General features: G+C 46.2%; 1 long non-coding RNA gene and 2 pseudogenes across 1 annotated transcript; 1 reads left to right on the top strand and 2 right to left on the bottom strand.

The window, feature by feature from the left end:
* The first annotated feature begins 22,674 nt into the window (after positions 1-22,674).
* LOC109751378 (uncharacterized) lies at positions 22,675-27,242 on the top strand. The gene is made up of 3 exons (XR_012186933.1): positions 22,675-24,698; positions 26,164-26,997; positions 27,108-27,242. It is a non-coding gene; the product is annotated as an uncharacterized lncRNA (long non-coding RNA).
* Positions 27,243-33,976: 6,734 nt separating this feature from the next.
* LOC109767933 (putative disease resistance protein RGA1) lies at positions 33,977-40,638 on the bottom strand (annotated as a pseudogene).
* A 23,079-nt stretch (positions 40,639-63,717) lies between these two features.
* Positions 63,718-72,089, bottom strand: part of LOC109767929 (receptor kinase-like protein Xa21) — an 11,311-nt pseudogene continuing 2,939 nt past the window's right edge.

The raw sequence follows: 72,089 nt of genomic DNA, 5'->3' as shown, positions 1-72,089 counted from the left end.
GCTACACATTCATACCCCAACTTTGTAGAATCGTGAAGCCAGTACACATTTCAGCACCCTATATACATGTACGTGAAGTTAAATATATGCACATCACTGTTCTGCAGCTACTCCGTTTAGCTGGAATGATAATAGCCATGATGAAATATTAAAAAATATACAAATTCAACAGTTTCTTTTTCATGCGGGTGTATGCAAATGTTAAACCGCATGAAGAAAAATGCGAACACAACTTACCTTATCGCATCGAGAAGAAAAGAACTTTTGTTGAGACAAGAGAAGAAAAGAACTTCTTTTAGGGGTAAGGACATCTTCAACACCGACCCGCAAAACAGACACCGCATTTGTCCGCGGCCTGGTGGGGACCAGTCCGCAGACACGGATGCGGGAGCCGGGCATCCAAAGATATCCACATACGTTTCAAACCTCATCTCAACGCACCTGACGAATTTCATGCAAACCGGTTGATTTTCATATAAACCAAAAGAAAGCATTTTCGTTTTGGACATATTGTGCAAACCGAATTATTTTCATATAAACTAGAGCACATTAATTATATTCGAAGTTTTTTTTAACTAAACCTTACTCTAACCTACACTAAATGACTGCATGCGTCCATTCCCCATGTCTGGCTGGCAATGAGGCCCAGAAACTAAAGCCCCAGCTCCGCCTTTGCAGCCTGTGAGCCCGCCAAGCTTAGCTTCTATGGGAGGGGAAGAGTGGTGGCCTTCCCGGGACCTGAGCGCCGGTGCCCTCCCATGCTCTACTCTACCTCGCTGCTGGTGGCCCCGGGGGACATATCGGCATCATTTTTGTAGTGCCAAGCCGCGACCGTCGTAGAGCTGCCAACATCCTCATTCCGGTCGTCGTTGGGCCCGTAAACTTCATTTGCCGCCTCATAGATTTCCTTCAAGGCTAATTATGCTTGATGGAGGCGGTAGCGCCATCGATCTCGGTGGATTTTTACGGGCGGAGTGGTTGGAGTCGAGAAGCACCTCCCCCTCGGCCAACACCATGTCGGTGTAGTGAGAACATACCTTGCCCATGGTGGCGTTATCATGGGCCGACGATGATGGTCGCGCAGGCGCGTTATATTATTGGTGCTCCCACGGCGTCGCCCTCGGGTGAGCTCACCCGTCTGAAGGGGGCTTATTTGCTTCTTCTTTCTCCCCATTGAACCTTCAGCAAGCATTGCTTTTGCGGCATCGATAACCTCCGTAGTACTCTGTTTTTTTATTGAAGAGAAGATCATTTCTGCTTTCCATATAGTGTCTATCTTTAGTTCTAAGTGATATGTGGTGAAGATCTTTTGAACGACATTGGCAAGATATAGATTGGAATTTAGAATATCAAATTTGGAACCAAAGGTGAACCAAATTGGTCTAGAAAAATTACACCGAAGAAAATGTGCAAATCTGATTCTATTTGACCGCACCTACAACAATATTTCTTCATATGTTTGGAGTACCTGGAAGCTCTTAATCATGTAGCTACAACCCTCCTAATTAGCTTTCAAGCAAAAAAAATATTGACCCTGATGGGATAGCAACTCCTTGATCCAAAACATCGGTTCTCTTCTCAAAGAGCAATCTTGAATTTCCTGCACAAGAGTTTTGTATGCACTTTTTGTCTTACAAACTGCATTAGGAGTGTGAGTGGTACACATGGTATCTTCATGATTGGCATTGATAACATGATTATTCAATATATTATTCTTAAAAGAATCATCAAAGTAGGCACTAATTTTATCTTCATCCCAAACTTTGTCGTAGGTCTTTCAAAACTGATTATTAATATTGGCCCCCTCCAAATTAATTTAGGGATGATCATGAATGTTCTCCCAGTCGTTGCACCAAGGACTTGTCCAAATGCAAGAGTTCCCATTAAAATTTGAAGTTACTAGCCTTCAGCATGAAAGGAAGAATCTTAATAATAGAAGCACAAAAGGTGGACTTCGGAGCATAATAGTTGGGTCTCTAAACACTACTAGGGAAAACCATACCAGTAGCGCGGGTATTTTGCCTATCAGTAGCGCGGGACGTCGCCCTATTGATAAGGCGCTACAACTAACGTGTAGCAGTAGCGCCTGTCGTCCCACGCTACTGCTATACATGGATAGCTGCAGCGCGCTTTGGTGAAGAGCGTTGCTGCTAATATCTGCAGCGCTTTTTGGGAGGAAGCATTACTGGTAAGGCAGCGAATCTGCTAACTTTGTTCCACTCGCTACTGCTAGTTTTATTAGTTTTTTCTACATATTTGTTTTGTATTTGAATAGGCTTTATAGAATAATCTTTAGTATATCATACACATACAAACGTAGTCATAGCATATATATACAACTAGTCTTATCAAATCATGTCCTCATCATAATCATCATCCAACACATAGCGATACATGTCTCGTTTACTTGCAACTACATCGTCATCCATCTAAACAATGATATACGCGAGAAGAGCTATCACTTTGAGTGAGAGCGGAACTATGCAGTACATGAGTTCGTATCCCTCTCTCGCATTAGCTTGAACCTAAACTAACTACTGCCTGTCGCTCGGAAACCGGAAACCGGTACACCTGGGCCTGACACTCCGGCCACTCGTCGTATATATACTCCTGGCGTAGCACTTCTTCGCCATCGATGATCTATGCACCTGCATCGTCACATGAGTCGATGATATGCAACATATATAGTTGAGCAACAGAAAGAGACAGACTTGGCAAAAATAGAAGCAACATATCATAAGCATAAATAACAAAGTTGATCATACCCAAAATGCCATAACTAGAGTGATCGTCGCTAGTCGAGGAGGACGGCTTAATTACATCACAAATAAAGTTTCGTCGTGTTAACTCAAAGTTTCGTCATACAGAAAGTATGGACTAAACGGACACATTGTCATATATCGACAATCACTCCAACATGTCGTGCCATCCATCTAGGTCAGGGAGATAGTCCACGAGCCTAGTGAAAGGCTTCAGGATCGAGACGCTGAGAGGCTACCCGTGTTCGGACGTCTTCCCGCGACATTTGTCCTTCTTCGCAGAACATCCCTGTTTTTCTGACGACCTCCTTCATGATGATTTGGGCAAGTTCGCGCTAGATGTGATAGAACTCAGCTCGAAGTCGATGATCCTCGATATCTCCTACGTTCTTTGCCCATTGCAGAATATGGGCATCGCCAGATGTAGGTGACATGCGAAGGTTCTGGTGATCCCGTCTGTACTCCACCATGTGGTGTAGGACATAGAATCGATCAGAGAATCACTCGGTTGCTGGATGAAGCAGAAGTCGGTCTTATGGCCGAAGGTGAGCCTGCCGCCCCTTCTCTTCTTTTCCTTGACCTCTCCACCATGTGCTTTGTAGTAAAACATAGCACTGTCGAGAACATCCTTGATGTGGGTGTAATCTTTTTTGTGAATGTTCTTCGACGAGTCCAAGTAAAGAGCGTGGGAGTATCGGGGGTAGAGGATGATGAGGACGGCGTGCCCGCTGCTGCGCAAAATAAATACACCTCAAATTAATTAGCCTCCACCGTGCAAATGAATGATTGAAATCGAAGGAAGGATATCCGCGCGGATGACTTACAGGGGATCATAAGGCACGATAACTGCCTCCTTCTCCTTATTGGCGAGCATGAAACTGACGATGTATTCCCTCGCGTATTCACGATGCTTTGTGCAGACTCCCAAGAAGCCCTCGTGCATGAAGTACGGGTCAGCGACACAGATATGAGGTATCTGCTCAACCCCGATGATGTAGTTCATGTGCAAGGCATAAAGGCGGACAAACGTAAAATCCAGCTTCTTCACTAGAAATATGTCGAATATGTAATCGAATCGAGGGAAGAACTTATCCGCGGGGAAGAAGTCGACGTACGACAATTGCCGCGTAACGTTAACCACGTAGAGTGGGTATCCTGGATCTTTCGATGCGATGAGGTCTTTCTCTATCCGCAGCACATCGTCATGAAGTCTCCTTAGATCGCCGAATCTTGCCCCTAGCGCTCTTGCAGGTAGGATTGGTTGACCGGGGATATGCCATTTATCCGCACCGGGGATATCTATACGGTCTTGAACCCGAGGCTGCTGAGGCGGCTGGATCATAGAATCAGCTTTTTTGCCTTTCCTCGCTCTCTTCCTAGACTTCTTTAATACTGGAAGGTCGTCCATAATACGTTCATCCTCCGGAGACGGCAATTCAGGCACCGACTCATGACGCTCAATCCCTGAGTAGGCGCCGGTATAGACATATTGTTGAGTGCCATCGTCATCCTCATCCTCATCCATGGCGACGTCATCAGCGACTAATGGAGCCTCTTCCTTACCCCGTCCGCTATCACCCAACCCGACACCCGACGCTACTTGGGTACGTGGGGTGTTGATGTTCATACCTTGCTGAGGCTGCGTGCTCGTGGGTGTGCTCCCGGCCGCCTCCAAACGAAGCAGACTCTTTGGCCACAACAGGACCGACCCATTACAACAATCACCAAGCCTCTGCGGGGTCTCGTCTTCAACCCCCACTAGTACCAGAGGAGGCAAATTCTCGTGGCCCGGTTTGACACTCGACACGGAAACCTTGAAGAAGTTCGGGGGGATTGGCCGGCTGTGGAACAATGGTTCCTTCGGCTTCATTATCGTCGCCTTCCCCACGTCCACCTTTTGGTCGCCGATGGTGTACAATATGGTGCATGGGGTTTCGTCGGCCTGCAAAGAAAAGTCTACGACGTGAGACAGCCGAAAGGCAACGAAAACGGGAGATTATACATTTATTTAAGGGGTCGGTGTGACAGATACCGTGAGGGCGTCGAGCTCAGCCAAAGACGAAGCACCGCCGAGCACGTTCAGTGCGGGAGCAGGTGCGGGAGCCGGTGCGGGAGCAGGTACAGCTGCAGGTGCTGGTGCAACGCTAGTCGAGCTGCTCCCCAAGAAGTCAGCAAGGGGAAAGTCCGCTGCATTTTTTTCTGGATTTTGCCTGCTCCAATTGAAAACGGCCGGAACCAAGGTAGTAGACAAATCTACAAGCACCTGTTTTGCGGCTATCTCAGATGATTTCTTCTCAACCGCAATCTCAACCTTCTTGTCAATGTTTTCTTCAGTTAACCTCCGTCTTCCCTTTCTCTCCTCCGTGGTCTCAGGGTAGTACTTCTTCCACGTGGCGCCGTCTCCGACACCGTGCACGCGTCCATATGACGGTCGAGTCTCCACCGGGAGTCGTTTCAATATGTTCAACGCCCGGTTGAATGGAGTGTCCCACTTGGGCCTCGCCAACGCCTCAGACGGCGAGTCGCTTTCGGCCGCAATCCTGTGTTGCTCTCTCTGCAAAAGGCACAAGGATCGTTTACAAATATGACTAACGTGTAGTCGAATTGATCAGAAACTAAAATTACCAGCAGTCTCATGAACTCCGTCGTGACCGCGTTCGTCTCGAAAACCTTCTTCACTGGGTCCCAACGGTACCGGGCCATGAGGACGTCACGCTCCTGCGGGACGGTGAACTCCGCCAAGGGGTCTGGGATGCCCAGACTCGCGGCTTCTGCGTCCTCCTTGGCCCATATGGACCTCTTCCCGCTGTAACCACGGCTTTCGAGGTGGTGGCACCCAATGTTCCTCTGTTGAAGCCCCTTCATGTACTTCGACTTTTTTTGGCATCTTCGGCCTCGCAAGCCGCCTTTAATATTTCAAAGTGCTCTGCCGTGATTGTCGGATTATCCTTTACAATCTCGAAGTAGGGTTCCTTTTTGTCGATCTTTGCTTTCACCCTTGTTTTCCAGGCGGCCAACGCGTCGCTAAACTTGGACATGGCGTGTTTGTTTATCTTCTTCATTGCCCGGTCATTATCCGAATCTTTATAATCCTTTTCATTCCGGCCCGGGAACAAGAATATCTAGTGCAACTTCTTTAGGAGGGAGGGCCTCATATTATCTATCTTCTATAGTTTCTCATCGTTGATGGTGGCGGTTGTCCGTACGATGCAGCCTATTTGATTGCCGTAGCACGCGCGCGCTTCCTCGGGCGCGGTTGGCTCAAAATTGCCGTCGTCCACCACCGTGACCACCAGTCTTGTAGTCTTGAGTTTGTTAGGAAGTCGTTGCCTCTTTGCCTTCAGTTCTACACTGGCTCCGCTCCCCGAGGCAGCGCCGGCCTCAGTCTCAGCGCCGGTCTCGATGCCGGTCTGAGTCTCAGCGCCGGTCTCAGTCTCCACACCGGTCTGCGTGTCGGTCTCAGTCCCCGATGTGACCGGTGGGCCCAGCAACAACATCGGTTGATCGTCGGCAAGGCTCAAAAATTAGTCTGCCGCCCGGTAGACGTCGTCGCAATCACCAAAACCCTGTCCTTCATCGTTGCTAGCCATGCATGTTTCCTACGATTAAATCTAGTCAATTAATTCTAGACCTAATAAAATGAATAACGACATAAAAAAGGCCTATGTTTTACAGGAACGTTGACTCCTTCCCGGTGCGGCAAATCCCGGGCACTTGATATGTCCTAGTTTGTAGCACAAGTCATGCCGAAATTCACGGAAATTTTTTGCATGACCTTTGCTAAAAAGTGGACAAATCGAGAACCTAAAATTTGCCGGAACGGAAATGAATCAACATTCCGGCAAAACATAGGCCACTCAACTTCATTCCCTGAAAACAACAAAAGGCCACTTGGGCACAATCGAAGCATGGGCAAACACAATTGAGGAATTTGCATATATCCTGACCACTTCAAATTTTCATGTCCTAGCGTTTGACACATCAAGAAAATCTCCACAAATCTCATGCTCTCTCAAACTCAATTAAAAAACCAAATATAGATTATATTTAGTTAACTATTGAACCAAACTTTACTCTAAAGTAAACCCTACTGCCCCAATTAACATCTAGTTAAACAAACTCAATTCAAAAACTAAACCCTACTGAACTAATTAACATCTACATTATCTACTACTTAACATCTATTATTACCCTAACTAATTAAAAAACATCTACTATTAACCATACTGCCCTAGTTAACTAGTACAATCAGTACTACTATTTAACATCTACAACTACTACTAAAAGTCATTATGTATGAACCCTAGTATTAATTAACATCTACTACTACTGCTAATTAACATGGCAGAGGAAGAAAAAGCAGAGAGAGAGGGGGGGTGGGGGAGGGGTGGGGGGCTTACAGAGAGGGGAGAGACAGTGGCGGGGAGGTCCTCGGCGACAGAGGGTAGGGGCGGCGAGGGCGGGCTCTGGATCGGGAGGCGGCGGTCCTGGGGCGGGCTCGGGGGCGGTGAGGTCGAGGGTGGCGACGGTGAGGTCAAGGGAGGCCCGAGAGGCGGCGGCGACGGTGAGGCTGGGCGGCCTCGGGCGGCGGCGGTGAGGATGAGCGTGGCGTCGTCGCCGGCGGGAGACGGCGGTGAAGTGGGGGCGACGGCGAAGTGGGGGAGACGGCGGCGAAGTGGCGGGGTGAGGGATTTGGGGGAGAAGTGGTAGGGGGGAAACTGTTTTTGCGATATGTCAAAAATAACGGTAGCGCGTTAGGGAAAACGCGCTATAGCTAAGTTAGCTATAGCGCGTTTCAGCAAACGCGCTACTGCTATGCCTTCATCTTTTTTTCCCTTTTCCGTTTATTTTTCTTTAAATTTTATATTTTTCCTTTCTCCTTTTTCTATTTCTTTCATTTTCATTTACTTTTCTATTTGTTTTTCATTTTCTTTTCTTTTCGTTAGCAGTAGCGCTTTACACATAAACACGCTGCTATAAGAATATTAGCGGTAGCGCTGTTTATTAAAGATCGCTACTACTATTTGTAGCCCATCGGCTTAGTAGTTGGAATTTTAGTAGTAGCGAGGTTTTGCTGGGACGCGCTGCTGATATATATGCATCTGCAGCGCGCTTATTTCGCACTCGCTACCGCTGTATAGCAGTAGCGAGCTTTTTTAACAAGCGCTACTGCTAAAGTTCTGTGTATAACGTTTTCCCTAGTAGTGAAATAGAGGAGTTACGAAAATATTTATCATTAAGATTTTTTATAATCAATGAATTAGGATTCTTGATAATTCTCTAGTCTATAGCCATCATAGATTTTTTTCATGTGAGCCAAATCCGTGATGCTCAACCCACCTGTATATATGCATATATTTACACATGTCATTCCAAGCTTTAAAACAAATAGGATTATAATAATTATCTTTATCAATACCAGTCCATCAGAATTTTCAAATGATGGAAGTAAGCTTACAGATGGTGGTTTTACTCAAGAGAATGTTGGACATGTAGTACTTGGAAGAGAAGCAAAGACATATTTAATGAGAGTGAGTCTACCTGCATGTGAATGCCTCCTGGCCTTGTAGAAGTTGGGTTTAGCCTTAATCTTGTCAATGATGAAGTTGTAAGCTGCAGCTCTATTCATGCCTCGTAGGATGAGAGTGTGACCAAGTTGGTCTGAGTGGCTTTATAATCATTCCAACGAAGAATTGACGCCAGAACTTTTGGGTATATGCTCATGATAACTACATCCTTGGTAAAGAAATTATGAGACCGTTTAGATCACTACCTTAGTGATCTAAACTAGTCATCTAAGCACTCTTATATTTCTTTACAGAGGGAGTAGTTTTGTATCCCCTTGATGCCTCATTATTAGTTTAATTTATTTTGTAAAAAGAGGAGAGAACACCCTATCGGCCTATGCATCGAGTGGTCACTACTAGGGAAAACCTTATACACAGAATCTTACCAGCAGCGTGGTTTAAAATAAGGAGCTACTGCTACTTAGCAGTAGCGCGCGAAAACAAACCGTGCTACACACACCCACATAGCAGTAGCGCGTCAGGAGGAAACATCGCTACTACTGCAATGGCCACGACGTTGCTGCCATACTAGGTATAGTAGTAGCCCCGTTTTTGTAACCGCGCTACTGCTATTAAACTTAGCAGTAGCGCTTTTCACCAACCCTCGTTGCTGCTAAGTTTAGTCCACTCCTTGCAACTAACTTTAGTACCACCTCGCTCCGCGAACACGGTGTGTACCACCTTAAATACGTTACTTCTCAAACCATCACAATAACTTGGACTTCATTGAACTCTATGTGTGGGATTTGTGGTCGTAATATGAATCCTCACCAGTTTAGGAACCGATGAGGATTCATACTGACAATTTAGGTTCCACACAAAAAGATCATTGATGATCAATGAATTTTCTATTTTTTTTACATGCTTAGCCTTAGAAGTAGCGCGTTTTTTCGGAACGCGCTACTGCTATCGGCATAGCAGTAGCGCTGCGAGAAGAAAGGGTGCTACTGCTATGGCGTTTAGCAGTAGCGCTTTACCCTAACGCACGCTACTGCTAAAGCCATCCTATCTTCTGCACCGGCACCCCCTCATTCTCCCCTCTCCACTCCACTCTCACTCTCCCCCACACCCCGTTGTCCGCCACCGCCGCATTGCTGCCAGCTGCTATCACCATCGCCCCCACCCTCCCTAGCTCCCTCCATCTCTCCTCCATCCTGCCGCCGTCATCCCCTCTCTCCCTAGCGCCCTCCTCCATCCGATCGCCATCGCCCCCCCCCCCCCCCCCCGCCGTCACCGCCACCGAGCTAGCTCCTCCTACCTCCCTCCTCCTCCCTCCCCCTCCTTCCTCTCCATCGTCCCTCCCTCCTTCCTACACCTCCTCCCTCCCTCCTTTCTCTCTGTTCTTGTAGAATGTAGGTGATTTAAATGTAGGTTTTAGAATGTAGACATTGTAGAATGTAGATTTTTTAATAGAATAAATTGTTAGGTCATTTAAGTAAATATAGTTTTGTTTTACTATTTTAGGTGTTTTGAATATATAGAATAGGAAATTTTAGGTCTTTTGATTAGAAATTTTAGTAATGGAAATTTTTAGTTGGTAGGATTTGAAAAAATGTCATGTACTTGTTATATTCTGAACTTAGGGCATATTTTTAGGGTTTAGTAAAAAAATAGTAATAGTGGATGATGATGTAGATGTTTTAGGTATAGAACATTTTGAATAGATGATGATGTAGATGTTTTGATATATTGCATAGATAGACAAATGGATGGATGGTTATATTGATGGATATATAGATAGCTGGATGGATGGATAGATGTTAGGGCTAGAACTAGGGTATGCTTAGTAAATGTATATGTCTTTTCAATTTTTAGGGTTAGAACTAGGTTTTACAGATCTTTAGGATTGGAACTAGGTTTAGACAAATGGATTGATAGATGGGCAGTACAAATTTTTAGGGTTAGAACTAGGTTTTACAAAATTTTGTAAATGTAGGTCTTTTGAATCAGCATAATAAGGTTTAGTTGATCTCTTATAGGGTTTCACTAAGTCCTAAGATGATGATAATAATGTTTTTGTTTATATTTTGTTTTTGCAGAAATCAAGGAGCCCCCGCATCATCCCCGCAGTCGCCCCGTCACCGACCCCCTCCGACCTCGAGGTGAGACCGGCCAAATCCCCATGTCAATGATGACGTAGATGTTTTGATAGTTGTAGTAAAGTAATAGCTACATGAGTAGCTTTTTCATGGAATAGAAAATTTTCAATTTAGGTCTTTCAAATATGATGGAGGACATGTGATATTTAGTGTTCTGTAGTACTAGTACTTGCCCAAGTGGCCTATATTTGCAGGGAACACCTCACAGTGGCCTATGTTTTGCCGGAGTGTTGATTAATTTCCATTCCGGCAAATTTCAGGCGCTCGATATATGTCATTTCTAGCAAAGGTCATGCCGGATTTTTTTCGTGAATTTTGGCATGACTTGTGCTAGAATATGTAGGAAATATCGAGTGACCTGGATTTTGTACAAAAGTAGTATGGAAGTAAAGTTTATTGATTTGACACAAGGGGAGCCAAAGAATATTCGCGGGTATTAGCAGTTGAGTTGTCAATTCAACTACACCTGGAAGACTTAATATCTGTAGCAAAGTTTTTAGTAGCAGAGTAGTATGTAAGTAACGGTAACAGTGGCAATAGTAACATTAGTAGTTTGTAGTGATTGTAACAGCAGTATGGAAAGTACTCGTAGAAAAACTCGTAGGCATTGGATCGGCAATGATAATTGTGTTGGATAATATTCATCATGTAGCAGTCATAACCTAGGGCGATATAAAACTAGCTCCAATTTGTCAATACAACATAGACATGTATTCGGTATATAGTCATACGTGCTTATGGAAAGTACTTGCATGACATCATTTGTCCTACCCTCCCGTGGCAGCGGAGTCCTAATGGAAACTAAGGTATATTAAGGCCTACGTTTAATAGAGAATTGGAACAAAACACTAGAACTTAGTGAATACATGAAATCCTCAAACTACGGTAATCACCGGAAAGAATCCCAATTATTGTCACCTTGGGGTATGCGGATCATTACACGTAGTAGGTGACTATAACTTGCAAGATAGGATCAAGAACACAAATATATTCATGAAAACATAATAGGTTCTGATCTGAAATCATGGCACTCGGGCCCTTGTGACAAGCGTTAAGCATAACAAAGTCATAGCAACATCAATCTGAAAACATAGTGGATACTAGGGATCAAACCCTAACAAAACTAGCTTGATTACATGATAATCTCATCCAACCCATCACCATCCAGCAAGCCTACGATAGAATTACTCACTCCTGGCGGTGAGCATCATGGAAATGGTGATGGAGGAAGGTTGATGATGACGACGGCGACGGTTTCCATCCTACGGAGCCCCAAACGGACTCCAGATCAGACCTCCCGATGAAGAACAGGAGGTGGCGTTCTCTTCGTATCGTAAAACGCGATGAATCCTTCTCACTGATTATTTTCTCCGCGAATAGGTATATATGGAGTTGGAGTTAGGGTTGCCGGAGCTCCAGGGGACCCACAAGCCAGGGGCACGCCCGCGGGGCTTGTGGCTCCCGGGTGGCCCCCCTCTGGTATATTTTTCTGCTAGTATTTTTTATATATTCCAGAAATATTATCCGTAAATTTTCAGGTCAATTCGAGAACTTTTATTTCTGCACAAAAATAACACCATGGCAATTCTGCTGAAAATAGCATCAGTCTGGGTTCGTTCCATTTAAATCGTGCAAATTAGAGTCCAAAATAAGGGCAAAAGAGTTTGGAAAAATAGATACGATGGAGACGTATTACCCGCACACGATGGTTACCCGCTAACTCGACAACCTCGCTAGCCCGCCATGGCTAGACCTCACACTGCCCCAGCCGGCGCCCTGCCCAGAGCGGCCGGGCCTCGCTTGCCTGCACCAAGCCACTTGGGATCGTCACCAGCCGCGCGAAAATACCGCAATGGAGCCGCCATGCCTCTCCTTCCCACGATGCACCTAGCACCACAACTAGCCGCTGAGCTCCGAGCCTGCCGAAACCGGCCTCTCAGATCCTTCATATGGCCCCACCACTGCTGACGCCGGCTGGCCTTTGCCCGACGATGCCCTCCGGCGGTGGTGAGGGAAGAGCAGGAGCCGGTGGTGGACGCCCCGGTGCGACTCACTGGAGCCGCACGGGAGCGAAATCTCCTCCCTCCTCGTATGTACTCCGGATTGCTCCAGTTGGTCGACGTCCATCACATGACCTCACCTCCATGAGTCACTCGCATCGCCACTGTGTTTTTTTTCTAGGACAAAAGTTCTCCACCACCTCTGACAGCATCCCTCATGTGGAAAACAACAGGTTTTCCAAACCTCAAAAAATGTAAGTAGGACCTGGGGATTTCTTGGTTCATCATTCTATAACTCTTTCATTTCTTGAGTAACAGAAGCAGAGGCAGAAGAATGAATGCCTTCTGGAGTCAAAAGCCAACTTGATCTCAGCCTCGATATCCATCACGGTATTCTCATGCAAAAACGAGCGCAAACATATAATAGCGTATTCGGAATTGTACCCAAGCCCCTCCCATGGGTCTTGGGATCCGGATCCGTTATTCATTCAATGGAACCTCTTATTCGTCAAAAGGGGTCCCAACCCCTGGGGATAGGGTAATACATCTAAGAAATTAATGCCACTCGAACCCAGAGCTAGCTGGTTCTCCCCGATCTTTTGTAGGAGTAGGAGGTAGCGCGAATCCCAAGGATTCGGGTCCATAACCACGAGTTCCAGTGCACTAGATCTTTTAGCACTTAGGGCATTTCTCTATTCCCTACATATCCACGATTCTCCCAGCTTCTTGTTTGAGAAAAAGAGTAGTGACTCGCTGGATTGAAATTTCTAGGGATCGAGCTTGTGTAGGTAGATATTGCCTGGTAGACTCTACAACCTAGTTCATGCCTCACCGGATTAGTCAACTCAAACGCTGAGAGATTACTATAGAACCAAGGCGGCTTTGAGGCTGGCTCCACTCTCCAAATAGAGCAGTTACTTCGTTGACGACAAGAACCCCATTTCCCCGAATACAGGTCTAGTAGGTATAGAGCCGTAAGCGTGGTGGGGGTGCCGGTGCTTAGGCAGATGCCCCATTGTTCATGATGTTGCAATGAATCCAGTGGCAAATAGGATAAATGTCCAGTGAGGACATCTCCTTGCTTGCTCAAACAAAAAGGGGAATTCGTAGTCACTTTTTCCTGTCGCGTAAAAAAAAAGTCTTTACGCGAGAGCAATAGAGGTTGGGATACATCTATCTCTTCTGAGCAACCTCTTTTGGATTCTTAAGACCACCATTGCAGTAGGATACCATCTGCTTTGGGTTCTTTATTATCTCCTTCGAGACACATTATCAGTGAGTGCGGATAAGAACGTTTCCTGGAATTCCACATCCCATATTGACTCTACCATCCCTAACGTTGGCCACTAAGTCCAATCTGACCTATCTCAAATAAGATCTTTTAGGATTAATTGGTTAGGCAGGTGGCTGCATTATTGCCTACTAATAATTTGAGCACAACTTGTCGCGTAAAAACATGGAAAATTTTGTCACGTCGAATTAAACATCCAACAACTTGTGCAACTCTGACCGCTACTGCAAGTGGCCGTATCCTGCCAACTAATAAACTCAATCTCTAAGTGCCACTAGTTGACCACTTGTCCAACTAGTGTCTGCTACTCTTCTTCTCCTCTAATTATCTTAGATCAGATAACTACTACCAATGGTGATCCGTGTTTGGTATTGTGCGACTCAATCTCCATATTAACAGATCCAGCTTGATTGAAATCAACAGTTCAGCCAACAATATCACTTTCACAGTCACGGGTCTCGGGCCGGTTTCTATTTCAGATAGTTAATTATATGCACGTTACTACTTGCCAAGGAACAAAAACCAAAACCTTACTTGTGTTGATAGTTGTTAGAGATACGACACGCAATCAAACACGATGAAGAACGAAAACAAGTAAGGGACACGAAGGGGAAAAAACCACGGTCGCCAGCTAGCCAAACTTCACTATATCGGGGGACGCTAGAAATGTCCGAGATTTACAACTGATCAACTTATCCCATTCGGTGGCTTGTACAAGAGGTATATATAACACAGGTGACCTAGGTCAATACTGATCCGACGACGGGCCTCGCTCCGCTCGCTCATCAGAAGTTAGCCTTCTTCTTTATACTTGAATTTGGAGCATAACATAACAATAGTGGTGACATCGTCCAGGAGATTGCATTCCAAAGCCAAGGCTGCATTCATCCCTGGTCATGTATAGTTAAATTTTTTTCTATCATGGACCACTAATTAAGAAAACACAATTCAAATATTCAGCACATAGTAGTAAAAATTAATATAACTCCAATTGAATTTGTACAGTCAGATTTCTGGTCAAGAGATTTGAACTGGATCGAACCACGTGCTCAACAGAGAGAATATTTCCCATTGACTAGTCTAGGGACAGATGAACCTATTTTGATTGGATTGGCTAGGACCAACTACAACTTGGTGGCATTATATATTCAATAATCTGTCAAAGCATCGCAAACAATAAAAAAAATTATTTGCAAAGGACATGATAGCTCAAAAAATACTCCCTCCGTCCCAAAATTCTTGTCTTAAATTTGTCTAAATACGGATGAATCAAGTCACGTTTTAGTATTAGATACATCCGTATCTAGATAAATCTAAGACAAGAATTTTGGGGCAGAGGGAGTAATTGCGAAGCAAATGTACCATTCCAGGCAAAGTCACTTATTTGCATCAATAATAATGCAGCAGCTATAAAACTACTGAATAAAAACAAACACGCTCATGACAAGTTGTGCATATACCTACGGCCTACCTGTCGCTTCCTAGATGATGTAAACGCATGTTCAAACTAGTAGCTAGTTTATGCAGGTGCATGCATGTATACGAGAACGGGAATCGAACGGCTCTCACAATGTGCCTTCAATATTAGACGAGGCACGTGGATAGGCTTCAAACGGGAGACGCTTGGTCCCAGCCACAGAAAGGTTTTGAGATTTGGAAGAGGGGCAGTGTATATGAATCTGCATTGAACTGTAATTCGAGATAAAGCGGCAACCAATGTGGGCATTACATGATATTTCTGTCCACGGGAGGAACACACCAATTGACTCCTCAAATTTCCTCGCACATAATACTGTAGTAAAATGAGTGGTTTCCTCGGTCTCCCGCCCGCTTCGTCACCGGTCCGCCTCGTCTCCGGGCCTTAGGGCCATGGCGGTGCTGTGGATCTCGTCCCTTGCCGTCGGGAAGGTTCTGTCGTTAGATGTTTCTTTAAATTTTGTTTGGGTTTGTGTCCTGCTCAGGAAGACGAGAGGGCGGCAGCTTTCTGAAGATGGACTAAGGTTCTCCCCGCCTAGTCCCCATTCCGGTGTGTCTCCGGTGTATTTATTATTGGTGGATTTGCTCAAATCTTGTCGTAGTTCGTCGACATTTGTGCATCTTCAGATTTGATCCCTCCGATCTATGCTACTCTTCAACGGTAGCGGTTGCGGTTCTGGTGCGCACTTCTCTCTGTATATGTTCATGACGATCTTCTGTACTTAATGGTTTCTTTCATTTGCTTACTAGCTACCGTGTCGAGTCCTCTCTATACGTATAGTACGTAGCATCAACCAAGCACGGAGATAAGAGAGGACACTTCTTTCTATTAGCTAGCTAACACAATATATGAAACCCCTAAATTAACCCTACAAAACTCCCACCCAAACCCCCCTTTCAAAAAAAACCTTAGCCCCTCAACTGCTGACGCGTGGACGCCTTTTGGTCCCTGTTGGTGCTACCAACAGGGACAAAAGGCCCCCCTGCCTGGGCAAGCCGCAGCGGCCACGTGGAGCCACATCTGTCCCGGTTGGCATAAGAACAGGGACTAATGGTACTAGGCTTTAGTACTGACCCTTTAGTCCCGGTTCGGAAACCGGGACAAATGGGCCTTTTTCTACTAGTGTGCGCTGGTCCTATGGGGTCTTAGCACGACGACTTCCCGACTGTCTATGACAACAAGGTTTGTGTGGCTCCAGCGAGGGAGGGGCGATAACGGTGCCGCGACTTCGGCTCGCTTCAATGCTTGGAGTCGTCGCGTGGTGGCCTACGGATTTGAATGTAATTTTTATAATTTTTAGTGTTTGTTGTACTACCCTGATGGAAGATGAATAGGTTGGAAGTTTTCCGTAAATGGAAGATGAATAGGCAAATGAATGGTTGGGTCCACTTCTCGTTTTTATAGGTCTGATTCCATGAGTCAATACAGAAGTGGAAGGAGAAAATAAGGTAAGATGTCTAATTAATCCTCATACACATTCACCTGGTAGTGTTTACCACAGACGAGAAGAAAGGGTCAGCACTAGTATCTCAAAAGACCGTAGCACAGAGTGTTCTCTTGCCACATGCTGAACAGTGGTGTTTGCTCAAGAAATAACTGACGAAACTGAACTAACTGAAGGTTCTGAAGAAACTGTCTAAACAGAACCTTGATGAGCATAACACCTGTCAAATTTGACCACATCTCTAGAAATATTACATCACTAGCTAGATGACTCACCTAGTCACATATCGACGTTTTTTGAATTAGTTCAATCGCCATCCACATCCCAGGAGCACGATCTACATCCGAGGAGGAGGTCTTCAAAAGTATTGCTGGGTGCATGGAACCGTTGGGCATTGGTTTTAGGAAGTTTCTAGAACCTTTTGTGTGCAGGACAGCGAGTACTTCAAATTTGACAGATCCAAGAAAATGACTACTCCAACGAGGATGCCGGGTGGCAAGGACATTGATGTCTCATACTGCTCGGTGGCTGTGGTATGGCTTTGCAGCTAGCTTCCGGTCATAAACTGCGGTCTCTGTTGAACAGCACATAGGCTTCGGAAGCTTAGCACAAACTAGAACGCTAGAACCAAGTTGTTTCTCTTAACCCTTCCTCTTCTTTAGCCGTAGTTTTTGTTGGCTCCGCCTTCTCGCACTGCCGCTTCTTCTTCCTTTTGGTGTTGCTTCTCACAACACACACCCAAAAAAATGGAGACACAGATGTTTGGTGCCGTACGTGCTGCCTCACACAGCCGCCGGCTTCTTCTTTCTTTCTCTATTCCTTTGTTCTCAAAAACAAACATGAGTTACAATGTTTATATAGCACATGCGCACGTACGCAATCGTTCAGCCGCTACACTCGGCCACCACTGGCACGAACGCACGGCCTCCCAACCTACTAACCAACCACGTACTAACTAATCAGAGAATCTCTCCATGATCGACAAGACCAAGCCGGCTATGTAGCTAACTAACTTATGCATTTTACAGATCAAGGAATTTATCCTGAAACAGAAATCATTCTACAGCACCATGATCAACAGAGGAGTTGTACCATATGCATCGGCACTATTCCTTCAATCTGGGAACACGACCTTACCTGGCCTAGAGGATGCTGCCAATTGCTCGGTGGATCTGGATAGCAGGAGCCGCCTAGCTTCATGGAGACGGTCAAGAGGGGTTTGCCCATTCGTTGAGAGGTAGCCGCCATGGCCATTGGAGGCCGGCTGGCCGCCGACAAAGACGTACGGAGGAACAAGTGATGTGTCATGTTCAACTCAAAAAAAGGTGATGTGTGATGTGAGGTTTACACTTCCAGGACTAGAATACGCCTTGATTGCTCGGTCACGGTCCCATGAAATGCGTTTGTGGTGGGTTTAGAGCAGAGCGTTGCTTTTGGATTCTATTGAAAGCTCACGAGCAAGTTCAGCAGCACTCCTTGGATGGAGATCGAGATGAGAATTGCACTGGGAGTCGGAGTAAAAGGGGACAAACCCAGGTCCCAGCTGACCGTGAAAATGGACACAAATAACCCTTCTTGGAGACATCAGCACCAAATGAACCCCCTAAACACATAGACGTATCAGATCTGCCCTTCTACAAAATACATCACCCCGACCGTACACAGCGCATTAAATTGGGCCGGCCCATCAGCGAACGATCTCTATAGTGGTCTTCTAGTGAAAGAGTGAAAAATCCTATAAATAGTAGCATGCAGAAGGAATCAAACCAGGACCTCCCAAAAACACACAAACAAGCAGTACCACTAAGAATAGCCAGCTATCTTAACTAATGAACAGCACCGAGATTTAAGAACTTCAGCAGCGACATAATTCAACATTTTTCTGGAAATTTAAACATGACTTTTTTAAACACAAACAATTTTCAAAATTGTAAACAAAAAAATGCAAACAAATTTTCTAAACGTGGAACACATTTTTAAATTCCGAAAAAAATATTTTGTAATTCCGAATTTCTTTTGAAAACACAAAACATTTTTGAAACTCTAAGCTTTTTTTTAAAACACGACCATTTTTTGATATTTTTGGACTTTTTTGAGAAATACGAATGAAAAGTAAATATGATGATTTCTTTTTGAACTTTGTGATTTTTAAAATGAAAAAAAAGAAAAGATTCATGAACATTCTTAAACATCTAGAGGTTCCCAAAACTGGCATCTACAGAGGCAACGGACAAATTAAAGTTGGCTCGCCCATATTCACTCGTATCGATTGGGTATGTGCGAAACAACGACTGTTTGACGGGATCGATGTTGTTGCCTAGTTAGGCCAATGCCAATGCATTTTTTCCTTTTTTTCTTTTTTTGATAATTTATTTTCCCCTTTTCGAACTTTATTTATGTTTTTTGAAGAAATTTGTTCGGAATACGTTAGAATGTTCTTGTTTTCAAATATTTTTGGAATTTTCAAAATATTCTGAAATTTCAAAAAACTTTCACGTTTTCAAATATTTTGTTCACATATTTAAGAAATGTTTGTGCTTCAAGAAAAATTTAATAATTTTTAAAATTAGTATCCTGTTTCCATTTTTTATTCAATTTTTTTATCAATTGTTGGAAATTCCTACCAATTTTGGAAAAGGTGTTTAAACTTGTCAAAGTTTCGTAAACAATTTGAAAATTTTAAATTGTTGAAAAATTTCAAGAAATGATTAGTGCAAACCAAAATGTTCTTGTTGATTGATAATGATAGAAGTTACCATTAACAAAAGCATTCAAATTAGGAAAAACTATATGCTCACGAATGCACTGGTCTGGTCTAGTCTAGCACACTCCTCTCAACTAGTGGATTTTTGGATTATGGATATATGACCCCAACTTCTTTCAGCAGCCTGACACAGAAATATGAGGTATCCTTGCCAGGTTTGAAGTACTGCCGACATTGTATGCATGGTGTGACACGTCTGACCATTTATCGGCCATTTTTTCACCAAGAAAACTACAGAAAAAACAAAATTTGCCGGAAACTCAAACAACTTGGCATAGTTCCTTGAATTGGCCATATAAACTCATGGAATAAATTTGAATCATGTGACGGATGCCGGAAAATAAATCTGGTCTCAAACAGACCCTTCTCGCCTACCCGAACACTCTCCATTGAATACGGTTTATTTTTTGACGTGCATAGAAATGAACTAACTTTTGCCAGTAGGAAGGCATCCCCATGGTAGGCACTCATGCCAGGTTTGAATTAATTTCTACCCGTATGCAAGTTCCGTCACATCGAACCATTTATTGACCATGGTGCTTTGAATTGGTCATACAAGGCCAAGAACAAAAACAGACTCTCAAACAGACCATTTTGGCCTACTCGAACTCCCTCCAATGAACATGGTCTATTTTTTACATGCATGAACTGACCCCAACATTTGCAAGTAGGTGGACATGCCCATGGTATTAATCTATGCGAGTTTGAACGAATTTTCACACTGTATGCAATCTGCGTCACGTCCGGCCATTTATCGGCCATTTATCGTCACAGACTTGAGAAAAATGCAAGAATTGTTGAAAACTGAAACACATTGGCGTGGTGTCTTGAATTGGTCATACAATACCAAAGAAAAATTGTAGCCCTTTTAGAGACATTGAGAAACCAAGTGCTCCCAAATGGACCCTTCTGGCCTACTCAAACACCGTCTGTTGAACACGTTCTATTTTTGACATGTGTGAAATGAACCCATGTTTTGAAAGAAGGTGGTCAAACCCATGGTACGCATTCATGTTAGGTTTGAATGAATTCCGATACCGTATGCAAGTTGCGTAATGTCCGTCCATTTATTGGGCATTTTTCACCGAGAAAACTCAAGAAAATGCAAGAATTCTCAAAAATATAAACATCTTGGCAGGTGCCTTGAATTGATCATATTGGCTCATGTTTACCATGCTCGGGCGCCGTGGTGGACGATGGCCATTGGAGATGGAGAGGATGCCAAGGGATAGGAGATGTACAAGGGTCAACGCCACAAAATTAGAACATATGACCTTTTGGGTGCGGGTGTGCAAAAAGTTGTCACGACGGAGTAGTCAATCTCCCACCCCGTGCAAGTCAAAGCTGACGCAACATGGATAGGACTACGGGCGACACACTTGGCAAACTGCTAGGACCCATATATGCATCTTCATATGAAGGAAATATGCCCTAGAGGCAATAAAAAAGTTGTTATTTATATTTACATATATCATGATAAATGTTTATTATTCATGCTAGAATTGTATTAACCGGAAACTTGATACATGTGTGAATTCATAGACAAAACATTGTGTCCCTAGTATGCCTCTACTTGACTAGCTCGTTAATCAAAGATGGTTAAGTTTTCTGACCATAGACATGTGTTGTCATTTGATGAACGGAATCACATCCTTAGGAGAATGACGTGATGGACAAGACCCATCCGTTAGCTTAGCATAATGATCATTAAGTTTTATTGCTATTGCTTTCTTCATGACTTATATTTATTCCTTTGATTATTAAATTACGCAACTCCCGAATACCGGAGGAACACCTTTTGTGCTATCAAACGTCACAACGTAACTGGGTGATTATAAAGATGCTCTACAGGTGTCTCCGAAGGTGTTTATTCGGTTGGCATAGATCGAGATTAGCATTGGTCACTCCGAGTATCGGAGAGGTATCTCTGGGCATTCTTGGTAATGCACATCATATAAGCATCATATAAGTTTTGCAAGTAATGTGACTAATGAGTTATTTACGGGATCATGCATTACAGAACGAGTAAAGAGACTTGCTAGTAACGAGATTGAACTAGGTATGAAGATACCTACGATCGAACGGGCAAGTAACATATCAATGACAATGGGAATAACGTATGTTGTCATTACGGTTTGACCGATAAAGATCTTCGTAGAATATGTAGGAACAAATATGACACTACTAGGAAAACCCTTACTAGTATCGCTGTTTTTTTTGCTATTAGTAGCGCTGGCAGACACGCTATTGCTACGGCGCTACAGCTATTTTTTAGCAGTAGCGCTTGTTTGTCCCAGTGCTACTGGTAACCAAAGCAGTTGTAGCGCTCTTCCCTCCAGCGCTACTGATACTTATCTGCGACGCGTGTAGCTAGCCAGCGCTACTGTTATTTGAGTGCTACTGGTAAACTTTACCCCCACGCCACTGCTAACTTTTGTAGTTTTTTTTTTTTGCGTTTTGGCTCTGTACACATTTAAACAGATCCACAATTTATACAATAACATGCATATTCATTGAAAATCAAGTGAGTCATCGATGAGCCAAAGTTTTTAGAAGTCTCGACATGTCTCAAGTATATCATCATCATCAATCATGATCGAACAAATGTCTTGATGGAAATCGCATTACAAGTTATTAGAAGTTCCCAATAAATGCAACTACATGGTCACATACTCATGTTTCATCATCTATGTAGACTATGATATGACCGCATAGAAGATAAGAGCGATCACCATGATAAAAAGCGATATTATGTAGTAGTTTTTGCGGCGCTGGTTCTGAAACCCGTGTTGCGCTATGAATCTCAAGTAACTAGCTTCGGCTTCCACTCTGCTATCATACCCTTTCTGGCTTCCGCCCGGGAAGCCAGACACTTGGGCCTGACACTATGGCCACTCATCGTACACACCCGGAACATGCCCTACATACACGGCATACCACTTCCTCGCCATCATTCATCTATATACCTGTCAGAGATGCACACACACACACACAGATATATATATCATGAAGCGAATTCAACGAAATAGTTATGAAATAGAAGCAACATATATAGTAAACATAGTTAACAAATTTCATCGTACCGAAAGTAATTAACTAGAGCGCGACACCATTTACATATGATAGTTTCGTCGTACTGAGACATTCGAAGTTTTGTCATACAGAAAGTCACAAGTAACTAAACAGACACATTGTTTTTAAGCAAGTGCACTCTTCCCATCTGTCCATATCCGGGAGGATGGACCCAAGCTTAGTGAAAGGTGTCATTGTAGGAGATATGCCCTAGAGGCAGTAATAACAGTTATTTTGTATCTCCAAGTTTGTAATGAATGTTTATGATCCATGCTATAACTGCAATGATTCTCGAGTCTACAATATCCACGAGGCTCGGAGGGAACTCATATGCACGTGTGGTATAATAAACGGTAAAACATATTCCTAGTCTTGCCTCTAATACTAGCTCAAGTATTGCATGATGATCCTGTTTCCTGATCATGGGCATGACTATGCCGGCAATTTTGAGGGCACAAGTTTGGTAGAACGCTTGTGTTGAATCAACCCGGATTGATGTTGTGCTATGAGATACCTTCGTCACAAGTTTATGGTTAATATCATTGAGATAGTTAATGTTTGCATAATTCCTTAGACCATGAGAGTATCAAGTTCCTTCGTGCTTGCTTCGTGAACTTTGGGGTTTGTTAAACGTCATCCGTAACTGGGTGGCTATTACGGCAGCTTTCGGGTTCACGGAAAAGTATAGGAAGTAACAAGATAGCTCAAGATTGGGATTTGCTCCTCCGACGATGGAGAGATATACTCGGGCCCTCTCGGTGTAACGGTATCCATCATCGTCTGGCCAGACACATTGTGATTTGATCACTGGAATGTCGGAACACGGAAACGAGAAAAGAGAACAAAACCGGTAACGAGGTAACTTGCATGGTGGACAAATTGTTCGTCCATGGGCATGCAATAAATCTCACCTCGGGTGTTTGTGACATATCGCGAAGCAACAGGAATAGCTCACTGCAACTGGAGGTTCACTCGAATATTCATTCGTGTGGGTATAGGGGTCAATATGGGTGTCCACGGCTCCGATGTTGATCATTGATCGGAAGGGGTTCCAGGTCATGTCTATACTTCACCGAACCTATAGGGTCACACGCTTAAGGGTCATCTATCTGTTGAATACTAGACAGGGAGTCTGAGAGAAAATCACCGAAAAAGTTTCGGACACCGAAAAGTTTCGGACAGCGGAATCGTACCGCAGAGAGAGGTCATCGGATAAGTTTCGATGATACCGAAAAGTTGTTTCGGGATACACCATTAAGTCAAATTGGTTTCGGCACATGCCTGATAATTCTTGGAGGATGCCAGAATCATTCTGGAAGCTTTTTGGAATTTTCTGAGATAAAAACCGGAAATGTTCCGGAGCTGCCGGAGCCACTTCAGATGCGTTTCGCAGATGAAAATCACTAAAACCGGAATTGTTTCGGAACGCGTTGAAAAACATTTTAGTGGGTACTGGAAATGTTCTTAGCCCACATAAATATTTTCAGTTCGATCAGACGCTGAAAAATGTCGTCGTGAATAGTGAAAATCAGCTTTATGGTTACTTTATGGAAAGCCACCTTTTGGGGCTTTGCTCCAAAAGATCTTGGGGATGACATGGATGGATAGGACCCATTTTTTGGGCCCCTCATGGGGGTGTGGCCGGCCACATGGGGTATCCCCCCTTGGGGACCCTTTTGTTCATTGGTTTCACTTCTAGGTCCTTGTGGAAGGACTTCATTCATGTGCATTTTGGGTTTTTGTGTGAAACTACCCTACCCCTTGGGATTTCCTATAAATAGAGGTGGAGGGGCAGCCCTCCACACTCATCCCTTGCTCTCATACACATGCCATGCATTATCTGGCTTCTTCTCTCCCTCCCACGAAAAGAGTTTCGTAGAGCCGTAAGGCTGTCTGGGTTCCGGCAGGAACTAGTTCTGGACGGCGAAGCCCTGCCGGATAGCTGACACCGTATGTGTGCAACCCCGTAGAGAGATTTTAGTTTCGATCTTTTGCCCGAGGGGCTGTTCGAGTGTCCTCCCGAAGGGCTGTCCGAGTCTCCGTCCGAGTTTCGAGGGTCCTCCCGAAGGGCTGTCCGCGACATTGTCCGGGGGACTGTCCGACCGCCTCCCGAAGGGCTGTCCGGAGAGGGAGTACATCCTCGCGGTTGGGAGGTTGTAAATCCTAGCTGCGGGGATCTGCACCGACGATCTACACCGACTCTTCTTCCGCTGCGCTTCGAGTCGGTACGGATCAGATCAAACCTTGTATGCAGTCTCCATAGTGGTCCTGGGCGTGCTCGCTATACCGAAAATTTTCGTTTTCTGTCGCGTTCCCCTACAGTGGCATCAAGAGCCGTGCTATGCGTAGATGCAGGTTACGATCTAGAATACATGGAGATGTATGGGTATTGCATAATATAATTTTGGAGTAGATGAGATCTATTGCTGAAAATTATTTATGCGGGTGACAGATGAAATCTGTTACCCGACGTTCTTGTTGCTTCCCTAGAATTTGCGTTTGCTCAATCTCGAGACAGCATGGTGGAATTTGACAAAGTTCTGGCAATCCGTGATCCTGATTGATCATGGAAGTGCTATCAGTTCTTTGGGTTCTGCCATAGTCAAAAGAAAGATGAAATTCGCAGATGAAAGGGCATTGCAGATATGATCTGCACGGGGGTCATGCGTATGACGAAGTTTAGTATGGGGCTCGAGATTTAATTATTTCGTGTTTCATACACCCCGAGATGTTAATCTAGCAACTTGAATAATCATACTTGATGATAAAACGTTGGTAGCTGCGGTTTTAGTCAAAACCTTAGAAGCCACGTAAAATAAAATTTTGCATAAACCGATTAGAGGCGTCTAACTTGGTTTTGCAGGATGTGCATGTGATGTGGTATAGCAATGCTCATATTCAATTTGATTATGTATGAGATGACTATATGATGTAACTAACATGACCTGCGTGTCATGATTCTGCATGATGGCTGGAGCCATATGATTGCACTTTAATGACCTGCGTGTCAACCTTAAGTAATGCACTTATTTTATTAGCTATAGAGATAGCAATATTATCTGGTGCATCGACAAGGTGGTGGCAATCTTCGCGAAGGTGAACACCGACGCAAATGCCGAAGACGAAGAATTGAAAGACTTCTCCGTCAGAAAGGGCTATACCATATCATGCTAATTATGAATTGCCTGAGATGTTTATCCCCTATGATGCACCCTTCTTGATTGCGCGGTAGTCGCTTTTATTAGGGTGATCTCTCACTTAAAAATATCAAGTAGATAGTGTTCTCCCAAGTGTAGCACCGTCACGGCACCTATCTTTTCGGGGTGCGCCGTGTCACACGGGTACGAACGATTAGAGAAGTGTGAGGCGGGTGAGTTGAGACCTCGCAGCGAGATCACTTGGTTGTCTTGACGTTCAGGCATGACCGTCATGAGCTCGGAACACACGCATCGAAAGATGAACAAGAGTCACATAGTGATGTGATTGGCAAGTTGGCCTACCGGTTAAGATTTTCGTCATCAGTGGTGTTACACCAATGGCGAACAATCAAGACACGGATCTTGAATCACTCACAATCAATTTTGAGAGATATTGATTTGAGTGGGAGTGCATTTTAGAATAAAATGTTTATTCACTAGTGCAAATTTCATTATAAACAAAGTCTAAGTGAAACTTGTGTCTTCGTTGTAGATCAAATGGCTCGCAACACCGCGTTCAACTTAGGCCCGATGTTAGAGAAAGAGAAGTTAGCTACGACTGGAAACAACTATGCGGACTGGGTCCGTAACCTGAGGATTGTCCTCAGGAGCGCTAAGAAATTGTACGTGCTTGAAACTGCTCTTCCAGCTAAACCGGCGGCAGATGCACCGGTAGATGAAAAAAATGTCTGGGCCACTAAGGATGATGATCACAACTTAGTGCAGTGCCTCATGCTAGCTTGCATGAGTCCAGGGCTTCAAAAACGTTTTGAATTCCATAAAGCCCGTGATATGATCCGGGAATTGGATGCTCTGTACAAGGAAACCGCAAAGTCTGAACGATATGATATCATGAAGGCTTTGATGGATTGAAAGATGGCTGAGGGTAGTTCAGTTGGCGAACACGTGGTCAAAATGATTGGCTATTCTGAAAGGCTTAAAGCCCTAGAATTTCCACTTCCACCTGGCCATATGATGGACATGTTGCTTTCTTCACTCCCCCCGTCTTACGACGGTTTTGTCATGAACTACAACATGACAGGGATGGAGAAGACGCCTGAAGAAGTGCTCGCCATGCTGAAAACTACAGAAGGAGGACTGCGGAAAAATCGCAAGCAAGTGTTGCTTGTGAATAAAACCGCCAGTTTCAAAAAGAAGAAAGGCAAGCCAAAGAAGGGCAAGGGCACCGGTAAGACCGGCTCCCAAAGCAACTCTAAGGGCGGAGCCAAGAATGAAACTGAGTGCTTCTACTGCAAGGGCACAGGACACTGGAAGAGAAACTGCAAGAAGTATCTGGAAGATAAGAAGACCGGGAAAACCGGAAAAGGTATAATTGTTATACAAGTTAACGTCATTGACGTTTTGCTTGCTAGCGAAAACTCTAAGTCTTGGGTATTTGATACCGGATCGGTTGCTCACATTTGCAACTCGATACAGGGACTTCAGAAGGTGCGCAAGCTAGCAAAGAATGAAGTCGTGATGCGCGTCGGGAACGGCGCTGGGATCGCCGCTCAAGCCGTCGGCATTATGCCTCTACGTCTCCCTTCAGGATTTATCTTAGAACTAAGTAACTGTTATTTTTTTCCACTGTTGTGTAGAAACATTATCTCCGGATCATGTTTGGTACACGATGGGTATTCGTACAAGTCTGAGAACAATGGTTGTTCACTTTATTGTAAGGATATGTTTTATGGATTTGCACCCATTCTTGGGGGCCTTTTCATACTAAATCTTGAATGTGGAAATGATGTCTTTAACATGAATGCTAAACGCCTTAAGAAGGCTGATACCACCACCACTTTCATGTGGCACTGTCGCCTTGGCCACATCGGTAAGAAACGCATGCAAAGACTCCATAAAGATGGAGTTTTACCGTCCCTTGATTTTGAATCATTTGACACATGTGAAGCTTGCCTGATGGGGAAAATGACCAAGACGCCGTTCACGGGTCATCCTGAACGGGCGGGTGAATTATTGGAAATAATACATAGTGATGTATGTGGTCCAATGAACACAGGCGCACGGGGTGGATATTTTTACTTCGTGACTTTTACTGATGATTTGAGTAGGTATGGCTATATCTACTTAATGAAGCATAAATCGGAAACCTTTGAAAAGTTCAAAGAATTTCAGAATGAGGTAGAAAATCATCGTAACAAAAAGATTAAGTTTCTGCGGTCTGATCGCGGAGGCGAATATCTTAGTCATGAGTTTGGCCAACATCTGAGTGATCGTGGAATCATTTCACAGCTTACGCCTCCCGGAACTCCACAGAGAAATGGAGTATCGGAACGACGTAACCGAACCTTGTTGGACATGGTAAGGTCAATGATGTCTCTTACAAATCTTCCAATATCTTTTTGGGGTCATGCACTACTTACTGCTGCTCACACACTAAACAAAGCACCGTCTAAATCTGTTGAGACGACGCCACATGAGATGTGGCACGGGAAGAAACCCGACCTGTCGTTTTTCAAAATTTGGGGTTGTGAAGCTTATGTAAAGCGTTTACAGCCAAGCAAACTTGATCCCAGATCAGACAAATGTTACTTTGTAGGTTATCCCAAGGAGACAGTTGGGTATTCTTTCTACCACGCCTCCGAGAACAAAGTGTTTGTTGCAAAACATGGAGTCTTTCTTGAGAAAGAGTTTCTCACTAAAGAAGTGATTGGGAGGACAGTACAACTCAATGAGATTAGTGAATCTTCGGCAACCGTTGATATGGCTAAGGAACCGGAAGAAATTCCGCTAATTATCCCTACAACCGAGCCGGAAGTTGTCGCATGTGATGCGGAGACTTCAGACAATGTTGTAACTGAACCGCGCAGATCAGGTAGGGCTATCCAGCCACCTGAGTGGTTTCATAACGAAATCTTCATTCTTGAAGACGATGAACCTGCGCACTACAAGGAAGCGATGGCGGGGCCCAGCTCAAAAGAATGGCACAAAGCCATGAGATCCGAAATGGAATCCATGTACGAAAACCAAGTTTGGAACTTGGAAGAACTTCCAGAAGGCGTAAAGCCCATTGGTTGTAAATGGATTTTCAAAAGAAAGACGGACGCGGATGGTAACATTACTATCCACAAAGCTAGACTTGTCGCGAAAGGGTTCACACAAGTTCCAGGAGTGGACTACGACGAGACTTTCTCGCCAGTAGCTATGCTTAGGTCTGTTCGGATATTGCTAGCAATTGCTGCTTATTTCGACTATGAAATATGGCAGATGGATGTCAAAACGGCTTTCCTAAATGGAAACCTCAAAGAGGATGTATACATGATACAGCCAGAAGGTTTTGTCATTCATGAGGATGCTGGAAAGGTATGCAAACTTCAGAAAGCCATTTATGGTCTGAAGCAAGCATCAAGGAGCTGGAACATTCGTTTTGATGAAGTGGTCAAAGAGTTTGGCTTCATCAGGAATGACGAAGAATCTTGTGTTTACAAGAAGTTTAGTGGGAGCGCAAAAGCATTTCTAATCTTGTATGTGGATGACATATTGTTGATTGGAAATGACGTGAATTTTCTTAGCGAAATAAAAGACTCATTGAAGAAAAGTTTTTCAATGAAAGACTTAGGCGAAGCGGCATATGTATTAGGCATCAGGATCTATAGAGATAGATCAAAACGCCTGATAGCGCTTAGCCAAAGCACGTACATTGACAAGGTGTTGAAAAGGTTCAACATGGAGAACTCCAAGAAAGGCCTACTCCCCATGTCACCTGGCACAGTGCTTTGCAAGAATCAGAGTCCTCGGACTCTGGATGAGCGAGTAAAAATGAATGATGTTCCATATGCCTCGGCAGTTGGTTCTATTATGTATGCCATGCTATGTACAAGACCAGATGTTTCCTATGCGCTAAGTGTTAGCAGCCGGTACCAAAGTGATCCAGGGTTGGAACACTGGGCCGCAGTCAAGGGTATTCTTAAGTACCTCAGAAGGACCAAGGATTTACTCCTTGTGTACGGAGGTGATGAAGAGCTCATTGTAAGTGGTTACACTGATGCAGGCTTCATGACTGACCCAGATGACTTCAAATCTCAATCAGGCTACGTTTTCATATTGAACGGCGGCGCAGTTGATTGGAAAAGTTCCAAACAAAAGACTGTGGCGGATTCTACGACGGAGGCGGAATATGTTGCTGCTTCAGAAGCCTCCAAGGAGGCGGTATGGATCAAACAATTTCTTGAAGACCTTGGTGTGGTTCCTAGTGCCCAGGACCCGGTGGAGATCTATTGTGATAATAGTGGCGCCGTGGCTCAGGCAAGGGAGCCAAGTTCGCACCATAAGACAAGACATATTCAACGCAAATATAAACTCATTCGACATCATGTCGAAGAGGGTTTAGTGAAAGTACGCAAAGTTCACACGGATCTGAACGTGTCAGACCCGATGACAAAGCCTCTACCACGAGCAAAACATGAGCAGCACCGGATAGCCATTGGTGTTAGGGAAGCCATGTAACTGGATTATGACTCTAGTGCAAGTGGGAGTCTGTAGGAGATATGCCCTAGAGGCAGTAATAACAGTTATTTTGTATCTCCAAGTTTGTAATGAATGTTTATGATCCATGCTATAACTGCAATGATTCTCGAGTCTACAATATCCACGAGGCTCGGAGGGAACTCATATGCACGTGTGGTATAATAAACGGTAAAACATATTCCTAGTCTTGCCTCTAATACTAGCTCAAGTATTGCATGATGATCCTGTTTCCTGATCATGGGCATGACTATGCCGGCAATTTTGAGGGCACAAGTTTGGTAGAACGCTTGTGTTGAATCAACCCGGATTGATGTTGTGCTATGAGATACCTTCGTCACAAGTTTATGGTTAATATCATTGAGATAGTTAATGTTTGCATAATTCCTTAGACCATGAGAGTATCAAGTTCCTTCGTGCTTGCTTCGTGAACTTTGGGGTTTGTTAAACGTCATCCGTAACTGGGTGGCTATTACGGCAGCTTTCGGGTTCACGGAAAAGTATAGGAAGTAACAAGATAGCTCAAGATTGGGATTTGCTCCTCCGACGATGGAGAGATATACTCGGGCCCTCTCGGTGTAACGGTATCCATCATCGTCTGGCCAGACACATTGTGATTTGATCACTGGAATGTCGGAACACGGAAACGAGAAAAGAGAACAAAACCGGTAACGAGGTAACTTGCATGGTGGACAAATTGTTCGTCCATGGGCATGCAATAAATCTCACCTCGGGTGTTTGTGACATATCGCGAAGCAACAGGAATAGCTCACTGCAACTGGAGGTTCACTCGAATATTCATTCGTGTGGGTATAGGGGTCAATATGGGTGTCCACGGCTCCGATGTTGATCATTGATCGGAAGGGGTTCCAGGTCATGTCTATACTTCACCGAACCTATAGGGTCACACGCTTAAGGGTCATCTATCTGTTGAATACTAGACAGGGAGTCTGAGAGAAAATCACCGAAAAAGTTTCGGACACCGAAAAGTTTCGGACAGCGGAATCGTACCGCAGAGAGAGGTCATCGGATAAGTTTCGATGATACCGAAAAGTTGTTTCGGGATACACCATTAAGTCAAATTGGTTTCGGCACATGCCTGATAATTCTTGGAGGATGCCAGAATCATTCTGGAAGCTTTTTGGAATTTTCTGAGATAAAAACCGGAAATGTTCCGGAGCTGCCGGAGCCACTTCAGATGCGTTTCGCAGATGAAAATCACTAAAACCGGAATTGTTTCGGAACGCGTTGAAAAACATTTTAGTGGGTACTGGAAATGTTCTTAGCCCACATAAATATTTTCAGTTCGATCAGACGCTGAAAAATGTCGTCGTGAATAGTGAAAATCAGCTTTATGGTTACTTTATGGAAAGCCACCTTTTGGGGCTTTGCTCCAAAAGATCTTGGGGATGACATGGATGGATAGGACCCATTTTTTGGGCCCCTCATGGGGGTGTGGCCGGCCACATGGGGTATCCCCCCTTGGGGACCCTTTTGTTCATTGGTTTCACTTCTAGGTCCTTGTGGAAGGACTTCATTCATGTGCATTTTGGGTTTTTGTGTGAAACTACCCTACCCCTTGGGATTTCCTATAAATAGAGGTGGAGGGGCAGCCCTCCACACTCATCCCTTGCTCTCATACACATGCCATGCATTATCTGGCTTCTTCTCTCCCTCCCACGAAAAGAGTTTCGTAGAGCCGTAAGGCTGTCTGGGTTCCGGCAGGAACTAGTTCTGGACGGCGAAGCCCTGCCGGATAGCTGACACCGTATGTGTGCAACCCCGTAGAGAGATTTTAGTTTCGATCTTTTGCCCGAGGGGCTGTTCGAGTGTCCTCCCGAAGGGCTGTCCGAGTCTCCGTCCGAGTTTCGAGGGTCCTCCCGAAGGGCTGTCCGCGACATTGTCCGGGGGACTGTCCGACCGCCTCCCGAAGGGCTGTCCGGAGAGGGAGTACATCCTCGCGGTTGGGAGGTTGTAAATCCTAGCTGCGGGGATCTGCACCGACGATCTACACCGACTCTTCTTCCGCTGCGCTTCGAGTCGGTACGGATCAGATCAAACCTTGTATGCAGTCTCCATAGTGGTCCTGGGCGTGCTCGCTATACCGAAAATTTTCGTTTTCTGTCGCGTTCCCCTACAGTCATGTCCTGACGCTGTAGGGCAATGCGGGTTCGGACGTCAGCTCGCGATATTGGGCCGCCGTAGAACATCCCATTCTCTTCGAGGACATCTTTCATGATGATGGACGCAATTTCCTGCTGGATCCAGTAGAAATCATTTCGAAGTCTATTATCCGGCACGGCTCCAAAGGTTTCGGCTCATATCTGGATATGGGTATCGAATGAAGATTTCATGCAAAGTGATTGCACATCCCTTCTGTACTCCATCATTAGATGGATGACGTAGGATCCATCATTGTCACTTCTTGCCGGTTGCTGGATGCAACAGAAGTTAGTCTTGTGGCCGAAATAGAGCCCTCATGATGTAGTATGGGTCCGTGCTACCTCTTGAGCACTGCGTTGGAGTTCCCCGAAGAGGAGAGGATGATGCAGCAAAGTAGCGTAAGTATTTCCCTCAGTTTTTGAGAACCATGGTATCAATCCAGTAGGAGGCTTCACGCTAGTCCCTAGTACCTACACAAAGCAAATAGCTCGTCGCAACCAACGCGAATAGGGGTTGTCAATCCCTTCACGATCACTTCCTTGGACAGATTGTTGAGCCGGTAACCAAGGACCTGCTGGTCCTCCCGCACCCAGATTGGGTGGAGAGGGTTGGGCTCCGATGACTCCTTCCCATCTTTGTCCATGCTGACGAGGAGTCGGGCCGGCTCCGGTGTGGTGCCGTCGGCGTAGCCGAAGACAAAGGCGCCCCGCAACTGTGGCAGGATCTGGGCGCACCATAGAACATAGTTCGTCCGGGTAAGCTTCTCCGTGACCCGTTGGTTATGGTTTGGGTGGGAGGAGCTGGAGGAAGACATAGCTAGGACACTAATGGAGATGAGCTAGGCTAGATGAGATTGGAAGAGGATATACTTTATACCATGTGCGACGAGAGGAAACGCCTTACCTCGATGTGAGGGGACGTGTTGCATGTTATAGGCAGGGGCGCAGCATCCCTGATAACGCATACATGCGGTTGAGAGAAGATCGGGAGTAGAACTTAGAGAAGAAGAATAGGACAGATAAGGCTAAGCTAGTTACAACAGAAAGAGATAACAGCCGGGATTAACAACCTCTCTTCGTATCTACGTTGATCTCCACAAAATATACAATTCCTGCACATATACGCCTTGTTTGACACCATATTGATTGAAACACCAATGGACATGAGGTCTCAGTGCTAGAGTACTCCCTAACTGGCAAAAGTCAATTGTTTCAATGCCTCCACAGTTCACCAAACTGAGTCTTAAGAGAGGATGGTAGTCTTGTTGCCCTCTGCTTATTTAACTTCGAATAACCTGCAATAAACAACTCCTGCAAACAAGAAAACACATGGAGCCTATCAACCGATTGGAATGTCAACTCTGGACAAGATTCAATATGAATGTTCTTCATAGCAGGTAGGTAAGATGGTGTCAGGAATTCATCAAGACTCCATAATACTCCACACCCAATGATAGTTAGCGTAATTCTTCAGCACTCCATAAGACTCAATAATCCTCTGCACTCTCTAATATTTATTCTAGCTAGGGATGGGAATGCTCCAACACTGCTGCTACTTCTGCTTGCTTCAGGGACTCCGATAGATGCAAGGGAGTAACAATACTCGATACGTAATTCTTCAAGACGATGAAGGTTGTCTGACACTTCTTCATGATAGAGGAGTCAAAAGAATGATATATTCTGAATGTTACGACATATATGGAATTTAAGCAAACGTAATCTTGGCAGGAGATTAGGCTGAAGCTAGCTAGGACAATATGCACCTTCATATTGCACTATCTCCAAACGTTGCAGATTCCAACGAGGTCATTCTTCCATCATTTGTTGTACAGAGTCTGCAAGAGTGGTCCTTGTTATAATCAACGTTCCTTGATTTAATTTTCTGTAAGCTGATGACATCGCTGAAGGCTTGAGGGAAGCTTTCAAACTAACATTCCAGAGCTTCTATAGTTTTAGGATGATGTAGGCAACAAATCGATGAAGGAAGGATGCTCAATTTGGTAGACCTTCCTAATAAACAAAGGTAACACATATGCTTCAAATTGCCCATGTTCTCAGGCAGCCACGTTACTCCGGAAAGCTTAAAACTCAATACATGAATTCTCAAGATCTCCCTGAACCAATAGTCAACCACGGGAGAAAACATGGTTGGAGAGCGATAATATTCATAGCAAACAAGGGACCATAATTCTTTCTTGTTGCATATGCTCTTCAATTCAGAGCAACCAACATTTCCATTTGTGAATATTGAGAGATGACGAATATTTGAAGGGATTTTGTGCAGGTCGCTTGCATGCTTTATGACGAAGCACTCGTCGTTTTAGACAAATTGTGCTGTATCATGAATAAGGTCATGAATTTTGAAATAAGAACTTTGCGGAGATTCTCTCTGAAAGAATGGCCGAATTGCAAGGTCATCAAAGCAAAATGATGCATCTTGAGGTTGCACATACCCATGTGCTATCCAAATGTCGACTAAAACCTCCTTTTCAAATTCATGATCCTTTGGATACACTGCACAAATTGAGAAGCATCTCTTCAAATGCGGTGTAGGTACATATAGCTCGGTCGAAGGGCTGGGAAAATGTCAGACTCATCTTGTTCTAATTGCCGCAACGTGTTGTGTTACCAATGTGTTGTGTTTAGGTCCCTACTCAACAAGCGTCCAAGAGTTTTGGCGGCCAAAGGAGAACCCATCAACTTTGGAAGTATAGCTTTACCGATGTGTTCCAACTCTGGATCATTGCAAGATCTCCTGGATCCAAATGCTTGTAGTTTCAAGAACACCCAGAAAACATCATCGGGAAATACCTCTAAGTCGTAGTAGTTCATGGTTCCAACTAGATTAGCAGGCTCATAAGATCTAGTGGTGACCAAAATCGTACATCCTTGAAGGCCATTTTCCAAAGGTTTACAAAATCCCTTCCATCCCGCCCCACCTTCTTTCAAGACATCATCCCACATGTCATCAAGGACAAGTAAGAACTTTTTTGACTTGACATAACTAGCTAGATTTTACATAAGCATATTCATATTAGTATCAGGTAGTGTTTCTTGTTTGAAATGCTGCAAAATCTCTCTAGTTAACCTCTTTATGTGAAAATCATCCGAAACGCATGTCCAAATTATGCAGTCAAACTCATGTCCCAATTTTTCCGATGAACTTGTATGACTAATTCAAGGCAGCATGGAAAGTTGTTTGGATTTTTGATAAGTTTTGCATTTTCTGAAGTTTTCCCGATGAAAAAAGACCAATAAATGGTTGGACGTGTCGCAACGTGCATATAGTGTCAGAAGTCATTCATACCAAGCATGGATGCCTAACATGGGCATGCCCACCTGACTGCAAATTTTGGGGTCAGTCCTGAGATTTTCAAAAAATACTCTATTCAACGGAGAGTGTCCAGGGTAGGCCAGAAGGGTCCGTTTGGGAGCACATCATTTCTCGACATCCCTTAAATGGCCCCAATTTGTTTCATGGCCTTGTATGGCCAATTCAAGGCACCATGCGAAGTTGTTTGAGTTTTTGAGAAGTTTTGTATTCCCTGGAGTTTTCTTGGTTAAAACGGCCGATAAAGGGGCAGATGTCTCGCAACTTGCATATGGTGTCAAATGTCGTCCAAACCAAGCATGGGTGACTATCATGGGCATGTCCACCCGCTTGCAAAAGTTGGGGTCATTTGAAAGAAGTAAAAAAATAGATCATGTTCGAGGGTGTTTGGGTCCCTTTGAAAGGTCGTTATTTTTAGACATCTATAAAATGCCCAGAAATTGTTTTTCCATTAGTTTCTATGAACAATTAAAGGCATCATGCCAAGTTGTTTGTATTCTTGACAAGTTCTGCATTTTCTGGAGTTTTCTCGATGAAAAAGACCGATAAATTGCCTAACGTGTCGCAACGTTTAAATGGTGTTGGAAGTCGTTCAAACCTGGCATGGATGCTTGCAAAAGTTGGGGTCATTTCAAGGATTACCAAAAATAGACTATATTCAACGGAGGGTGTTCGAGTCGGGAATGGTGTCATCATATTGACCCCAAATATGTTCAAACCTGTCATGGATGCTTTGGGGTCATTTATCCATAATCCAAGAAAACACCCGATGAGCAAAGTGTGCGAGCCTATGCCAGATGGGTGCATCCGTGAGCACATAGTTTTTCCTTATTTAATGCTTCTGTTATCTACAATTTATGTCCTAACCATTTCTGGAAATTTGTCAACAATTTTGGAATTTCAAATAGTGTATGGAAATTTTACGAACTCAACAATTTTTCCAATTTTTTTTAACAATTTCCCAACCATTATTCTAAGCTTTGAACAAAAATTGCAAACTATGCACTCTTTCAGAAAATTATCAGCTTCTTTTGAAACACAAACATTTCTTATATTTGTGAACAAAACATTAAAGAATGGGAAAATTTTATTAAATTCCAAAACATTTTTCGAAACTGTAAATAATATTTGAAAACAAGTACATTTTCTGGTATTCCCGACCAACCCAACCCATCTTACAGGTTGAGGCCCAACTAGGCGACTTGAATTTTTTTGCAGATTTACAAAAGAGGTTCACTGAAAAAGCTGTAATTTTTTTGAGAAATTGAAAAAGAGTAAAAAAATTAAGAAAAACTTCATGAATTGATTTTTTTTATTTTGAAAATTTTCACAGTTGAAAAAAATCAGAATAAAGCGGAAGAAATCGGGTTCAAAAAACAAAAACAAAAAACCTCAAAAATACCAGTGAAAAGCCGTCTTGTTTCATCTCAAGTAGGTAGTGCCAACTATTTCATTACGAACCTGATGCTAGCTGGAGTGTAGCAATGCTGACTCTCATCCTAGAGAATCAGGGAGCCATTATTGTCTTCCCTCTTTTTCTTCCCAGACGTAGCCCTTTCTTCATATTGGCGCGGCCGACGTATTTTTAGAAAAACAGTCCTACCGTTTATTATAAAGAGATTTCCACCGTTAATGTGCTTAGGGGTTGTACTGAAGCAGAAGTGATTTACAGTTTCTCTTACAACGCTATAAGTGTCGTTTTCCTTCTTTTTTGGTTTCTAACCGCAGTTTGCCACCAACTTGGAACGACGCTTCTTCTTTCCTGTCTTCTATTTCTTTTTTGAGTCAATTACACCACCAGTGCTTAAACATAGCAACAAAAGTAATTTTAGTGCTAAAACTTACGGCATACATTGAACTGGTGCCACAACTTAGCTTAGTCTTGCATATACAGTGCAAATCGCGTTTGGATACGACCATGGTGCTGAGGAGGCACGCCAGCGAGATAGCCACCCATGTCATCGCCAAACAATGACCGGGGAATCAATCTAACGACATCTTACAAACCTTCACTAGAAAACATTTCATGTTTAAATGTGATAATTAACTTTTATGTATTTAATTTATAAGCATGCATTATAAATAATATACACACAAAAAATTATATTGAAAAATTGTTCATCTAATTTCAGAAAATATTCACTTATGAATTTTAATTGCATCCATATAATTAATTTAATAAATACAATAAATGGTGCATTTTTTATAGAAAGTTGCCGCATTTTCATTATACATAATAGAGCAAGTATAACTCACACGGAAACTGAAAACAAATGTCCAGAAAGGACACATGTCTAAGCACAATTACACAGAAAACCCAAAGAAAATAAAAAGTAGCTTGAACTCGTTGGGGCCTCTATGCATAACCATACCATTGCCCATTGAATCTAGGACCGAGGAAACACCATTGCTGAAGCAGCTTTACGAGCCGAAGAAGTGGCCTTCCATGAATGGTGAAGCCAACGTCGCTGTGGCGCGTCGGTCGGGGCTTCTCCCCATGTTCCCCGGACCATGGATCTTGATTGCTCGTCCGATCTCGTCGGAGAGGCAAGTGAAATCAGCCCTCCATCAACCGCAAACCTTGTACCTAAACAAGCAACTCCTGAACATCAACGACACCACTGCCTGATGGAGTAGTGGATGCCTATAGACACCTAAACTCATCTCGTTCGGACACCTTAGCAAAGCCAGAGCGGGCATCACATGGGAAGGAGCGCACCAGAAAGAAATTATTCCACAACGGTGTCGTTGCCGCTACATCAACGCAATTGCCCAGAAGAACAGATCGTCCACCCAGATCCAAGAGGAGCCAGGCAATGAAAACGAAAACTCCTAGATCCGTCACAATCAATGGAGAAGACCACCATGCTAGGAGAAGATTAGAGGAGATTTTATTCATCACCGCCACCATAACCGCCGGAGGCGATGGAAACGACGGGGAAACGCTGCCTACTAGAACCTACACCTAAATGGCCACAGTTATTGCGGCCTATGTTCCACAAGTAAGAATTATTTTTCGTTTTTCTATATTTGTAAGAAGGTAAGAATATATAAATTGTAATCACACTAATAACAATCAAGTCGTAGTAGTTGTGTGTTATAAATAATATATATACAAGTAAATCAAATTAAAAAATGTTGTTATTTCTTAAAATCATATATTATTGTAAAAAATATTCATATCACTAAAAAAGTATTTATATAATTATAATAATATTCGGTTGAGGATCACCATTAAAATGGGGCGTCTGGTGGCACACTAGGCTCATATTTATTTATTTTACATATTTTTTTTATTTAATTTTCTTTATAATATTGTTTTGGAAAGCAAACAAATTTCATTAAAAACAACTTTTAAAACCATCACAAACTTTTTCTAAAAGCATGAGTATTTTATTAAAATCACAAACATTTTTATACTTATATGATCATTCTTTATAAATATGTAATACTTTCTAAAATTTACTTGTGTAAATTTTTCTATTGACTATTTAATTATATGGATATAATTTAAATTGACAAATCTAGACGTAAATATTGTTTAAATAACATCCTCGGTTCAGTGGCACACATGGGTGCCGTTTTGCATGAGACCGCTATATCAATTCCCAAAGCCGTGTTCAAATTTTTTATCCCAAAGTCAGTTTCTTCATTTTAAATAAAGTTCATATTTGTTGGAAAGTATATGAAGGTCCAGTATCCATAAAATGGTCATGGCTGGGTTTGTTGTTCATGTCTGCGTGCGTCCCGCAGGTCCCGGGTACGATTGCCCATGCATACAAATTTTTGTAGACCGCCGATGGGTAGGACACATGCTTTTTTGTTAGAAAAAATGTCAAAGGTGGTCTTCGCAAAGAACAGGAGGTTTTTTTGACCAAAAAAAGTGTTAATGGCGGTTTTCTCAAAAAAAAGGCCAGACGCCCAGTCCTATCGCTGGCAGTGGGCCCCATGCTATGCTGGCGCCTCATTAGCAATGTGTCTGTATCAGACACCATTTGCATTGTATATGCACGCCCGAGTCAAGTTGTGAATGTATGCCGCATGATTGAGCACTAAAATGATTTCTCTAGTTAAATTTATGTACTAGTGGTGTAATTGACAGATCTTTTTTCTTTCTCTTTTCGTTTTGCTTATGATATAAGGAACACATTCTTCTATCTTAGTTGGTACACTTAGTTGTCAAGGCCTTCATTCTTCGAGAAGTTGTTGATTAAAGGTATGTAAGACTACGATTTGGTCATTACCAACAATTTACTACAAGGATAGCTAATTTCGATTCCATACTGAAGAAAGAAAATATAAATATACTCCAAAAAAATAAGCAAGTAGAATATATGATACTTTTTTCTTCCAGTAATCCAACTATTATCTAAATAAGAAATATTAAAACCATGGTGCGAAAACTGATCGATGCCAACGGGAAAGTAGAAAAGGAGGCAGATACATATATGAGCACTCCTATGATTATTGGATGAAGAAAATTACAGTGACACGTTTTTCCTTGGTGAGGCGCTGAATCCTTTTTTACGTGAAAACGTACTCCGTAGAGTGTCGAAAGTCGTTGCTAGACCTAGACGCAGTGGGAGTTGCAGTAGGAGGTGCATCTGGATATGCACCCACGGTAGTAGTTGTCCTGGCAGGCCTTGCACGTCGGCGACTCGCCGCAGACGGCGCTGCACGAGCTGCTGCACAGCTGTGTCTTGTTGCACGCGCTTTGGCAGTCGTACCCAGCAGGTGATTGGGCTTTGCACGCGCTCACGCAATACGGCAAGCACTTGGCGTGGTACGCGGCGAGGCAGCTCGGGCATCCCGGCGCCGGGCTGCAGTGGGCGCCGCACGGCCTTGCCCCGGCGGCGCTGCATGTTGAGTTGCACTGCGCTGTGCAGTCCGTACATGGCGTCGCAGCGGCCGCCGGGCATCCCATCCCCAATAGCAGGACGACCACCAGCAGCACGGCCAACACAGCTGCACTCCAGCTCGGTGAAGGCGCCATTGTTGGTTGCAAGGGGCAGCTTAGCTACCTAGCTGGTAAGAGTATATGGGATAGAGAGAGCAAGATAAGAGACGATCTCAAGTGGAATTGCTGTCCATATGATAGAGCGGTTCTGTCAATTTATAGCCGTCAGCTAGGTTATTACGTACTATACGTAACTAGATAGACCTTGTATCTATCCATCATATTTTTTCCGAAGGATTTATCCATGGATTTTTACAGTATATGCTTCGGGGTCGCGCTAGTTTGGACATCCATTCCGGTGTGGTTTCTCGGGATTTGTGGACGTCCGTGGGGAGGAAGACCTATAATTAGTAGTAGCAGTTCGTTGCCGGTAACAACCCTTGGGCTTCGTTGGTCTTGAACATGGGAACCATTCTTACCGTTTCTAATCTTGTTGGCTACTGCTTGAGCTGGCCCATGGTTTCTTGCTCGTTTCCTCTAATTTCCAAATCATGTTGGCTGCTGGTTATTGACGTCAGGTCTGACCGGACTGCTTGAGCTGCCCCAGGTTTGTAGAGACGTATTGTATGAAACTATATGCTCGATCTTCTCCATGGCTACCGCACGTTCCAGTGTTTGTAGAACATGCTTTTTTTTGTGTGTGTTCATTGTACAATGTGCTGATGCCATATGCCTTAAAACTACGACACTTATTTTGGATCGAAGGAAGTAATATATATCAGGCCTGGGTTGGTGAGCCGAGCTATTTTCTGGTTCCTGGTCCAATATGACGAGGCTATACCATGCACAGGTTCATTCATTCTTTTTTTTTACCCGCAAAAAAAAAGGTTCATTGTTTCTTTTTTATAGAGAAAAGGCGCTTGCCCAGCTTCAGTGAACTGATCCAAGCCCTTAAAGTGTTTACATGAACGATGTGGCATCAAGAAAAATGGTTCGATACAAACCCTACAGGGCCAACCACTCAAGAGCCAAAGACAAAACAAGAAAAACAAGGATGATGCATCAATCAGTAGCCAGATCACCCTCCATGTTGTCTCGTGATCTCCCTAAGAGCCTTTGCATGGTGCCCGAATTTGTCGCACAATGCCTCAATGCTGGATGTGCCCGAAGTCTTGCTCAAAGGCTTCCATAGCTATAAGGAGATAGTCATAAAGAAACCAAGTCTCCTTTCATCACGCCGTCCCCGCGGGCGGCTGTGTGTGTGTGTGTGTGTGGGGGGGGGGGGGGGGGGGGGGGGGGGCATGATTTGCCGCCCCTCGCCCCTCCTCCCACCTCCGCCCCACCTCGTCGTCGCCGGCGAAGGTCGCTGGGCAAAGCCCGCTCGGCCTAGGAGGCGGCGGGACCTTCTTCTCCTCGTGCCCGAGGATGGCGGCGCGGGACGGTTTAGTGGCCATGAGGCACGCCGTGGGGCGCGGCGGCGCGACGGCACGGGCTAGCTGCAGTGGCTGCTGGCCGTACGTGGCGTCGTCCCATCCTGGGCCGGCGGGGTCTGGTGTAGGGATCTCCGGTGGCGCGTCTGGGGCTTGAGGGCGGCCCTCCTGCTCGCGCGGTGTGGCTGCTGGCTGGTCATGCGGCGGCAACCTGGAGCCTACTTCCATTCCCCGATGGAGATGGCAGCGATCCCTACACAATACTTGATGGAGGTTCTTCGAACAGATCTGAGTGAAAACCTTGCGCTCAGCTAGATGCCAAGGCCGGCGATGGAGGCGCTCTTCTATGCCATTCTCTTCTTGAAGACATCGCCGTGGAGAAGTTCCAGACCTTTATCTGATAGCTGCGGGGGAAACCATAGATCAGTAGATCGGATAAAGGAAGCGCTCTTGCGTCGTTTCCCCCTTGGGGGCATCTGTCTTGGAGGTTTGCACGGGCTCGAGGGACCAGCGGACAACATCTTTGGTGGTGGGGTGTTTCATCTTACGCATCGACGACTGGGGATCTCTGCGGCGGGGCACCGTGGAGTCTCTGTTGGGGAACGTAGCAGAAATCAAAAAATTTCTACGTATCACCAAGATCATCTATGGAGTAATCTAGCAACGAGGGGAAGGAGAGTGCATCTACATACCCTTGTAGATCGCTATGCGGAAGCATTACAAGAACGCGGATGAAGGAGTCGTACTCGTAGCGATTCAGATCGCGGTTGATTCCGATCTAAGCGCCGAACAACGGCGCCTCCGCGTTCAACACACGTGCAGCCCGGTGACGTCTCCCACGCCTTGATCCAGCAAGGAGAGAGGGAGAGGTTGGGAAGACTCCATCCAGCAGCAGCACGACGGTGTGGTGGTGAAGGAGGAGCGTGGCCATCCTGCAGGGCTTCGCCAAGCACCGCGGGAGAGGAGGACTTGGGAGAGAGGGAGGGCTGCGCCAGAACTTCGGTTCAACCTTGGATTTGCCCTCCCACCCCCCACATATATATAGGGGCAAGGGAGAAGGGGGCCGGCCCCCTCAGATCCCATCTGAGGAGGGGGCGGCGGCCAAGGGGGGTTTTCCTTGCCCCCAAGGCAAGGGGCGCCCCCCCTTTAGGGTTTTCCGCCCTCACCTGTGGTAGTACCGCTTGTTAGGCGGTAGTACCGCTTGTGAGCCTTAAGCGGCAGTACCGTGAGGGGGGCGGTAGTACCGCTGGTAGCAGCGGTAGTACCGCCCTGCTGCGCGGGGCCCTAGGGGGGAGGCGCCCAGCCCACTAAGGGGCTGGTCCCTCTCCACATACAGCCCATAGGGCCCTCCGGGGCAGGTGGACCCTCCCGGTGGACCCCCGGAACCCCTTCGGTGGTCCCGGTACAATACCGGTAACCCCCCGAATTATTCCGGTGAACGTATGATGACTTCCCATATATAAATCTTTACCTCCGAACCATTCCGGAACTCCTCGTGATGTCCGGGATCTCATCCGGGACTCCAAACAACATTCGGTAACCACGTACATCTATTCCCTGTAACCCTAGCATCATTGAACCTTAAGTGTGTAGACCCTACGGGTTCGGGAACCATGCAGACATGACCGAGACAACTCTCCGGCCAATAACCAACAGCGGGATCTGGATACCCATGTTGGCTCCCACACGTTCCACGATGATCTCATCGGATGAACCACGATGTCAAGGATTCAGTCAACCTCGTATACAATTCCCTTTGTCTACCGGTATAGTACTTGCCCGAGATTCGATCATCGGTATCCCGATACCTTGTTCAATCTCGTTACCGGCAAGTCTCTTTACTCGTTCCCGTAACACATCATCCCGTGATCAACTCTTTGGTCACATTGTGCACATTATGATGATGTCCTACCGAGTGGGCCCAGAGATACCTCTCCGTCACATGGAGTGACAAATCCCAGTCTCGATTCGTGCCAACCCAACAGACACTTTCGGAGATACCTGTAGTGCACCTTTATAGCCACCCAGTTACGTTGTGACGTTTGGTACACCCAAAGCATTCCTACGGTATCCGGGAGTTGCACAATCTCATGGTCTAAGGAGAAAGATACTTGACATTATAAAAGCTTTAGCATACGAACTACACAATCTAGTGCCAGGCTTAGGATTGGGTCTTGTCCATCACATCATTCTCCTAATGATGTGATCCCGTTATCAACGACATCTAATGTCCATGGTCAGGAAACCGTAACCATCTATTGATCAACGAGCTAGTTAACTAAAGGATCACTAGGGACATGGTGTTGTCTATGTATCCACACATGTATCTGAGTTTCCTATCAATATAATTATAGCATGGATAATAAACGATTATCATGAACAACGAAACATAATAATAACCAATTTATTATTGCCTCTAGGGCATATTTCCAACAGTCTCAACGTTCGATGTGTGTACGCGGTCTCGTGCAGGAGGATGGCACTGTCTGGGGTCGTGGTGACGTCGATGGCAGACCTGGCAAGGTTGAGGCGTCAGTATCTGCTCTGAAGATGGATTTGTGGGAAACAGCGACAGCGGCCTCTGAGGGTGCGTCGGACTGGTGTGTGCTCCAGACCAGGTATATGGCTTGGCTGGGGCCTATGTTTTAGATGTTAGGCTTATGTGTGAGGTCTGTTTGGTATTAGGCTCAAACTATCGGCACCCCTTCATTGAGTGGATAAAAGTACCAACACATGTTGCTAAGATGATGGCTTCAGACTTACTGATGTACTACTTTATAAGGTCTTTGTAAATAATTAACAAAGTGGCTGCATGCATCGTCCAGATGCAGAGGCCGGGGGTCTTGCAATTTATAGCCGTCATCTTGGTTATTACGTACAATACGTAACTAGATAAACCTTGTATCTATCCATCCTTTTTTCTGAAGGATTTATCCATGGATTTAGGACGCGGATTTTATGTTATATGCTTGGAGTCGCGCTATTTTTTACGTCCATTCCGGTATGGTGTCTCGGCATTTGTGGAGGTTCGTGGGGAGGAAGACGTATAATTAGTAGGTCGTGCATCGCCGAGATTGTTCTCTCGTAGTTGCCGGGCCTGAGGATTGGTCACCTTCGTCTCCATCATCGTCATCGTCATGTCCTTTATCTACTCCTTCGCCGCGTTCTTCTTGAGTGTGCGACTTGCGCGTAAGGAGAGGCCGGTGGTAGTGTACGGCCACGTGTGTCGGTCGACGACCAAACCAAGGAGCGGCGGGCGGTGACCATTCTGGTTGCTATCAGTTTTCTATTTTTGTGGCTTGTGTGGTTGTAGGGATTGTTGTTGCGGACGTGGGATGGCAGAGTTTTCGTCCGCCTAGGAAAATTGTTAAACACTGTTTTGGTTAAGGGTTAGTGTAATTTTAACGGTTAGATCAAATTAAGTGATTTTGATAATGATGCTATAATTGGTCCATGCTGTATAGTGTAAGTCAGGCTGGATGCATTTAGCGATGAATATGTTTGCTCGTTTAATAATACTAGAGACTAGGTGCGATAGCCGGCGTACATAGGAATGTGTTTGAGTGACAAGGCAAACTCGATCCCATCGCAAGCAAGCTGCAGGCAGAAGATGTACGTAGGATAGTTTCCTTCATAATTTATTGTCTACACCCTCCGTTTTGAAATAAGTTGACATCTTTGAACTAACATTAATTCAACCTTTAGTTCAAGAAGATGACACTTATTATGGACTGAAGGGAGTATAATCTAAAGGTTTATGCTTCTAGCGTTGTATCTTGTTAATTCGTGCGTCCATCTCTTGCTGGATGTTGTTCGCATACGAATACGGTACCGTGTACCCTCGACACCGGGGGTGATGCACGACAGCTCACGTCGAAGGAGACTTGGCCGAAAGCACGGTACGCAAGACAATCCGGCGGGCTCTTTTGTAGACCTGAAACTCCACACGCCCGGGAGGGACCCCGTCAGGGTGTGCGGCGGCTATGGGCTGCCCTATGTCGACCTGATCGTCCCTAGAGCCTCGAGGTTCGCCGCCCTGCAAGAAGAAGAACGAACGAAAAACGAGGAAGAAGAACAACAAGGGAGAAGATAAATGTAAAAATATATAATTGTTTGATTGTGTGTTGTTTAATAGACCGTCACATCTCACCTATTTATGAGGCGGCTTAATTTTCCATACAAGAAAAGGACTTCAAATCCCGTCATTTTTTTCCAAAATTAACTGAATTCGAATTTAGGCAAGTCTGAGACATCAGTTCAGTTTTTGACTCCCACAGGCCACAAACGACGTCGGATGAAGATGCGCCCAAAATAGAATTCAACGGTTTCAACGACACGGACAACTTTCATGTTGAACTTTTTTCGTTTCGAGGCCATCTTCAGGGCCGAAGCTCGTGACAGGGCCGCACTCAGGTGACTCTAACTTTTACATACGATCTCAGATTGAGATGATTTTTATATCGAAACCGACTGTTTCGACGAGACGAAGACAATTCATGTAGAAAGTTTCCTCATTTGATGCATCATTTAAGGCGTAATCCGCCGAACAGTGCTCTGGATACAGAATCTCAGTTTTTCGAAGACAACTTCTGCCTTGGAGATGAGATCGGATGACGATGGCCCAAACTTCAAAGATGTTTATGTCCACAATATGGAACTTTTTTATGTAGATCAATTCTACATTTGAGAACATCTCAATTATGTTTTTGACCGTGCCAAAATCTGATGTCAACAGATGCATCAATATTTTCTACAAGCTGATAGACGGCGATGATGACGTGCACAACGAAGCAGAAGACGAGATGCGCGGCCGGCAACCTGCTCTTCACAGCTACCGTACGTATATCAAGTGCAACATGCCTATCAGTGCCGGCCGGCCGGCCATGATCATTATTTTAATTTTAATCACAGACTACAACGGTGCATGTATATTAACCATTTCGAAATGACTGACTGACTGACTGACTTGTGGTGATACCAACCATTTCGAAACAATCTTTGCATGTATATTACATCCCGGCATGCATGGTACTACGGTAACAGCCTTTGCTTTGCTGACAGATGGTAAACTCTGCATCTAGCTGGATACTTTGAGCGGCGCTGCAAAAAATACAAGTGCATATATATGGAACACATCCAACGCCCACATGACCAACTAAGCTAAGTCACTATATATATGGAACACACACGCAAGTGCTACTTGCGAACCCAACCAAGAGCGCAAGAAATGCTACTTGGAAACCAAACCAAGAACGTAAGAGGGACACAACAATACGGGCCATTGCAATGAGATTTCTATGGTCTATTCTTGTCCTCCTGCTGGTAGTCCTTGTGAGCGCCGGCGATGAGGCCGCTTTGCTTACTTCCAAAGCACGGCTCAGCAATGGCGGCTCGCTGGCCTCCTGGAACAGCAGCTCTGGCTTCTGCAGCTGGGAAGGGGTGACGTGCGGCCACCGCACACCGGCGCGGGTGGTGGCACTGAGATTGAGGGGCGCCGGGCTCGTGGGAGCACTCTCCCCAGCCATCGGGAACCTCACGTTCCTACGGACGCTTGACCTAAGCACCAACTCGCTACACGGGGACATTCCAGCGAGCCTCGGCCGGCTCCGCCGCCTGCAATTGCTCTACTTGAGTGACAACTCCTTCTCCGGCACATTTCCAGTGAACCTGAGCTCCTGTGTCAGCATGTCCAGAATGACACTCGACAACAACACGCTTGGCGGGCGCATCCCGGCTGAGCTCGGTGAGAAGATCACGTACCTGGCACTGATCACGCTGAGAAACAACAGCTTCACAGGGACCATCCCGGCATCACTGGCCAATCAGTTCCTCGACCTCAGTAATAACCAGCCTACTCGCTCGATCCCACCGGAGCTCAGTAGCATACAAGGCATGCCATATTTTGCCCTCTCCGTAAATCTCATCACTGGTATGCTCCCTCCCTCTCTCTTCAACTGGTCATCCCTGGAAGCATTTGCTGTGGGGTCTAATATGCTATATGGAAGAATTCCAGATGACATCGGTAACAATTTCCCCAAGTTGAAAGTTTTAAGCTTTCCTATCAATCAGTTCACTGGAGTCCTCCCTTCATCAATATCCAATATGTCTGATCTCCCAAAAATTAATCTTTTCGAAAATAGATTTAGTGGCTATGTGCCTCCTACATTGGGGAAGTTGGGAGCAATCCAAAACCTGGACTTCGCTCACAATACACTTAAAGCAGATGACAACAAGGGGTGGGAGTTCATCACTTCTTTAGCAAACTGCACCAGACTACAACGATTGTCACTCGGCACCAATTCTTTCGGAGGACAATTACCAGGTTCAATTATGAACCACTCAGCGACTCTCTCTGAATTTCACATAGCAAACAATATGGTTTATGGGGTTATCCCAACAGATATAGGAAATTTGGTAGGCTTTTTTTGAGCTTCTGGCAAATAACCCAAACAAGAATAATAACTAAAACTGAGAACAAGATAACCCAAACAAGAATAATAACTAAAACTGAGAACAGATAGCCCCACCGATCGTAGCCCTCCGTCCACTTCCTCCGGCAGTCCTCCTACCCATCGACCTCTTACCCCGTGAGCCGTCGCCGTTGCACCACACCTGCTAACCCTCACGGCATGTGTACTCGTGCCAAGTCTGGTTTTCACTTACCCTCCCAGCGGCTTAACTTCCTTGCTGAACTACAGGGCGCCTCTCCACTTCCCCGCACCTACCGCGCCGCCCTCGCTGATCCACACTGAGCCGAGTACCAAGCCCTCCATCAAAATGAGACTTGGTCACTTGTTCCTCGGCCCTCCGGTGCTCCTGTCATCAGCGGGAAATGGGTCTTCTGGCACAAATACAACTCTGATGGTACACTCGCTCGTTGTAAGGCGCGTTGGGTAGTCCGTGGGTTTTCTCAGAACGAGGGGATCGATTACGACGAGACCTATTCTCCGGTGGTCAAACCCAGCACTATTCGAGTTGTTCTCTCTCTCGCTACCTCTCACTCCTGGCCCATCCACCAGTTAGATATCAAGTACGCTTTTCTACACGGACATCTTACTGAGTCTGTCTACTGCCAGCCCCTTGGGTTTGAAGACCTTGTTGCACCCTCCCACGTCTGTCTCCTTCGGAAATCTCTCTACGGCCTTAAGCAAGCTCCACGTGCGTGGTTCACTCGCTTCGCCGCGTTCTCCACGTCCATGGTTCGTCGCCTCCAAATGCGACACATCTCTTTTTATTTACAAATCCACGAACCGCACGTCCTATCTTCTTCTTTACGTCGACGATATTATGCTCACGGCATCCTCGACCACTTTTCTCGACTACATCATCTCTCTTCTCCGTGGGGAGTTCTCTATGACTGACCTCGGTCCTCTCTCTCATTTCCTTGGCATTGTCGTTACTCGCTCCTCCACCGGGCTACATCTCTCACAGCGAAATATGCTTCAGATATCATTGAGCGTGCCGGCATGACTGATCGTCATCCCGTTCGCACCACCATTGACTCTGGCGCCAAACTATCCATCTCAGACGGCGATCTCCTAGAGAACCCTACCATTTACCGTAGCTTAACCGCCGCACTCCAGTACATGACTATCACTCGTCCTGACCTGTCCTAGACCGTTCAGCAGGCCTGCCTTTTCCTGCATGCCCCTCGCTCCTCCCATTATAACCTCGTCAAACGCATCATTCGTTATCTCAAGGGCACCCTAGACTTCGGCCTCCACATCACCCCCTCCCCACCGTCCACTCTCTTAGCATATTCCGATGCAGACTGGGCCGGCTGCCCCGACACACGACACTCCACCTCTGGTTTTTGTGTTTTGCTTGGGGATAATTTGATATCTTGGTCGTTGAAACGACAACTTACTGTTTCCAGGTCGAGCGCTGAGGCAGAGTACCGGGCCGTTGCCCACGTCGTTGCAGAGACCGCTTGGTTATGCCAGTTGTTGCAGGAGCTCCATCAGCCTATCGCCAAGTCCATGGTGGTGTATTGTGATAATGTCTCTGCTGTGTACATGTCCGCTAATCCAGTGCAGCATCGACGCACGAAACACATTGAGACCGACATTCATTTTGTGCGGGACAAAGTTTCTCTCGGGGAAATTCGTGTGCTTCACGTCCCTACAACCTCTCAGCACGCGGACATCTTCACGAATGGACAACCTACTGCTACTTTCACTCAGTTCCGGTCCAGTCTCAATGCTCAGCAAGCCCACATTGAGACTGCGGGGGGCTGTTAGACTGAGATTCACCAGCCGAGCTGGTCATGCGCGTTATCCATGCAGCACCGCCCTTGCATGGGTTATCCATGCAGCACCGCCCTTGCATTGGCCATGCACGAGTCAGCCGCTCCCATCCATCCTCAGAAATAGGATCGTCTGGTAGTTTGTTAGTGTGTGCGTGCGTTGTATCTTCTCTCCCTCTCACATATGTACTCTCTTATATATGCTACGCCTGAGAGCATAAATACAAGTTATGTTTTGAGCTCAATCTTGTTATTCAACACATCCTAGCATTGTGCAATAGCATTTCAGCAACATTAGGTGTCAGCATATTACATACTCCCTCCGTTCACTAATATAAGATGTTTTGGATATTTTAATATGGACGACATACAAACTCAAATGAGTGAACAAATACGCTAAAACACGCCTACATCCGATTCAGGAAAAGTTGGAATATCTTATAATAAAGAACAGACGGAGTAGCTTGTAAGAAATTCCAAAGATTCGAGAAATTACATACTCGATCCAATAATCAGCAGTCAGTCACACTGCTGATTAACAAGGTATATACTGTCCATGTGTACAGAAAATAAAAGACATAGGGTACAGTAGGCAGTAGCGGCAGCAGAAATCGACCATGATAAATATTTCACAGATACAGTAAGATGCTAAAACATATGCACAGTATGATTAGTAACCAAAAACAGTCCAATTAGCACCCAGAAACAGTTAGAAGATTATAAAGCTTAACAAGAGTATGATCTCCCAGAGCCAGGAACTAATGAGCCGAGGATAGAGATTAGAAACATTACTTGTGTTGAGGATTTCTGAGAAAACAGTAGACATATAAGTAGACTGAACTTGTCTCTTCCAATTGTTGACATGTAGCAGTACATACTGTTTAATAAAGGTTCATTTGTCATTCCAATTGTTCACCGGCACGCGCGCACACACACACGCCCGGTCTAAAACCATAGCGAATGACCTGTATCGACGACGAGGATGCGGGATAGGTATCGTCTACGTCGATGCGGGAATAATTGCTTAAACAAAAAAATAACAACAAATCTGACATGTTCAACTAGTTCTATTAATTCAACTAGTTCTTACTAAAAATAAACTTACTATAAATAAAAATAAACTAGTTCTTTCAAAAAATAAACTAGTTCAACTAGTTATATTAATTTTCTTACTAAAAATATATTAGTTCTATTAATTCAACTAGTTCTCTTACTAAAAATAAACTAGTTCAACTAGTTTTATTAATTTACTTACTACTTATTTTATACACTTACTAAAAATAGTAAAAAAACTACATTATACAATAGTAAAAAAACTACAGTAAAAAACAGAAAAAAAAAAGAGATGGAGGGAGGAGGGGAAGGGACGAGGAAGGAGAGAGGAGGAGGGGGAGGAGTCCGGTGGGATCGGAGGAGGGAGGGGCAGGGGGAGGATGGGGAGGGGGCGGCCGGAGGAGGAGGAGGGAGGGGGCGGCTGCAGGAGGAGGAGGGAGGGGCGGTGGGAGAAGGGAGGAGAAGGGAGGGGAGGAGGGACGGAGGGAGTACCTCGGTGGAGGAGCAGCACGGCGGCGGCGGACGACGGGTTCGGCGCGGGCGAGAGTGAGTGAGAGGGAGAGTGAGTTTGAGGGTCAGGCGCGTGGTGAGGATAAGGTAAGTAAGTAGTAGCGTGTTTCCGAGATACGCGCTACTGCTATGGAACGTAGCAGTAGCGGTGGTTGCAGATACGCGCTATTGCTAAGTGGGGCTAGCCTTCGGCGCCCAGTACAAACATAGCAGCACGTCGTTTTCCTTGCACGCGCTACTGCTAAAGTAGTAGCAGTAGCACGGTTTATTTAAACACGCTACTACTAAGTAGCAGTAGCGTACTGTTTTGTTCAGCGTTACTGCTAAAAAGCCGTGTATAAGGTTTTCCCTAGTAGTGCTGTTTTGTAGTACTATTGATTTAACTGCCACTGTTTATTCCAGATTTTTATGCCTTCTGTAGGTGTAAATGTAATAGACTGATAATTGGCCACAGGAGATACCTGCATGTATGCCACATTGAGTGACCTTCAGATAATGCTCGCCTTTAGGGAAAGCTTATTATAGGAATTTTCTCTGTCCAGATTGTTTGCTGAATGTGTGGAACGGTATAATACGATGTCATCTCCATTCAGAATCCTTGGTAGCTTAGGTTGCAGATCTGCATGTCTTCCTTGGTTACGAATCCAACTAAACTAATCCTTGCTAACATGTGTTTTGTGCTCAACTGCGCTGCAATTTGCCTATGTTGAACCAACTAAGTGGTTATCTTCTAGGTGTGAGATATTTACATTTATTGATTTTTAAGTATACAAGGAATGTATTATTTCGCACTTCTTGATTAGCTGACTATGCTCTTCTCCACCTTGCACATGGGGCACACATAAATGTTTATATGGCTTTTTGGCTTTCCCGTTTCAGAAATAGATCCGTGAAGTTTATTGAAGAGAGCGACTCATTTTTTATAATGGATGGGAACGCTTCCATCATAGGCTCCATCTCATCCGATCTTTGAGCCGGTCTATTTTCAACATTTATACGAAGAAGATCTGGCACCAAAGGTTCACCATCGGGATTAACACATTGTTTCAGCGATGATATATCTCCAGCTGCATTATTAACGAGCATTGCAATGACACCATATTGTTTTAGGTGAACACTTTTGCTGCCACACCCACATATTGTTTTAGGTGAACACTTTCCAATGGCTCATTGTTGGTCAGTTACAATTGTGTTACAATACTATATTGTAGGGATGTACTTCCCCTGGTATACCAATGACGGATCTATGTGCTCCCAATTGTAACATAGATTGTATTTACTTCAACAGGACCGACAAGGTCCTGTGGCCATCACATTGATTTGTTTCCTGCCAAGTCACTTTAGAGTTCCGTCGACGAATTGATCGGAGCGATTAGAGCACTAGCAAGCCATCTTCACGTACGGGAGGTTGGTTACGGCGGTGCACGTACTAGCTAGCTATTGTTCATCAATCAAGCTACTAGGCTGTGTGCTTGCTAGCTTCGCACACGCGTGTTGCTCCAGTTACTGGTGAATTGATCTACTGATCAAAAACCAACAATTGGTATCAGAGCCTCGACGATCTATGACGACGGACAGCGACAAGGAGTCGGTCAAGTCCGGCGACTGCGGTTTCAAGGCGAACAAGAACGGCGACAAGGTGAAGAAGGGCGGCAAGTCAGCAACCAGTGGTGGCGGAACGGGCGGTGCCAACGTACTGGTGCATCGGAACATCCCCATCCAGTACCCGATGCTTACCGATGCAAACTACGACGTGTGGACAGTGAAGATGAAGATCATTCTGCGAACCCTCCGAGTGTGGGAGGCCATTACGGACGACGACGTCGCCGAGGAGTGTGATGAAGGTGCCATGGCCGCCATACCCCAGTCTGTGCCGGATTCCGAGCTGATGACATTGGCGGGGTTCGAGACAGCAAGAGAGGCGTGGAACACACTCAAAGAGATGAGGACCGGAGAAGATCGCATCACGAAGGCTCGGGCACAAGTGCTGAAGCGCCAATTTCACAAGTTGCAGATGGAGAAAACTGAATCGGTGAACGACTATGCCATGCATCTGACTACTTTGGTGGGAGAAATCCGCGCGCTTGGTGCAAAGCTCGAGGAGGCCGAGATTGTGGAGAAGTTTTTCAATTCGGTGATTGATAAATTCACGTACATCATCGGCACGCTCGAGCAGCTTTACGACATCGAACGACATGACCATAACAGAGACGATCGGACGCTTGCGGACATGGGAAGAGAATGCTCGTAGCTGTCGGAAGGGCAAAGGAGGAGGTAGTGACCAACTCATGTACTCGCGCGCAGATTGGGAGTCCCCAAGTAGAAAAGGAAGGCGCAACGTTGGTGAAGGCTCAAGCAACGCGAAGAGCGGCGGACAAACCGAAGAAGGCAAAGGAAAAGGCAAGTCACAAGGTCGTGGTAAGGCGGACCGATCTAAAGAGCGGAAGCCAAGGAACTTGGATATGTCTGAGGTCAAGTGCTATAACTGCAATGAGATGGGTCACTTTGCGAAGGATTGTCCGGAGCCTAACAAGCGGGAGATCAAGGCAAATTTGGCGAAGCAGGAAGACGAACGGCCAGGTCTTCTGATTGCCGAAGTTTGTGATCTCGCCCAAACGATGGTTGTGTAACCAAACCGGAAGGTGCTACTTCATGAGAAAAAAGTAACACCAAAGTTATCCGGAAGACAGAACGTGTCGTGGTAACTAGACATGGGTGCCAGTAACCACATGACGGGGTGCAAGGAGAAGTTCCTCGAGCTAGAATATGATGTTCAAGGCTCGGTCAAGTTCGGTGATGGTTCAAATGTGGAGATTTGCGGGCAAGGTTCTGTCCTCTTCAAGGGTCTCATAGGAGAACATCGCATACTCACCGGAGTGTACTACATCCCACGGCTTGGCAACAACATCATCTCTGTCGGAAAACTTGACGAGAATGGATGCAAGGTGGATATTGAGAATGGAGTGATGACGATCTTCGACAACCTCCGAAACGTGCTAGCGCGCGTGAATCGCACGCGGAACAGGCTCCATATCCTCAACCTTGATCAATCTCAACCGGGGTGTTGGCTTGCCAAGAGTGATGATAATTCGTGGTCATGGCATGCTAGATTTGGACACGTTAACTTCTACGCATTGAAGAAGATGTCGAAGATGGAGATGGTATCTGGGATGCCGTTAATCGACCATGCAAGTGATGCACTCCATGGTGATCTATGTGGCCCTATCACCCCAGCAACTGACAGAGGAAAGAAGTACTTCTTCCTTGTGGTAGATGACTACTCGAGATATATGTGGGTCGTTCTCCTACGATCTAAAGATGAGGCGTTTGAAGCGTTTAAGAAGCTGAAGGAAGCAACAGAGATGGTACACAAGTTGAAGGTTCGTGCTCTACGGACAGATCATGGCGGAGAGTCTACGTCGAACGAGTTCAACGACTACTGCGAGCATAAAGAGGTTCCTCACGGCACCTTGTACGCCGCAGCAGAACGGAATTGTTGAAAGGCGCAATCGAACCATCCTTGACATGGCGAGAAGTTTACTCAACACCCCCTGCAGTCCGAACGTTGCTCAGCAAAACGTTGAGACCGGACCGGAAATCACAGAAGACCGTCGAGGGCAGCCCCTTGGTGAAGATATCTGTGAACTGCGACGTGGTCAGAACATGAAGCACCTTGGCCTCACCGAGAGCCACCCGATCTCGAACAAAGTGAAGATCGATCTCGACATGTTTCGTCAGTGATGCTGCACGGGGTTGGACGAGAGATACACCACACTGACTTTGTCGCAATAGACGACGATGGCGCGTGTGGGGGGGGGGGAGTCGCCAGAGCTTAGGGAGAAGTTGTCGTAACCAACAAGATTCGGCCACGTAGTTGGCCACGGCTCGGTACTCGGCCTCCGCACTAGAGCTAGACACCGTATGCTGTCGTTTAGACGACCAGGAGATCAAGTTGGAGCCCAAGAACACACAAAAGCCGGATGTAGATTTGCGGGTTTCAGGACACCCGGCCCAGTCGGCATCACGTAAGAGATCAGCTCGTGCGGGGAGACACGATGAAGCTAGAGGCCGAAGTGAGCAGTGCCACGAAGATAACGTAAGACACGTTTGATCAACTGAAAATGGGTGTCGAGGGGGGCGTGCATGAAGAGGCAAATCTGCTGGACAACATAGGTGATATCGGGCCGAGTGAGTGTAAGATACTGGAGAGCGCCGGCAAGACTGCGGTATTTAGAGGGATCGGAGTAGGGTGTACCACCGGACATGGAGAGTTTGGAGCTAGTGTCAATCGGTGTAGAAATGGAGTGACAGTTCAACATGTTGGCACGGTCCAAGATCTCAAGAGCATACTACTCTTGTGACAAGAAGAGCCCAGCAGCGGTGCGGTGCACGGTGATGCCAAGGAAATGGTGAAGATCTCCAAGATCACTCATAGAAAATTCCTTAGCGAGAGACTCGACGAGGGATGTGAGGAGAGAGGTGGAGCTAGCTGTCAGGATGATATCATCAACATACAAGAGCAAGTAGGCCATGGCATTCCCTCGATGAAGAATGAAAAGGGAGGTGTCACATTTGGAGGAGACAAAGCCGAGCGAGTGGAGATGACGTGTGAAGCGGAGGAACCACGTCCGCGGAGCCTTCTTAAGACCATATAAAGATTTGTTGAGGCGACAAACGTGTGTGGGATGAGTAGAATCAACAAAACCGGAAGGTTGCTGATAGTAGACAGTCTCAGCAAGGTCGCCATGGAGGAAGGCATTCTTGACGTCCATTTGCCGTATGGGCCAATTGCTCGCCGTGGCGAGGCTGAGGACCACACGGATCGTGGCGGGTTTGACGACAGGGCTGAAGGTCTCCCCATAATCAACACCCGGCTGCTACGTGAAGCCACGAACCACCCACCGCGCTTTGTAGCGCGCCAAGGACCCATCAGGATGAAGTTTGTGCCGAAAAATCCACTTGCCCGTCACCACATTGACACCTACAGGACACGGCACCAAAGACCAAGTGTCATTCCGAATTAGTGCATTAAACTCGTCTAACATAGCGTCATGCCAATGGGGATCCTTGAGAGCCGCACAATAAGAAGAGGGAAGTGGAGACGGTGTGGTGGTGAAGGATAAGTCAAAGTGTTGCTTAGGCATGGCAAAACCAGTTTTTGGGCGCGTGACCATCTGATGCGGATTGGTGTGCGGGGTGACGGGAATAGCACGTGGGGGAAGCTGTCGCGGTGCGGGAGACGGGGGTGGAGCCGGGGAGTGGGGAGCAGGCGACAATCCCGAGGAAGAGCTGGTGGGGAGGGATCCCGGAGTGAAACCTGCGGACCGAGGCATGCAGCTGGTGGGAGTACGTGGGCTGCATGGAGATGCATGGGTGGCGGGCCCCGCAGGGCTGGGCGGGGGCGATACAATTGGGCGGAGTGGTGGAAGTGGGTGCGGGTGGGGCGGGGAAAAACGACCGGTCGGGACGCGCGGCAGGTGCGGAGCGGCTGGTAGCTGACGAGCGCGTGCGGCCCAGTACGAGGTGAGCGGTTCGAGGGGGATCGCGGTGGGTGCGGCAGGTGAGTTGGGATCTTCTGTGGCCACGGCTGGGTCTGCAGCAGAGTCATAGGGAAAGCAAGATTCATCAAAAATAACATGACGAGATGTGATGACCTTGCGCGTGGACAAGTCGAAACACCGATAGCCCTTCTGCTCGTGTGGGTAGCCGATGAACACGCATCTGGTGGAGCGGGGCGAGAGCTTGTGCGACGCGGTGGCAGAGGTGTTTGGAAAGCATAAGCAGCCGAAGGTCCGGAGGTGATTGTATGTTGGGTGGATGCCGTAGAGAAGGAAATGAGGCGTGAAGTAGTGGACGGTGCGGGAGGAGCGAATATTGAGCAGCGTGGTGGCGGTATGGAGAGCTTGAAAGAGGAGCGTGCGGATGACATCGTTCGTGGTACGGATGAACCATTCTGCTTTGCCGTTTTGGGGGGAGATGTGCGAACACGTGAGACGGAAAGTGATGCCGTTAGTAGAGAAGAACTCGCGAAGGCTAGTTGTAAGAAATTCACCGCCATTGTCACATTGCAAACATTGCACAAGCGCATGAAATTGAGTAATAATAAACGCAAAGAAACGTTGCAAAGTGGCACATGTGTCGGATTTAGCACGTAGAGGAAAGGTCCAAGAGTAATGAGTATAATCATCCAAAATAACAAGATAATATTTGTAGCCTGAAAAACTAACAATTGGAGAAGTCCACAAGTCACAATGCAAAAGCTGAAATGGCGCAGTGGTATAGGTTGTCGAGGTGGAGAAGGGAAGGCGAGTGTGTTTGCCCATTTGACAAGCAGTACATAGTGGAGACTTGGGAGTTTTATTACATTTGGATGAAATATCAAAGGAAAAATGAGCTAAAGAAGAAGAGCCCGGGTGCCCGAGCCGTTTATGCCAAAGATCCGAAGCCGTAAGAGTGTAAGCCGCCGGTGTAGTGCCGCCATGGTCACCGGAGAAGTGGTAGAGGTCGTAACCACTATTGGACCTCAGGAGCACCTCCTTGGTGTGAAGATCCTTCACGGAAAAGCCAACGGGATCAAATTCAACGGAAACAAGATTATCGCGTATAAACTTTCGTACAGAGATAAGGTTTTGCACAACATTTGGAGATAATAGGATGTGAGTAAGGTAGAAAGCGCGAGGAGGGAGGCGAGTGTTACCGATGGCGACGACAGGGAGACGAGCCCCATTACCGACGATGATATGATGAGTATCATGCGATAAAGGGAATGAGACTCGAGCAAGGTACCTGGGTCACCGGTGACATGCGAGGACGCACCAGTGTCCATGATCCAGTCGGCTTGGAGCGGGTAGCCGTGCCCCTGGCTTGGTGCGGCGTGGAACAGCGCGGTCGCATCCCACGAGGAAGGTGAGGCAGCGGCGTACGGAGGTGTGGGAGGCAGGGTCGGACCAGTGGCGTACGTGAAGTATGCGTGATGGGGCGCTCCTGGACGCGGGCCGAGGACGCCCGCGGAGTTTGGTGGAACCCACGGGGAGCGCGGCAGCGGGAAGGGCATACCCATGGGCGCGAAATCGCCGTGACCTCATCCACGGCTGCGTCCGCCACGCCCGCGCCCGCCTGGATGACCGCCACGGCCGCCGTTGCCGCCGCCCGGAGGACCACCGCCAGGATGGCCGCCACGGCCGCCGTTGCCGCCGCCCGGAGGACCACCGCCAGGATGGCCGCCAGGAGGAGCGCGTTCACCGCGGTCGGCACCGCGGCCGCCACGCCAGTTGGCGCCCCACGCGTCGTCGTGGAGGACGGCCAGCACCTGCGCGCCCTCGGTGCGCGCGCTTGTCGATGGCGAGCTCGGCGAGGACCAAGCGCGACCGCGCCTGGGCGAACGTGGGCAGCGGCACAGTGGACTGGAAGATGGCGGCCGACAGCTCGAACTTCTTGCCGACGCCATCGAGCATCTGCAGGGTCAGGGTGCGGTCGTTGACCGGTTCCAGGACGTCAGCAAGGGCGGCGGCGATACCCTGGAGGCGGCGGCAGTATTCATTGATGGTGAGGTCACCGCAGACGCACGCACGAAACTCCTGACCAAGGTACATCGCGTGCTCGGCCTCATTGGCGAGGAAGTACTCGTGAAGGCGCTGCCAAATCGTGTAGGCGGTGGAGTCGGGCGGAGCGATGAGATCGAGGCCTCCGATGGTGGAGAAGAACCAGAGACGGATAATGTTGTCATCGTCGCGCCACTGTGGATCGGAGAGGCGTGCCGCGGCCCCGGCCTGGACGTGCGTCTCCGCGTGGTACCGCGCGAAGAGGTGGTTGAGGTAGTTGCGCCAGCGGGTGAAGTTGGTCCCATCCAGGGCCAACTTGAAATCGACGACCCCGGCGAGGCTCGGAGGAAGGCCGCCGGGAGGGGGAGTGCTGGTGGGCACAAAGAGAGGGATCAGGGGAATGGGGTTGGGTGGGGATGTAGCGAGAGGCAAGCCGCCTGAGTTGGTGAGATCTGGGGTGAGCGATGCACGGGGACGCTCAGCAGCGGCTGCAGCGGCGGCGAGTTCGTCGACAGAGGGGTTGTGGCCAAGGGCGCCGTCGACGGGAGAGGGAGGTGGGCTGGTCGACATGGGAGAGAGAGACCTAAGCTCTGATTACCAAGAAGAATGGTGGAATAACTCGGTGCATCTATTCCATTCAACAGAGCTGTTACATATACACGGAGGCACGTAGCCGAACTCCCTACATGCAGGGAGTGGATGGCGTGAGTGGAGTTACAGGCGTAAGACTAGGGCCTAATTACAACAGCCATCTCATACAATACAAGTACATGCAACGGTACAATGTATCTTCCGCGTTGCTGCGGAGCCATTTCACCAAGGAAAAAAAATAATCTGCTTTGAAAAAAAGGTGCAGACTTTTAAATCCGCAATAGCGAATGATTGTACATTGATTTCATTTAACGACACATTGCTCAGAATGCTATAGTGTATTACTGGCATGCTATCTAAATCATTGCGTTTCACTACTGACAAGATTTGACACGTGCAACTCGTGTTAGACAATGTAAATGTGTACGTGGTGGTGCAGTATAAACCATGTACACGTATAGAAGTGTTGCGTGCGTTGTACTCTAGGTAGTTTAGGTTAGCTGAGATTGATCTCTATCTTGTATAGATCTTAGCTTGAGGATCAATCTCATAACAACCTGAACTACCTCCCTTGTATCTATGATCTATAAATAACACGCAACGCGTCCCTGCGAAAGCATACGCTTCAACCATCTTTTACATGGTATTCAGAGCCTAACCTCTAGCACATCCCAAAACCCTAGCCATGGCCTCAAGCTCCACCGCCGCCGCCGCCGCACCAGCCCTCATTCCCATCGCCGATCGCCTCCATCGCTCCAACTTCCTGGTATGGCGTGCCCAAGCGGTTGCTGCCATCCGCGGCGCCCAGCTCATCTACTACATCAACCCAGACAGAGAAGAACCAGCGCCCAAGCTCACGGACAAGGATGGCAAGCCAACGGATGTGCCCAATCCGGCGTATGAGATCGCCAAGGCGCAGGATTCCCAGGTTCTGAGTTTTCTGTTCAATTCAGTCTCACCTGCGGTGATGATCCAGATCGCCCAGTGCACCACGGCCTCGGCAACATGGACTGCCATCACGGAGATGTTCATCTCCCAAACACAGGCGCACGTGGTGAACACGAGGATTGCCCTGTCAAACACCAAGAAGGGCACCTCGACTGTTGCCGAGTACATCGGCCGCATGAAGGCGCTCGGAGACAAGCTGGCTTCTGTTGGGAAGCCCCTCACCGACGATGACATGGTGTCATACATCCTCGCCGGCCTCGACTTTGACTACATGGGCTTCGTCTCCTCCTTGTGCGCCAGGGCTGAGCCGATCAAGGTGAACGAGCTCTACACCCTCCTCGTCGGCTTCGAGAACAGGCTCGCCATGTTCGACGGCGGGCATCAATCGTCTCACTCCTCTGCCAATGCTGTCTCTCGTGGCGGCGGTCGTGGTGGACGAGGGGGCAGACGTGGCGGCGGCCGCGGACAAGGCCGTGGAGGTCGCGGCCAAGGAGGAGGCCGCAACGATCTCCCTAAGGTCGTCTGTCAGATCTGCTCCAAGCCAAATCATGTTGCTATGGAGTGCTACCGTCGCTTCGACATCGCGTTCACCAAGGAGAAGAGCGCAGCGGCTGTCAACACCAACACCAGCTCCTATGGGGTCGACACCAACTGGTACGTCGACACAGGGGCGACAGATCACATCACCAGTGAGCTTGACAAGCTCACCATGAGGGAGAAGTACTCTGGCCAGGATCAAGTGAACATGCCTAACGGCTCATGTATGAAAATTAGCCATGTTGGTCAAGCCTATATTCATACCCCTAATCGCAATCTCCATCTTAAAGATATATTGCATGTTCCTAAAGCAACCAAAAACTTGATCTCTGCCCATCGCTTATCACATGATAATCATGCTTTTCTTAAAACTCATCCACACTATTTCTTTGTCAAGGACAAGGCAACGAAGAAAACCCTCCTCCAACGCACATGTAGGGGTGGCCTCTATCCCCTCTCGTCTGCACCTTTGAGCTCAGGCAGGCAGGCGTTTGGTGCCACCAAGGTATGTATGTAAGCTTGATAAGTCCTTGTATGGGTTGAAGGAAGCACCTAGAGCGTGGTATTCTAGGTTAAGTGAAAAACTTCAGAGGCTTGGCTTCAAACCATCAAAAGCTGACACTTCATTATTCTTTTATAGCAAAGGCAAGATCACCATCTTTATGTTTGTGTATGTCGATGACATTATTGTGGCCAGCTCTTCACAGGAGGGAACTACAACATTGTTGGAAGATCTCAGAAGGGATTTTGCTTTGAAAGATCTTGGTGACTTGCATTATTTCTTGGGACTAGAGGTGAAGAAGGTCAAGGATGGTTTACTTCTAACTCAAGAAAAATATGTATCAGATGTATTAAAACGTGCTGGCATGATGAATTGCAAAGTGTCAAATATGCCCCTGTCCACATCCGAGAAGCTCTCTAAGGAAAAAGGTGAATTCTTGGGAGCTCATGATTCTACAAATTATAGAAGTGTGGTAGGTGCATTACAGTACTTGACTTTAACAAGGCCTGATATATCCTTCTCTGTCAACAAAGTACGTCAATTCTTGCACTCTCCTACACTTGAACACTGGGCTCAAGTTTTCCAAGTCAAGTTCTACACTAGTAAGTGCCTTTTTAGATGCAGATTGGGCAGGGTGTCCAGATGACAGAAGGTCCACAGGTGGCTTTGCTGTTTTCTTTGGACCAAACTTGATATCTTGGAGTCCACGTGAACAAGCAACAGTGTCAAGGTCCAGTACTGAGGCAGAACACAAGGCTTTAGCAAATGCCACGGCTGAAATTATATGTGTTCAAACTCTGTTGAAAGAGTTAGGTGTGATACACTCACCAGTTGCATGTCTTTGGTGTGATAATATTGGTGCCACTTACCTTTTAGCAAATCCAGTGTTCCATGCAAGAACAAAACATATTGAAGTTGACTATCACTTTGTACGAGAAAGAGTAGCCAAGAAGCTGCTGGACATTCGTTTCATTCCCACCAATGATCAAGTTGCAGATGGCTTTACCAAAGCCCTATCATGGCGCAAATTGGATGATTTCAAGAGCAATCTCAACTTGGTAAGTTATGATTAAGGGGGAGTGTTAGACAATGTAAATGTGTACGTGGTGGTGCAGTATAAACCACGTACACGTATAGAAGTGTTGCGTGTGTTGTACTCTAGGTAGTTTAGGTTAGTTGTTGTATAGATCTTAGCTTGAGGATCAATCTCATAACAACCTGAACTACCTCTCTTGTATCTATGATCTATAAATAACACGCAACGCGTCCCTGCGAAAGCATACGCTTCAACCATCTTTTACACAACGGTTTACTTGTCCAATATGCTCCTTTCCAAATGCGCTTGAACTTGTGGAGATAATACCGTGTTGTGAGAACGTTTTCTGGAGTAACGATTCATTTCTTGCTTTTCTTGGACATATTAGTCGCTCAAGTAAAATTGTATGCATTTCTTCGACTCGTATGACACGACAGTGTCAACTATGGTCGACGTCGTCATGTTAGTTAACTAGATTAGATATGCAAGATTAAGGATTAAATCTCTTTTAATGACTAAGATAGCCCTTAAAATAGTTGACAAGTTTTAATTGGTACTCCCACCCCTTTCCCTATCAGTACAGAGCTACATGCAAAAGGCTAAAAAAAATACTTTTACGTCACCGGCCGACAATAATCATCTCATCAAATATTCCCACGCCAACCTTATCTCAAGCTTGACCGCCGATGGAGCAAAGAGCTCGAGTCCTTCAACCGTGTATGGTTTTTTTGTGATGGCCGTGCCAAGTAGACTTGTATTGTGCGGACATATGCTGACTTTTGTGTTTCATAGATATGTATTTGTTAGAGCGGGTCAAGTAGACTTGTATTTATTCTTTTTTTGGTCAAGATGTATGTATTCGATATGGACAGCAAAATGATGTGGAAGCAGGGTTATGCTGATGGTGAAAGGAATGAAAAATCTACGTTCGGCATGTTTGCTCCCTGGAGCGAATGCTTGGGCACCATTCAAGTACATGTCACATACTCGCTCTGCAATGAAATATAAGTTCGCTTAGATCAGTAAAATAGCAGTGATATAAACTATCATATATTTTTTACAGAGGAAGTACATAATAACCTTATCACATTTTTTCTTCTGAAAGATAGTAGATGCGCGCTATTATAAAAAAACTCTTTCCTAGACTAACAAAAGACACGAAGTTGGACCCAATCAATCTAGCCTATCCAGAATAATTGATAATGAAGATAAAATATCTTGAGCCTTGATGCCACTAAGTTTCATTTTCTTGCATAGATGTCATAGTTTACTTTACAGTATTAATTTTAAACTAGTAAAGTGGCCCACTCACATGTGCGTGGAACAAATCTTAATCTTCTGTTAATTACATGTTGATTAAAACTATTTATCTCGTAAATTATAAAGCTAGTGATTTTTCCGTTTCTAATTCTTGTTTCTGTAATGATGATCATCATGGTGATTATTATTATTATTACCATAGAAAATGCCAGGACCTACAGCTATGTCAATGAAGGGGCATATGCATGGCAAATGCTGCCTATTACCAAAATGCTTAAATGTTGTGTGCACATGACAGGAGTGCTTTTGTAATGGTTGGCTGGAGGGCATTTAATTTTTGAAACATATAAATTTGAAAATGCATAATTTTTTTGAATTTATGTTTATTTTAGAAATACAAACGTAGATTACATAGATTATTGGAGCACCAGAGTAGAAGCGGAGCGAAGGCAAGAATCTTGGAAAGTAAAAATAATATCTACCTCTGTATTGATAGAACGTGCAAACGAGCTCGGAAATGGATAAAGCATGACATGGTGTCTTCATAGGACTCCAGATTGTACTACATTATTACTACTTAATTAATGAAGGAAGAAAGCTTGTTCACAAAGGAAAACATGTCTGTGATTATTCTAGTGTTATTAATCTGATCCGATGCACTTTGTTTCGGATATAAACAAATAAAATCGGATTGTTTTGCTTACAAAAGTGAGGAATAATTAATAGAAATAAGAAAAAAAATGAAACTCTCTGCAACTTCAGGTCTACTGAAGAATGAAGTCATAATGTTGCCTCCATGTGTACAGTTTTGATAATGGCAAAACAATTACTCTGCCTGATTTATGAATCAACCTACAACTTGTTGTTGTGCTATTATTGCACAACACCATGGTTTTGTATTTATTTGATACAGTTGTAAAGCAACATACATAGCTCTGAGAACAATTACTCACTGAAATGACACATATTTTTTTTAGTATGCCACATTGTTTATGCAATGCTGCTCTGAATATTTTGAGTCGAGGCTTCTCGTTCTGCTCCATGCTCCCCTATGAACTTGAGGTATGCATCTCTGATTGTGTGCATCTCCGCAGTTGCATCACTTGTCAGTTCTTGGTCACGAAGATGTTGCTTTGAGCAGGATATGCCAAGGCTCAAGACTGAAACCAAGAACTCCTGAATTCTAACACTTTTAGTGTTATTGTGTTGTCCGCTGTGCAACCACATTGTCATGTCAGCTATCTCCAAGGCTCTATCTGGAAGAGCATACTCGACACACTTGTGCAGATCCAATGAATCTCCAAACGTGCCTTCTGTTTGGCTTCTTCCCCTAAACATCTCAAGCAGTAATATGTTAAGACTATTAATATCACGAGCTGTTGAGACAGGAATGCCTCCCCAATACTCTGCAATTATGCACAGTTTTGTTCTTAGCATGGCATATACGAGCGGAAAGTAAAAAAATAAAATTAGAAGAGTTTTAGTCACCTGGAGCAACATAGCCTATGGAACCTCTAAGTCCAGTTGAGCCATATGAAGTCTGCCTCCCCTCACTTGTATTTTCTTGAAGGATCCTTGATATGCCAAAGTCTCCAACTCATGCGCTCATGTCTTCAGCAAGAACAATGTTGCTTGGCTTAAGATCACAGTGATTACGAATGGTTGACAGTAGTTGTGCAAATATTCTACTGCGTCCACAATATCGACAGCAATGTCAAGCCTCTGGGCAAGGCTGGGTGTGTTGTTTATTGTTGGTTGTTATGATTTTGGATGAAGCCAACCATCCAAGTTACCATTGGGCATGAACTTAAGGAACAACGCCTTGTATTCTTGACCTTGGTGGTTCATGCTCGAACAAGAAGTAATGATCTTAATGAGAGAACGGTGTCGTATCCTTCTCATGGCCTCACATTCAGCCTCAAAACTCTTGGCATACCTTGATTTACCGAGATTAAACACCTTGACAGCCAATGTTGTTTCTTCAGTGTCCGAAACACACTTATAAACTGCACCATAACTTCCTCTCCCAAGCAAGTTGGCTTCTGAAAACTCGTTAGTTCCTCTCAATAATGCATGATAGTGGATTCTCTTGTAATGGTCACCATCAATCGAATGTTGGGCTCATGTCTTCTGGATTGGTTTCAGCTTCTTGCAAGATATCCAACCAAAAAGAATAACTGAAAGTGAGAGCACGATTGCTCCAGCTATTGCTAGAGAAATTACAAGAGACTTTGGAAGCTTTCTTTTGTTCTTGATTAAGTCACTTGTGGGGCATGCAGCCAAATGAAGTTGAGGTGTACCACCACACAAATTGACATTCCCAGCAACCGCTAAGTAAGTAATGTTTCTGAAAACACCTTCATGTGGCATCTCGCCTTGCAAATTATTTTAGGATATATCCAATTCAGATAATGATGTCAAATTCTATAGAACTAATGGGATTGACGCTGGCAAATTGTTGTGTGCTAGGTACAATCCCTGCAGGTTTCGAATGCTACCAAGGGCTTCTGGAATATTACCAGAGACCTTATTCATGGCCAGGTTCAGTATATCGAGACCCTTTATATTTGCCAGTGACTGAGGTACGCTTCCCTCAAAGGAATTGCTGTCCAAGAATAGTCGCTCCAAAACTATACAATTTTTAATACCGTTGGGTATCTTGCCAGACAACCGGTTTCCTGATAGAATCAGTCGGTTAAGATTTACCAAACTACTGACTTTATCGGGAATGGGTCCAGAAAGGGAATTGTATGACAAGTCCAAATACCAATTAAGGCTAGATAATTTGAAAATCTCTCTGGGTATTGAACTGATAAGCTTAGTTCCTTGACAAATCAAGCACAAAGAGGTTTTTCAACTCCCCAGGGCTTGCCGGAATCGGTCCCTCCAATTTGCTATAGTATGCATCAAGCCTATTTAACTGTGAAAGGTTCCCTAGTGATGGAGGTATGAGACCAGACAAGCTATTATTATACAATGATAGCTCTATCATGTTTTCCAGCTTGCCAATGCTCTCTATAATCACTCCGTATATGGAAGTATTTACTATTGCGAGTACTTCCAGACCAACAAGATTACCGATGTTGGTAGGAATACTCCCGGGGACCCTATTGTCCACTAAGTATAACTGCTGGAGAGTCGTTGAGAGGTTCACAATTGAACCCGGTAGTTGACCCCCAAAAGAATTTTTGCCTAGTACCAATCGCCTTAGTTGGCTGCAGTTTGCCAAAGAAGTAATGAATTCCCAGCCTTTGTTTTCATTTGCTTCAAGCTTATTGTGAGCCACGTTCAGAAGTTGGAGAGCTCTGAGCCTCCCCAAAGTGGGTGGCACATACCCACTAAATCTATTTTCAAAGAGTCGTACTTCTGTGAGCTCAGACATATTGGATAGTGATGAAGGGAGAACTCCAGTGAAGTGATTAGAAGATAAGCTTAGACTTCCCAACTTGGGGAACTTGTTTCCAATATCATTTGGAATGCTTCCGTGCAACATATTATACCCTACATCAAATAATTCCAGCGATGACAACCAGTTGTAGAGAGAAGGTGAGAGCATACCAGTGAGGAGTGTTAGACTGTATACCCTTTGTATTTACACGTGTATATTCTAACGTTGTATTCCACCCATTATATATATATATATATATGATAGGCCATCCCTGGAGGGTTGTGCCGGTTCCCTCAAACCTATTATCTTACATGGTATCACGCTAGGTTACGTTCGCTTCCGCTAAACCCTAAAACCTGTACCGCCGTCGCCGTCATCACAGCCACCGCTCCTGATCGCGCCGCCGCCATGTCGAGTGCCGCCACGTCTGGCTCCACCACCGTGGGGTTCCTGCCGGCCCCCCTCGTGGCGCTGCTGTCCCTCCCGCTGGACACCGCCGCTGTGCCGCCCCCGCTCGGGACCCGGAGTGTTGGCTCCTTCTTCTCGACTCCTCCAGCGTCCTCGTCGTTCGGGCGCGAGCTCGCGGTGCACACTGCTGCTGCGTCGCCCGCCTCTTCTGCTACGGGTGCTATCCCGTCGCTACCGCCGGTGACGCCCGAGTCCGCCATGATGGCAGGGCTGGCGGCATCGGGCCCGGCTGCAGCGCCATCTGCCCCAGCGCCCTTAGTTCCTCCGGCCGCATCCCTGGTCACGCTGACGGCCTCTATGGTGCCCTCACCCCAGGCCGTCTCCTCGATGGGATCGCCGCCGCCGCCGTTTCACTTCGGCCAACTCATCACCATCAAGTTGTCGTCGGACAACTACATCTTCTGGCGTGCGCATGTTCTTCCGCTCCTTGGGAGCCATTACCTGCTTGGCTACGTCGACGGCTCTCTCCCTTGCCCCCCCCCCCCCCCCCGCGCGCTAGTGGACAGCGTGCACGGTCCGGTCTACAATCCAGCCCACCGTGTTTGGACGGGGCAGGATCAGGCGAACCTCTCCTCCATCCAGGGGCCGCTCTCTCCGGCTGTCGCCGGGCTTGTTGTCTTCTCCAAGACGTCTCATGAGGCCTGGACCATCCTTGAGCGCTGGTTTGCGGCGCAGTCTCAGGCTCGTGTCTCTACGCTCCGTCGTCAGCTTGGCGAGTGCGAGAAGCTTGACTCCACAGCCACGGAGTTCTACAACAAGGTCAAGGGCCTTGCTGACACGCTGGCCTCCATTGGACAGCCGCTCACCGACTCCGAGTTCAACTCCTTCATCGTCAACGGGCTCGACGAGGAGTATGATGCTTTGGTTGAGATCATCAACGAGCGGGGCAACTCGACTCCCATGCTGGCACCTGAGGTCTACTCCCGCCTTCTCATCGAGCAGCGTGTCGAGGCACGCCGCTCCAAAGCCAGTCAAGGCTCCCTCTCCACGAACGCCGCCACTAAGGGTGGCCGCAGCTCGTCCAAGGGGCCACCCCCGGCTTCGTCATCTTCGGCTCCCCCCGCGTCCGCAACCCTACCAGGGGCCGGTGGTTGACGTGTGTGTCAGTTGTGTGGCATTGAGGGGAATTGGTCCTCCAAGTGTCAAAAACGTTTTCAGCGGAGTTTTCTTGGTCTTGGCAATGACGGCAAGGACACACGCAACTTTGCCCGTCAGGTTGCCATGGCTGATCGTCCGGCGCCGCCGAAGCAACAAGGACAACAAGGACACACCCAGTCCTACTCCATCGATCCTCACTGGTACATCGACTCTGGGGCGACGGAGCACCTGACGAGCGAGATGGGGAAGCTTCACACTCGTGAACCCTATCATGGCTCCGACAAGATCCACACCGCCAATGGAGCAGGTATGCACATGTCTCATATTGGTCAAGCATCTCTTCTCACTAGACATGCCAATAGGAGTCTTTAGCTTCGCAATGTTCTTAGAGTTCCATCTGTGACGCGTAATCTTCTTTCAGTTCCTAAACTCACACGTGATAATAATGTGCTTTGTGAATTCCATCCTTTTGATCTTTTTATTAAGGATCGGGGCACGAGGGACATTCTTCTTAGTGGGCGGCTGTGCCAGGGCCTCTACCATCTGGAGCATCATGGCGTCGCTCACGTTTTCAGTGGAGTTCGGGTATCTCCGTCACAGTGGCATGCTCGTCTTGGTCACCCGGCCACACCTATTGTCCGTCATGTTTTGCATCGTCATGAGCTTACTAGCTTGTCAGCAGAGGAAGAGTCACCAACTTCCTTTTTCAGATTTCAGTCGTGAGGTGAAACATCCTTTAGAACTTGTGTTTTCAGATGTATGGGGTCCTGCTCAGACTTCTGTCAGTGGTCACAGTTATTATATCAGTTTCATTGATGCTTATAGTCGCTTTACCTGGCTTTATCTTATTAAACGTAAATCTGATGTGTTTGACATTTTTGTCCAGTTTCAAAAACATGTTGAACGCCTTCTCAAGCAAAAAAATTGTTCATGTCCAGTCGGACTGGGGGCGAGTATCGCAACCTCGACTCCTTCTTTCAGTCGCTTGGAATCGCTCACCGTTTAGCATGTCCACATACACATCAGCAGAATGGTTCAATAGAATGTAAGCATCGTCACATTGTTGAAGCTGGTCTTACTCTTTTGGCCCATGCATCTGTTCCGTTTCGGTTTTGGAGTGATGCTTTCACCACTGCATGTTTTCTCATAAACCGTACTCCCACTCGTGTTTTGAACATGAAGACTCCCATTGAGGTTCTCCTTAATGGACAACCCGATTACACCATCTTCAAGGTTTTTGGGTGCGCTTGCTGGCCGCATCTCCGTCCATATAACAAGCGCAACCTTGAGTTTCGTTCCAAGAAGTGTGTCTTTCTTGGCTATAGCTCTGTTCATAAAGGTTACAAATGTCTTCATATTCCCACCAATCGTGTCTATATATCTCGGGACGTCGTGTTTGATGAGCATGTTTTTCCCTTCGCCAACCTTCCTGTGTCCACCGCTGAACCACCATCCATGCATTCATCCTCTATTGCTTCTGACCAATTTGATGATGTTGCATACTCTCCTATATTGCTGCCTAACCATGGTGCAGGCACTGGACGTGGGGCTCATTTGGAAATTTTAGAGGTGCCATCGCCTCTCTCGTCGTCATCGCCTTCCTCGTCGGCACCACAAGTCGTGCACGATGATCCTATGGCGTCCTTGCATGGCCTCGGTACCCGTGCCCATGCAGGACCGGTTGATGCCCCGGCGCTCTCTCCCACTTCGCCGCCTATTCGGCCCGCGATGCCGGCCATGCCAACAACGCCTGCGCCGGTCTCGCCCGTCCCTGCCTCGTCGCCAACGATGACTGGGCCGGCCTCACCCGTCCTCGATTCGCCGCCCACGGCGACTGGGCCGGCCTCGCCCATCCTCGCCTCGCCGTCCACGGCGACTGGGCCGGCCTCGCCCGCCCTTGCTTCGCCTACGGCGTATGGGCCTCTGTCACCTGGGCCGGCCTCTCCTGGGCTGTCTTCAACACCATGTCACCCGGGGTCTCCTGGCACTGGGATGCCTTCATCACCTTCGCCCGGTTCTGCTACTGCTGGCTCCTCTGGCGCTGCTCCATCGTCATCCTCGACTTTGCTGGCTCCTGTTGCTGCTCTGCGCCCTCATACACGCAGTCGCAGTAGTATTGTTCAGCCTAAGTAGCGTCATGATGGCACTGTTGCGTGGTTGGCTGCATGCATGACTGCAGCGCTTGCGGATCCCTCCTCCGAGCCGCGCACGTATCAAGCTGCTATGCGCATTCCTCATTGGAGAGAGGCCATGGAGCAAGAGTATCAAGCTGTTCTTCGCAATAAGACATGGACCCTTGTCCCTCCACCATCACGGGTTAATGTCATTGATTCTAAGTGGATTTTCAAAGTGAAGAAGCATTCTGATGGGTCCATTGAGCGCTACAAAGCTCGTCTTGTTGCTCGTGGTTTTCGACAGCGCTATGGTTTTGACTATGAAGACACCTTCAGTCCAGTGGTCAAGCCTACTACCATCAGGCTTCTTCTCTCTCTTGCAGTTACTCGAGGTTGGTTTCTTCGTCAACTGGATGTACAAAATGCCTTTCTCCATGGTGTGTTGGAGGCAGAGGTTTATATGCGCCAGCCTCCGGGTTTATCTGATCCAGATTGTCCTCATCATCTCTGTCGTCTGTCCAAGATGCTTTTTGGTCTGAAGCAAGCTCCCCGTGCTTGGCATGCTCGTCTTGGCATGGCTCTACGTGCTCCTGGTTTTGCATCGTCGACTGCTAACTCCTCACTGTTTCTTCTACAGAGGCCTGAGGTTACTATGTACTTGTTGGTCTATGTGGATGATATTATTCTTGTCAGCTCCTCTCAGTCGGCTACTACAGCTCTTGTCTGCTCGCTTGGTACTGATTTTGCGGTCAAGGATCTTGGGAAACTTCACTACTTCCTTGGTGTGGAGGTTACTTCTCAGGCTGATGGTCTTGTTATGATGCAG

This window comes from Aegilops tauschii, chromosome 6 (genome assembly GCF_002575655.3).
Source record: "Aegilops tauschii subsp. strangulata cultivar AL8/78 chromosome 6, Aet v6.0, whole genome shotgun sequence".
NCBI lineage: Eukaryota > Viridiplantae > Streptophyta > Magnoliopsida > Poales > Poaceae > Aegilops > Aegilops tauschii.
This window is presented reverse-complemented; position numbering and strand designations above follow the sequence as displayed.